Source organism: Ovis aries, chromosome 24, assembly GCF_016772045.2.
Source record: "Ovis aries strain OAR_USU_Benz2616 breed Rambouillet chromosome 24, ARS-UI_Ramb_v3.0, whole genome shotgun sequence".
Taxonomy (NCBI): Eukaryota; Metazoa; Chordata; class Mammalia; order Artiodactyla; family Bovidae; genus Ovis; species Ovis aries.
The window spans coordinates 31,732,088-31,804,176 of NC_056077.1; the positions used below are offsets into that span (position 1 = coordinate 31,732,088).

Here is a 72,089-nt window from a genome sequence, read left to right on the forward strand (position 1 = left end):
GCAAAAGCTGATGGAGAGTTTTAGAAATAATACTCGTGGTTTAAAAGATGGGAAGGACTTGAACTTATTTAAGGGCAATGGAAATGGACCATGAGGAGGGAGGACCATGAGGAGGGAGGACCATGAGGAGGGAGGACCATGAGGAGGGAGGACCATGAGGATGGAGGACCATGAGGAGGGAAGACCATGAGTTTTGGGAGATTGAGAAGACAGTTGATGAAGTGAAGGCTCTGAGGAAGAGAGAGAGGAAGGCTCAGGTATTACATAGTAGGATTAGTCTCCTATAAGGGAGGGAGAGCTCAGCCACTGAGATGGAAAGGAAGAAGCAAAGAGTGGATATTGAGGTGACTGTTTCATTTGATGGATTCTGTTTTGTACCAGGACCTTGAAGCAGCAGCGTCTCTTATAAGGGAAGGGGAAGGTGGGTTTTGGGTAGGGAGAGGAGGAAGACTGTAGTGTAAAATAGAAGGACTGTTACATAGAGCCATGGGCTCAGTTCTAGATAGAGACTGCAGTCTAAGGGGGGTGTAATTTTTCTTCAGTTGTATTTGGCAAGTCGTGCGAGTACTCCTGAAAAGTAAAACCATTATAAAACCTCAAACAGTCCTGTACCCAGCGGGGAAAAAGGGTGTGAAGCTAACCTGTCACGGCTATGTTTCAAATGAATCCTTGCTGCTTCCTTTTTTAAATGCTCAGAAACCATCTCTTCTAGAAACTTTCTTGGATCAACATAAAGCACATTTGTTTGGACTCCTCTTGGGTTGTGAGGCAGGGTTCCAATCTTTTTTCCCTGTCTCAGAAAATTGGCAGAAGCAAGACATATTGTCACTTTTAGGGGTGAAGGTGAGGGGAGCTTTCAAAAAGAGGAACTAGGTGTAGGGGCTGATACTGGAGGCTGAGAGAACCAGTCTCCATGATTTTTCATACACAAAGTATGGTTTGGGGACCAGGAAAGTCACCACTGCCCTGAGTTTGTAGAAATGCAGAATCTCAGCCCCTACCATAGACCTTGAAGAATCAAAATCTGTGTTTGAACTGAGTCCCCATATGAATCCTCAGCCATTAAAGTTTGAGAAGCAGCCTAGATGCATCTCATACTCATCAGAAAAGAACTTCTGGGAGTGGGACCTGAGCATTTTTAGCAAGCTTCCAGATGATGCTGATGCTCCAGGCCCATGGACCACACCTTCAGTGGCATGATTCTAGAGCTGGGACTGGTCTCTGATCACTGGTGGGAGCTGCAGGGTACCTGACACTCCCGGCCAGGCTGAGGAATGGCAGGGTCAGGAACGCCCCTTGGAACCTGTTAGCATCCCAGCAGGACTGTTGACCTCACAGCCCTTGAATAGCATTAAATGTACTCTGCTTTGGGAGCTGTCAGAAATAACAGGAGGACCCTTTGACAAGGGCAGATTTTCTTCTTGAGTAACTTGGGGAGGCGTGGATTCACCGTAAGGCAACCCTACTCTATCCTTCCCAGATTGTAAGGCCTGATGTTTTGTTTGTCATCTAGCTATTATCTATATTTCTATTTTCTACTATCCATTTATCTTTCTTCTATTATCTATCAATTATTATCTATATATATTTTCTTATCTATTATCTGTATTTATATATCTTCTACTATTTATCTTCTTTTAATACTTATTATCTATATATCTATCCTCCAGTATTTATCTACCCTCTACTTCTATCTTCTTTTTCTATCTTCTACTTATTATCTATTAATTATCTATTGCTGTTTAGCTGCTTAGTCGTGTCTGACTCTTTTGTGATCTCATAGTTAGTAGTCTGCCAGTTTTCTCTGACCATGGGATTTCCCAAGCAAGAATACTGGAGTGGGTTGCCATTTTCTTCTCCAAGCGATCCTCCTGACCTAGGTCTTGAACCCGCCTCCTGCATTGGCAGGCAGATTCTTTACCACCGAGCCCCCTGGGAAGCCCTAATTACCGATATCTATATGTTTATCTTCCACTGTCTGTGTGTGCGTGTGTGCCAGTCGCTCATTTGTGTCCACCTCCTTCCAACCCCATGGACTGTAGCTTGCCAGGCTCCTCTGTCCATGAAATTCTCCAGGCAAGAATACTGGAGTGGGTTGCCATTCCCTTCTCCAGGGGATCTTCCCAACCAGGGATCCAACCCAGGTCTCCCACATTGTGTGCAGATTGTTTACTGTCTGAGCCACCAGGGAAGCCCCTTCTACTCTCTATTTATCTATTAATACCTTCTGTCCATTATCTGTCTCTCTCTTGATCTATCATTCACCTACCCACACTCATATATGCATATACAGACTGCTGGTTTGCTCCTTGTTGGTGAACTTTAGCTTTAATCGCTGCAATGTAGACTAGTCTGGATTGGCCATACTTTGTGAAAATTTCCCATGAGGATGGAAGGCAGGGCTCTGAAGAAGGAATGAAGGCGTGTTCTTTCTTCATGTGGGACAGCAATTTGCAAAGGTCAAAACCCTAGTACCATTAAGGAACACCCAGAACATGCTCCTGGGAGGCCACAAGGCCATGTCCTTTACTGCCATTTCCTGGATTCTTTAAGAATTCTCCATGTGGGAGAGGGTGTGGAGAAAAGGGAACACTCTTGCACTGTTGGTGGGAATGTAAATTGATACAGCCACTATGGAAGATGGTATGGAGATTCCTTAGAAAACTAGAAATAAAACCACCATATGACCCAGCAATCACACTCCAAAATTGAAAGAGAAACATCTATCCCATTGTTCATTGCAGCACTATTTACAGTAGCTAGAACATGGAAGCAACCTAGATGTCCATTGGCAGATGAATGGATAAAGAAATTGTGATATATATATACACAATGGACTATTACTCAGCATAAAAAGGAACACATTTGAGTCAGTTCTAATGAGGGGGATGAACCTAGAACCTATTATACTGAGTGAAGTGAGTCAGAAAAAGAAAGATAAATACCATATTCTAACGCACATATACGGAATCCAGAAAAATGGTGCTGAAGAATTTACTTACAGGGCAGCAGTGGAGAAACAGACATAGAGAACAGACTTCTGGACGTGAGGAGAGGGGAGGAGAGGGTGAGATGGATGGAAAGAGTAACATGGAAACTTACATTACCATGTGTAAAATAGATAGCCAACAGGAATTTGCTGTCTGGCTCAGGAAACTCAGACAGGGCTCTGTATCAATCTGGAGGGGAGGGATGGGACGGGAGATGGGAGGGAGGCTCAAAGGGGAGGGTATATATGTATACCTTTGGATGATTCATGTTGAGGTTTGACAGAAAACAGCAAAATTCTGTAAAGCAATTATCCTTCAATAAAAATAAATAAATTTTAAAAATTTAAAAAAGAATTCAAGATGTGTTTGGAAGCTGATGTCTTGAAATGAAGATTCCGGTGTCTTCAGACTTTGTGGAAATTCACTGAGAGTTGCATGCAGCTGTAGTGTTCAGCAGTGAAAATCATGGGTGCCCTCAATGACAACTGGTCCTTGTTAGCAAGCACAAATGGCCCACAAACGGCCACAGGTTGGCAGCTTGTGGGCTTTGCACAGTGGAAAATTGGCCCCACTGGAAGGAGCAGAGCTGTGCAGCGGCCCTGGAGTCATTTGAAGCATCATGTCCCCACCTCTAAGCAGATGTGTGTCCTGGGGAGTTGGGTGGCATTCCGCAATGCAGATGGCTTGATGCGCACAGCTGCGTGCATAGCGTGGGTGGGTGGCAGGGCCAGAGATCTCACCCACCCAGAACAGAGGGCACAGAACTTCTTCATGGCCTTTCAGCGACTCTCCTTCCGCCGCTGTTATACTCCTCCTCCCAGGCTAGAAAGCTTGCTGCCACCTCTGACACTGCTGTCACTTTCCCCCTTCCCATGGCTCTGGTTCTGCATGGCTTTATCTGGAGGCCGGATGTCCTTTACCAATACTGGGTCAGCCGGGACAGGGCAGCCACCTAGCGTAGGGCAGGCGTGGGCGAGAGCTGACCTTGCTCCAGCACCACATCTGAGAGCATCCGTCACTCTCATTAATCCTGGAAGCATGAACTCCCAAGAACCCATCAGTCAGGGTTGCCCAGCAGCAGCGGGCCTAAGTGGTAGCCGGTACGTGGCAATTGGGTTAGGCCTGAGAGCCTGTGGGCCTGGCTGTGGCTGGAAGAAGACCCTGGAGAATTTGGAGGACATATATGCTGGTTCTGAGGAAAAGGGGTCACTGGAAGCCAGGGGGAAGGCAAGGATGCCCCTTGGGGCTTCCATGTAGGTTGGTATCATTGGGGAGACAGTGGCAGGGCAAAGCCAGGATAGGGTCCTAGGACTGGGAGAGTGACCTCGGGCTGAGTTCCCAGGACAGTAGCACTGAGATCACTGATGGCTGCCCTGACTTCTCAAGACTGACTCCAGGTGCAACAAAAGCTTCAGCTTTTAGAAACGATCTAATTAATTAATGCATTTGGCTGCACCAGGTCTCAGTTGCGGCAGGCGGGGTCTTTAGATGCGGTACTCAAAGTTTTGGTTGTGGCCCGTGGGATCCAGTTCCCTGACCCTGGGCCCCCTGCATCGAGAGCGTGGAATCTTAGCCACTGAGCCATCAGGGAAGACCAGAGAGCTTCAGCTTCGGTTTCACGGGGCCGTTAGCCCTGAAAGCTGGGAAGCTGAGGTTGCACAATGAAGCAGAGTCCTTCAGACTGAACCTGTTATCCAGCTCTGCTTCCTCCTTGAAAGGACATTTGAGGTCCCCTCTCCTCCTTTCTGTTGACCTTACTCTGGTGAAGCCCTTAAAATAATGCCTGGCACATAGTAGGTGCCACGTGTATGCTGTGGCTGCTGCTGCCACTACTGCTATTATTAAGCTCCTGCTCCTTACACTCCAATCCCCTGACACCTCCCCTTTGTTGTGGTTTCTCGTCCACAAGCATTTTCTCTCTATTCCAATTATCACCATGCCATTTTTAGCCCTCCATCATCTCTTGTCTAGAAATAGCCTTCAGTTGGCCTCCTTTGATTGGCAATTAAGTCCCCCTTTGAGCCCTTTTCCACTCTGCCTCCAAGAGTGTTATTTTTAGAAAATGCAAATCAGACCATGTCATTTTGCTCTTACTTGCAGTGGCTCCGTGTTGCCCATGGAGTGAAATTCATGCTTCATCTGACCCCACACCCTCTGCTGAACTCTCCACCTGTGTCCCTTTGGCTCCAGATACATTAGAATTCTCATTCTTTGTCAAACTGGCCTCCACCGACATTTGCCCTTCTGCCTGAAATTAGTTAATTTTTCTCCCTCCCTCCTCCCCTCTTTGTCCTTTTCTTCCTCTCCTTCTCTCTCTGCCAAGAAAACTCTTACTCAAACTTTAAAACCCAAATCGAATCCTCCCCTATTTTCTCAGTGTATAAGCCCAGTAGTCTTCAGTCCTTGCAGGCCAGGACAGAATCTCATTCACTGTGTGCCTCTCACGCCTGGTGTCACCCCTGCATGGGCAGGAAGGAGATGGCAAGTCTGGAAGCCCTGTCCTGCCCCTGCAAGGGTGTACATCTGAGAATGAGCCAGGAAGCTGAGGTGGAGCCAGTCATTGGGACAATGAAGGAGACCTTTCAGGGAGCACCAAACACAGATGTTTTCCAGTTCTATTTAAAACGTCAAATGCTAGGAAACCCCTGGAACAAGACATTCAAATTGTGGGTACAGAAGAGCCGAAGTTCCTAGTTTTCAGCTTTGTAGACAGTGTGTGTGTGCGTGCGCTAAGTTGCTTCAGTCGTGTCTGACTCTTTGAGACCCTATGGACTGTAGCCCTCCAGGCTCCTCTGTCCATGGGATTCTCCAGGCGAGAATACTAGAGTGGGTTGCCATGCCCTCCTCCAGGGGACATTCCCAACCCAGGAATCGAACCTGAGTCTCCTGTAGCTCCTACATTACAGGCAGATTCTTTATCACTGTACCATTGAGGAAGCCCTTGTAGGCAGCATCCACTTTGAAATTTGGAACATTCAGAGCGAGAGGTTCAGGAAAAAAGATGCAGAGCAGCTCCAAGCTGCCTTGAGATGAAACAGGAGCAGCTAGGGACAGAGATATTAAGAAGAGGTGGCAAGAGTACACAAAAGAACTATGAAAGAGAACTATACTAGAGCCAGACATCCTGGTGTACAAAGTCAAGTGGGCCTGAGGAAGCATCACTCTGAACAAAGCTAGTGGACGTGATGGAATTCCAGTTGAGCTATTTCAAATCCTAAAAGATGATGCTGTGAAAGTGCTACATTCAATATGCCAGCAAATTTGGAAAACTCAGCGGTGGCCACAGGACTGGAAAGGGTCAGTTTTCATTCCAATCCCAGAGAAAGGCAATGCCAAAGAATGCTCAAAGTACCACACAATTGCAGTCATCTCACATGCTAGTAAAGCTCAAAATTCTCCCAGCCAGGCTTCAACAGTATGTGAACCGTGAACTTCCAGATGTTCAAGTTGGGTTTAGAAAAGGCAGAGGAACCAGACATCAAATTGCCATCTTGAAAAAGCAAGAGATTTCCAGAAAAACACCTACTTCTGCTTTATTGACTATGCCAAAGCCTTTGACTGTGTGGGTCACAATAAACTGTGGAAAATTCTGAAAGACATGGGAATACCAGACCACCTGACCTACCTTTTGAGAAATCTGTATGCAGGTAAAGAAGCAACAGCTAGAACTGGACATGAAACAACAGACTAGTTCCAAAATGGGAAAGGAGTACGTCAAGGCTGTATATTGTCACCCTGCTTATTTAACTTCTATGCAGAGTACATCATGAGAAATGCTGGGCTGAATGAAGCACAGGCTGGAATCAGGATTGCCGGGAGAAATATCAATAACCTCAGATATGCAGATGACACCACCCTCATGGCAGAAAGTGAAGATCTAAAGAGCCTCTTGATGAAAGTGAAAGAGGAGAGTGAAAAAGTTGGCTTCAAGCTCAACATTCAGAAAACGAAGATCATGGCATCTGGTCCCATCACTTCATGGCAAATAGATGGGAAAGCAATGGAAACAGTGAGAAACATTATTTTTGGGGGCTCCACAATTAGTGCAGATGGTGACTGCAGCCATGAAATTAAAAGACAGTTGCTCCTTGGAAGAAAAGTTATGACCAACCTAGACAGCTTATTTAAAAGCAGAGACATTACTTTGCCAACCAAGGTCTGTCTAGTCAAAGCTATGGTTTTTCCAGTAGTCATGTATGGATATGAGAATTGGACTATAAAGAAAGCTGAGTGCTGAAGAATTGATGCTTTAGAGCTGTGGTGTTGGAGAAGACTCTTGAGAGTCCCTTGGACTGCAAGGAGATCCAACCAGTCTGTCCTAAAGGAAATCAGTCCTGAATATTCACTGGAAGGACTGGTGCTGAAGCTAAAGCTCCAATACTTTGGCCACCTGATGCGAAGAACTGACTCATTGGGAAAGACCCTGATGCTGGGAAAGATTGAGGGCAGGAGGAGAAGGGGATGACAGAGGATGAGATGGTTGGAAGGCATCACCGACTCAATGGACATGAGTTTGGATAAACTCCAGGAGTTGGTGATGGACAGGGAGGTCGGGAGTGCTGCAGTCCGTGGGGCTGCAAAGAGTCGGACATGACTGAGTGACTGAACTGAACTAAACTAAGGGACAGAGTTTCTGGAGTTCTCTGAGGGGAGGTTGTGAGCCCTGAAACAAAGAAAGGGCCAAGTCTGCCTGAATCAGTGTACAATGGGACACAGCGGGAACCAGCAAGTAAGAATGATGTTGGTGACCTGTTGGTAAAAGGGCTCATGCAGGACAGAGCCTGGCCACTCCAGGCCACCAGGAACTGGGTTCTCGTCGCTGTTACTGCTGCACATCCCCAGCCTTTTCAGGTGCTCATGAATTGTCTGTAATTAGACACAGTTCTGTGGAAAAGGATTGACTTTGTTCTTTGTGGTGTCAGCTGGGGCTGGAGGATCCACTCTCAGAAGGCTCTCTCATATGGCTGGAAAATTAGTGCTGGATATCAGCTGGGAGGGCTTCCCTGGTGGCTCAAACAGTAAAGAATCTGCCTGCAGTGCGGGAGGCCTGGGTTTGATCCCTGGGTTGGGAAGATCCCCTGGAGAACGGCATGGCAGCCCATTCCAGTATTCTTGCCTGGAGAAGCCCATGAGCAGAGGAGCCTGGCGGGCTACAGAATTCAGGGTTGAAGAGTTGGACATGACGAAAGCGACTCAGCGTGGAGCTCAGTGAGTGATGAGCCTGAGGCCTTGGTTTCCTGCCACGCGGCCCTCTCCTTGGGACAGAATTCCGAGAGTGAGCATCATGAGAGAACCAGGTGAAGCAGTGTGTGGGAAAATGAAAAACAACTGGCTTCCTTGATGGAAAACCCTGTCTGTCATGTTTGCTGATTTTCATGATATGAATACTCCCACCATGGCCCATTTCAAGCCACTGAACATAGAGTTTGGAGGAGGGGTACCCAGTTGGTGTGAGCCACCTCCAGCAGGGGTCACTTAGGGTCACTTCTGCAGAAGTCCACATACATGCGAATGTTTAGAAGAAGAAACTTAGACCCCACGTCTTCATGGGAAATTTTTTTTTTTTAATTTAACTGCACCGGGTCTGAGTTGTGGCGTGTGGGATCTTTGATCTTCACTGTGACATGCAGGATCTTTAGTTGCAGCATGTGGGACCTAGTTCCCTGACCAGGGATTGAACCCAGCTCCCTGCATTGGGAATGTGGAGTTTTAGCCACTGGACCACCAGGGAAGTCCCCATGGGAAAGATTTTGAAGTCACATTGTAAGAAGAGCTTGTGGGAAGGAAGGTATTTTTGCTGCAGTTTAGAAATACAATAGGCCTGAGACTATAGATGCAAATACCTGGAGACGCCAGGTGGATGATGTAAGTTAGTGAAGGGGTCAGGTGACAAAAGCAGTTGTCATGTGCCCTCAGTGTTGGGGAGAAAGGGGCTGGAGGAGGCCCTGGAGAGAACCCACAATGAGAGAGACAAACACTTTTGAGCCCAGATCCAGCCCTCAGGCCTCTTGCTGGCCAGGTTAGGTTGAACAGTTTTCAACTCAGGAAAGACCAGAGGAAATAAATTAATTCTTTTATTTTTTTAAACAAAGCATATTAACTTTTAAGTCTTGGTTACAAAAAAATAACAAACTGCCTTTAGGCTATCATTAGAAATCCTCTGAAATTAGTAGACCCAAGTGACATGTGCATTCAAGATTCTGATTAGCAGTGGCTGCATGAAATGGTTTTCAGATCAGGTCTGTTTCTTCCTGAGTTTGCCTTGTATTCCAAAGGCACAGTAATTGTGCATAACACACACACACTGATTGTACATAACACACACACACACACACACGAATGTGTAATTGGCAGATGTCATAGTTGTTGTCATCATTGTTCAGTCACTAAGTGATGTCTGACTCTTTGTAACCCCATGGACTGCTGTATGCCAAGTTCCTCTGTCCTCCACTATCTTCTGGAGTTTGCTTTTAAATTCATGTCCATTGAGTCTGTTGATGCCATCCAACCATCTCATCCTCCGCTGCCCTCTTCTTTTGCCTTCAGTCTTTCCTAGCATCAGGGTCTTTTCCAATGAGTCAGCTTTTCCCATCAGATGACCAAAATTGGAGCTTCAGCTTCAGCATCAGTCCTTCCAATGAATATTCAGGGTTGATTTCCTTTAGGACTTGATGTCATAGTAGGTGTTCAGTAACATTTGCTAATTGAATTAAGTAGATCTGGCCTGTGTGGTGTGATTCACATTTTATTTTCCATGTGAGTCTCTGTTCCAAGGTCTCATGAGATGTCAGCCCCACGTTGGCTGATTTAGCCAATGGACATGCTTGGCTGGTGACCACGGGGGTCAGGGTGTCATTAGGATTGGAATTTAGTGTGTGATCCTATAAATCCTCTTTGTCCTTTGACACAGCACCAGGCAAGGCCTCCCGAGAAGCAGAGCCAGGCTTTGTTATCTGAAGGCTGATTAGCAAGCAGGAGGATTGTCTAGACTCTGGGCTTCCCTTCTCCCTGACGAGGATGCCTTTTGGCAAGATCTGCCCCAGCTAGAGAGAAAGGAGGGGTGGGGAGAACAGTAACATTCACAGTGGGACATTTTCATACTGGCTGGAAGCAGCTACTAAAATTAAACGTATGGATTATTTGTGGGTTTCATTATTCAGACTATTCCTGTTCCCCACTGACACAGATAATTGGAAATTGACTATATTCGCTCTTTGAAAAGATTACAGAAACACAGTGAATGATTTATGTAGTTGGATGAAAAGGAACATGGGTCTTCTGATGTTGTGTGTGTGAGTGTGCTAATAAAAGTGTTCAGTATACAGCTTTCAATTAATTGGTTACTATTTACTGAGAATGTTCTATATACCAATATTATGTTTAGGGATTGACGAAATAGGTTATGGTCTCTGACCTCCAGGGAAACAGGATCTGCCTATGAAAAATCATACAGTGTTACAATGAACCAGTCAGTGGTTGAAGCCAAGAGTGAATTGCTGTTCATTTTAGGCCTGCAGACCACAGAGTGCCCGATTCTTCCACAGATGTCGTCTTCTTTACTCTTCTCAATGGTCTTGTGGGGATCAGGGATCAGTTGCTCTATTTTAGTGATGCAGATACTGAGGCTCAGAAGGTTAAGTAAACTTGGCCATGATCCTCCAGTCAGTGGAGTCAGGATTCAGGTTCATACCTTTTGGATTTTACCCTGGCTGTCTTATTCGGTGTCTGTGAATCTTCAGTCTTGCCTGGCAAATCCCATGGACAGAGGAGCCTGGTGGGCTGCAGTCCATGGGGTTGTGAAGAGTCGGACACAACTGAGTGACTTCCTTTCACTTTTCACTTTCATGCATTGGAGAAGGAAATGGCAACTCACTCCAGTGTTCTTGCCTGGAGAATCCCAGGGACGGGGGAGCCTGGTGGGCTGCCGTCTATGGGGTCACACAGAGTCGGACACGACTGAAGTGACTTAGCAGCAGCAGCAGCAGTGAATCTTCAGATTCCAAGCACGTCTTTTGAACATCAGGTGCTGTCACAGCTGTGCTTCGTTTCCTTCCCATGGCAGCTTGAGAAGGCTTAGGTAGGAGGCATGTTGCATGAGGGGTAAGAAGGGGTGCAGGCTGGGGCTTCCAGGCATTGGGCTGGGGATGTAGAAGAGCTGACAAGTGGTCTGTACAAACTATAGCCACGGTGGGAAAAGTGGGCTGGATTAATCCTGCTTCAGAAAGAAAAAGCTGACCCTTGCACTGGGGCTGAAGAGCAGGTGGGTTGTGCAGTGGAGGAGGGGAATGGGTCAGTGGAGGGGGTATGAAGGGGTGGGCAGAGGAGCAAAAGCAAAACCTCAGAACAGAGAAAGTAGAAGACAATCTTTTTTTTTTTTTTTTTTTTTGCTTTCGTGTTTGATTTGGGTTTTCCAGGTTTTTTAAAAAATATTTATTTATTGACCCCAAGCTGATTTATTATATTGATGAACCTGTGAAAGACTATTATTATTTTCAAAAATAAAGTTAGGGGCTTCCCCGGTGGTCCACTGGTTAAGAATCTGCCTACCAGTGTAGGGAACATGGGTTTGATTCCTGGCCCAGGAAGATCCCACATGCTTAAGGCAAATAAGCCCATGAGCCACAGCTGCTGAGCCTGCATGCCATAGGGCCCGTGCTCTGCAACAAGAGAAGCCATCGCAATGAGAAGCTTGAGCACCGAAACTAGAAAGTAGCCCCCCATTGCCACAACTAGAGAAAGCCCAAGTGCAGCAGCGAAGACCCCACAGCCAAAAATAAATAAAAACGTTTGTAAAAAGTTTGAAATAAAGTTAAATGTATGAATGGATAAAGAAAATGTGATGTATATGTAAATATAATGGAATGATATTTAGCCATCAAGAAGAATGGAGTCCTTCCACTTGGGACAACATGAATGGAACTTGAGCACATTATTATGCTAAGTGAAATGTCAGACAACGCCAAACACTGTATTGTCTCACTTAATATTTGAAATCTAAAACAAACCAAAGATGAGATTTTTTTCAGGCCTTTGAGTTTCAAGGTACAGAACTTTGTCGAACCAGCTCAAACACCTTTGGTGGTTCTTGTAAAGAAAGCTCACAGAATCCAAGAAAAAAAATTCCAAATAGAACCAGCCTCTCAGTCACTCTGGCTGGGAAACAGATGACAATGGAGGTTTTGTTCTCTATCTCTGTCTCTCCCTGGGGTCCTGTGCTGCTGGTTTGTCTGATTCTATTCCTTCTGCAGATTGACTTTTCTGGAAAAATGTCTGCCCCGGTCCCTAAATCTATGTGACCTGTCAACTCCAGAGCTTATCACTCCTACTGGCAAGTTTCTATGCCTTTTACTGAAAATTCTGGTGAGAATTAGATTGAACCTGTTTATCTGTCTGAGCAGAGCCTTAGGTCACACTGGCTGCCTTTGGGTCACATGTCCACCCCGGGTCCTGTGAGCTGTTTCTCGAGAGAGTGGGAGACCTGGTTCTTGCCCAGCTGTGCAGACTTACCCTTAGGGTGGCTTGGTATTATCTGCGCTGCTGTGCTGCTGCTGCTAAGTCACTTCAGTTGTGTCCGACTCTGTGTGACCCCATAGACGGCAGCCACCAGGCTCCCCAGTCCGTGGGATTCTCCAGGCAAGAACGCTGGAGTGTGTGGCCATTTCCTTCTCCAACGCATGAAAGTGAAAATGAAAGTGAAGTCACTCAGTCGTGTCCGACTCTTAGCGACCCCATGGACTGCAGCCCACCAGGCTCCTCCATCCATGGGATTTTCCAGGTAAGAGTACTAGAGTGGGGTGCCATTGCCTTCTCCGGCGCTGCTGTGCTAGGAGCCGCTTAAGGGTGGAGACCCTGAGAACACCAGGTCTAGTGTTCACCTTGACACACAGTTTGATGCTTTGCAAATATTCTTTTTCCCCCCCTTTGCTCTCTTCTTGGAAGATACTATCCTTCAGAAAGGACTGAGAAGCCTGCATCTTAGCTATTTATTCAACTGCCATTAGGGAGTGTGGTGAAGCAGAGAGGACTCAAAAATTAGTTACTGCCAGGAGGTAATGGTTTGGAGCTGTGTGCTCCTCTTATGAACAGGATCAATAGATTATTTTCATTAGAAAAACAAGATGAAAAAAATCCCAGAGAAGCAGAACAGCTGCAGCCTGGGATATGTCCTCTAGATAGAATTTAACTGTATGTCGACTCAGGCCCCTGTAAGTGTGACAGAGTAATAAACTCTTAATTGGAATATCTTGGAGGGTGGCCAGTCTGAGTGAGTGAAAATTGTGAAATTATGACAAGCGCTTAGACAAATACAAGGCCCACTTTAATGACTAGATAAGAATCATTGATAAGCACAGTGTTTACACGAAAATGATGCTGATAAAGTGATTGCCAAATATCCAGAATTAATTTTCTTAAGTAGATTAAACATCCATCCCCCTTCCAATTTTTGTGAGCATTGATAAGTCGAGTCGCAAAACATATTTATAAAATCACTACAAATCCCAAATGAGCTGATTCTGAAGGTAGATTTGACTGGTTTAAAAAACATGTATTTACTACCAACTTGTGAATTTATAATTGCTAAAAATGGTACTACATTTTAACTGTTTTCCTGGGGAAAACTATTATACAGAGGCTGCATGTAATTGTGTGTAAATCATTTATGGTCTGCTAAGGTGGGTATTTGTCTGAGGAGACCTTACAAATAGTTGTGAAAAGAAGAGAAGCAAAAGGCAAAGGAGAAAAGGAAAGATATACCCATTTGAATGCAGAGTTCCAAAAAGTAGCAAGGAGAGATAAGAAAGCCTTCCTTAGTGATCAATACAGAGAACTAGAGGAAAACAATAGAGTGGGAAAGACTATATCTCTTCAAGAAAATTAGAGATATCAAGGAAACATTTCATGCAACGATGAATAAAAGATGCATGCAAAGATGAAATAAAGGACAGAAATGGTCTGGACCTAACAGAAGCAGAAGATATTAAGAAGAGGTGGCAAGAATACACAGAAGAACTATACAAAAAAGATCTTCACAACCCAGATAATCATGATGGTGTGATCACTCACCTAGAGCCAGCCATCCTGGAATGTGAAGTCAAGTGGGCCTTAGGAAACATCACTATGAACAAAGCTAGTGGAGGTGATGGAATTCCAGGTGAGCTGTTTCAAATCCTAAAAGATGATGCTGTGAAAGTGCTACATTCAATATGCCAGCAAATTTGGAAAACTCAGCAGTGGCCACAGGACTGGAAAAAGTCAGTTTTCATTCCAATCCCAGAGAAAGGCAATGCCAAAGAATGCTCAAACTACCACACAACTGCACTCATCTCACATGCTAGTAAAGTAATGCTTAAAATTCTCCCAGCCAGGCTTCAACAGTATGTGAACTGTGAACTTCCAGATGTTCAAGCTGGATTAGAAGGGGGTTCAGGATGGGGAACACATGTATACCTGTGGCAGATTCATGTTGATATATGGCAAAATCAATACAGTATTGTAAAGTAATTAACCTCCAGTTAAGATAAATAAATTTATATTAAAAAAAAAGAAAAGGCAGAGGAACCAGAGATCAAAATGCCAACATCCATTGGATCATTAAAAAAGCAAGAAAGTTCCAGAAAAACATCTACTTCTGCTTTATTAAATATGTCAAAGCCTTTGTGTCAGTTCAGTTCAGTTCAGTTCATTTCAGTCGCTCAATTGTGTCCAACTCTTTGCGACCCCATGAATCGCAGTGGATCACAACAAACTGTGGAAAATGCTTCAAGAGATGGGAATACCAGACCACCTGACTTGCCTCTTGAAAAATCTGTATGCAGGTCAGGAAGCAACAGTTAGAACTGGACATGGTACAACAGACTGGTTCCGAATTGGGAAAGGAGTACATCAAGGCTGTATATTGTCACCCTGCTCATTTAACTTATATGCAGAGTACATCATGAGAAACGCTGGGCTGGAAGAAGCACAAGCTGGATTCAAGATTGCTGGGAGAAATATCAATAACCTCAGATGTGCAGATGATTCCACCCTTATAGCAGAAAGCAAAGAAGAACTAAAAACCTCTTGATGAAAGTGAAAGAGTTGTCTTAAAACTCAACATTCAGAAAACTAAGATCATGGCATCTGGTCCCATCACTTTATGGCAAATAGATGGGGAAACAATGGAAACAGTGAGAGACCTTATATTTTAGGGGTCCAAAATCATAGCAGATGGTGACTGCAGCCATGAAATTAAAAAACACTTGCTCTTTGGAAGAAAAGCTATGACCAACCTAGACAGCATATTAAAAAACAGAGACATTACTTTGCTGACAGAGGTCCATCTAGTCAAAGCTATGGTTTTTCCAGTAGTCATATATGGATGTGAGAGTTGGACTATAAAGAAAGCTGAGTGCTGAAGAATTGATACTTTTGAACTGTAGTGTTGGGGAAGACTCTTGAGAGTCCCTTGGACTGATCCAACCAGTCCATCCTAAAGGAAATCAGTCCTGAATATTCATTGGAAGGACTGGTGCTGAAGCTAAAGCTCCAATACTTTGGCCACCTGATGCGAAGAACAGACTCATTGGAAAAGATCCTGATGCTGGGGAAGATTGAAAGCAGGAGGAAAAGGGGATGACAGAAGCTGAGATGGTTGGATGGCATCACCGACTCAATGGACATGAGTTTCAGTAAACTCTGGGAGTTAGTGATGGACAGGAAGCCTGGTGTGCTGTGGTCCATGAGGTCACAAAGAGTCGGACAAGACTGAGTGACTGAACTGACTGAACTGAACTGAAGGTGGGCTTTATGCACTGTTTGTATTTGTTCCAGATCAAGAGGTATTGTTTGATGGGAAATAGAAGGGAATAGGGTTCTGGAAATCAAAGCTCTGATCTGTGGGAAAGCTAGCTAGAAAAATCTTTCATCCTGCATACTCTTCCGGAATGCGTCTGTCCTACCTCATCAAGAAGTGGAGAGTCTGCACCCCTTCGACTCGTAGTGGCCCTGTGACAGTGGTGACAAACGGGGTACCGTGGAACTGACTCTGTGCTACTTCTAGGCTTTGCTCTTTGCTGGCTCAGCAGCTTCGGTTACTCCCTCTTGGGAGCCAGCTCCCATAGAATTGTGTCTTAAGGACTTCTCTGGTAATCCAGTGGCTAAGACTCCATACTCCCAATGCAGGGGGCACAGGTTTGTTCCCTGGTCAGGGAACTAGCTCCCACATGCTGTAATCCAGCGCAAGCAAAGAAAGTAAATTCACCCTTCCTCTGCCTTTTTGTTCTATTCTGGCTCCTTGACAGACTGGATGATGCCCACCTGCATTGGTGAGGGCTATCTTCTTTACTCAGCCCACCAACTCAAATGCTAACCTTTCCCAGAAACATTTGCACAGACACAGCCAGAAATAATGTTTTCCTAGCTCCCAGAGCATCCCTTAGCTCAGTCACATAAAATTAACCATCACAGCACCTTCAATGGAGGATACCTGGTTTAGTGAGTGTGAAAAGTGAAAAGATTTTAGTCGACTAAAAGCTGAGTGTGCATCAATGTCTTGAGAAAGTCACCAAAGAGAAAGAAAAGAAAAACACAATGTAGTGACTTTTATTAGGATCAATAGAGGCAAATAGGCTGGCTTGAACCAAGTGAGGGGTCTACTCTGCCTGCCTGCATGGGTCAGATCATCCCTGAAACGTTGCGCTCAGTTCTGGGCATGGCTCGGAGCCAGACCTGACACCTTGGGGCATGAATGAAAAAGGATGTTCCTGCAGGTTTCTCCCACTTGTTGGAGGGCTCTAGGAACCCAGATCCCAGCCTAGCATAAAAGGCATTCATTCATTCAGTACTTATTCTCTGAAAAGCACAGGAATATGTCCAGAGGCAAATCTATAGACACTTTGAAGCTGTTGAAGGAGGAAACATTTAGAACAGGCTTCACCTCGAAAGCAGGACTCCATCTTGGGCTGCACTGTGGACTTTGAGTTATATGCCCAGTATCTATGGAAATGCACCAACTGGAAAACCAGACCCCCAGATGGAAGAGCCCCAGGGCTCTCCATCGCCTAAAAGAATACTGTAATTATCTGTGTAACCAAACAGAATCATAAATTCTATTGCGCTTATTGGGTTATGAACACAGGCCTATTGATAATTGTCCACTGTTAACTACCTAGGCTTAAGGCATACGAATCATGGGTTAACTTTGACTGTATCTTTCTTTTCCTTTGTTCAGACTAGCTTCAGAGAATTTGGGGAGGTGGGTTTGAGCATGTACACTTAGGGTATATAAGGTTTTCACAGAAACTGGTCGGGGTCCTTGGCTAAGAGGAGACTCCGCCTTGGGCCCGCCGGCGTAATAAACTGCACTCCGCTATCTGCATCGTCCTTCTGAGTGAGTTTGTTTCTCGGAACGCGTGGCTACAACACTGTTGAAACTGAAACTTCTGACTCTTCTCTCACCTGATTCTCTTCTAAGGCCTTGATGAGGCCTGGATTGTAATGTATCCCCATGGTTGTCTGTTTTCGCTAAATTTGTAAACCTGAGCTATTATAACAGGAATGATTAAGAGTCCTGCCTCTTTCATCTCTGACCTCCCTTTCATGATATTATGCTTCCTTCCACTTGAATTGGGTGTCACTGGAGGGGTGGTCGTCATTTTTTTTTTTAACCATCTGAAGGGGAAATTGAGGTGGTATGCATTTTCAACTGAGTTTAGAGGTATGGATAGATGTAGTTTGCTCATTTATAAGCATAGTCAGGTTCTTGCCTCCCTTTTGTAGGTATGGCTTCCAGGAATACTCTTAACCTCCATGGTATTGATTTACCTGGTATTGTGACACAATGGTACTGTGGACTGAAAAAAATAGTCACAACCTAGAAATTGAGAGTTATGTTTTATTTGGTGGGAATGTTAAGGACTTCAAACCTTTGAGACAGCATCTCAAGTAACCCTGAGAAACTGCTCTCAGGAGGCAGTGGAAGAAGTCAGGTTATATAGAAGTCTACAACAAAGGGGGCAGGTAGTCTGAACATTAAAGATTGTTATTAATCAAGGAAAACCAGATATGTCAAGTTAAGGAATTTAGCACTCTTCTGTGCGCAGGAAAATGCAAGTGTCTTGGCTTACTGAAATCATTCCTTCCATATGCATCTCAGCTCTCTGGGGCCAGCATCCTTCTTGGTTTTTCAGGTGGGCAGTCGGCAGCCAACAGCTGCTGGATCACAGACCTTGTCCTCTCTTTGGGACACCCTTGGGGCTCAGAAATGCACATTTGGAGGCCTGAAATTGCTGATGGCTGCGACATCATTCTTTACTGACATGGCAGGAAATACTCCATTTCACAGTACAAGACCAGAAGTCATATAATAATACGATCATACCCCCACAGAACCCAGAACCAGAAACAAGTAAGAAATGGGGAAGAAAAAAGATTTGAAATGTACAAAGTCATAACCTAGTCTGGGGAAAATTCAAGTATCAGACAGGTAAAATTGTTAGCAAAGTGTTGATTGCTCTCCATGTTTAGACAAAATGGAGTTTCTTCCTGTAAAATAAAACTTACCACACTCCTGCAATGAGGACAGTTATGACACATTGGTAAATTTTGTTGTTCAGTCGCTCAGTCATGTCTGACTCTTTGCAACCCCAGGGACTGCAGCACGCCAGACTTCCCTGTCCTTCACCATCTCCTGGAGCTTGCTCAAACTCACGTCCATTGAGTCAGTGATGCCATCCAACCATCTCATCCTCTGCTGTCTCCTTCTCCTCCTGCCTTTGGTCTTTTCCAGCATCTGGGTCTTTTCTAATGAGTCAGCTCTTCAAGTTAGGTGGCCAAAGTATTGGAACCTCAGCTTCAGCATCAGTCCTTCCAATGAATATTCAGGATTGATTTCCTTTAGGATTGATTTATTTACATTGGTAAATAAGGGTCATCAAATCAAAGGTATTTAAGATATGTCTATGAACAAGAACACTTGTGATGTCCCCAAATCTTACAGCTATTTTAGGAAATAACTTGATAAATGTAACATTGCTATTGACAAGTTGTGATGCTCAAATAAACCTTTCAAAACTCTTGATAACACAAAACAAGTCTTGGTCAACCATGCTTGCTATTGAAAAAGGTATAACAAAATTTTTATCATGTGAAAAGGCATTCAAAGATTGTGCAGTTAAAAATTGGTGGTTAAAAAAAATTTTACAGAGAGGCATTAGGAGGGCTGGAAGAAGCACAAGCTGGAATCAAGATTGCCGGGAGAAATATCGATAACCTCAGATATGCAGATGACACCACCCTTATGGCACAAAGTGAAGAGGAACTAAAAAGCCTCTTGATGAAAGAGAAAAAAGAGAGTGAAAAAGTTGGCTTAAAACTCAACATTCAGAAAATGAAAATCATGGCATCCGGTCCCATTACTTCACAGCAAATAGATGGGGAAACAGTGTCAGACTTTATTTTTTTGGGCTCCAAAATCACTGCATATGGTGACTGCAGCCATGAAATTAAAAGATGCTTACTCCTTGGAAGGAAAGTTATGACCAACCTAGATAGCATATTCAAAAGCAGAGATATTACTTTGTCAACAAAGGTCCGTCTAGTCAAGGTTATGGTTTTTCCAGTGGTCATGTATGTATGTGAAGAAAGCTGAGCACTGAAGAATTGATGCTTTTGAACTATGGTGTTGGCGAAGACTCTTGAGAGTCCCTGGGACTGCAAGGAGATCCAACCAATCCATCCTAAAGGAGATCAGTCCTGGGTGTTGTTTGGCAGGGGACTGATGCTGAAACTCCAATACTTTGGCCACCTCATGTGAAGAGCTGACTCATTGGAAAAGACTCTGATGCTGGGAGGGATTGGGGGCAGGAGGAGAAGGGGACGACAGAGGATGAGATGGCTGGATGGCATCACTGGCTCGGATGGATGTGAGTCTGAGTGAACTCCGGGAGTTGGTGATAGACAGGGAGGCCTGGCGTGCTGCAATTCATGGGGTCGCAAAGAATTGGACACGACTAAGTGACTGGACTGAACTGAACTGAACTGATTAAGCAGTTAGGGCTTCTCTGGTGGCACAGGTGGTAAAGAATCTGCCTGCAATGCAGCAGATTTGGGTTCAATCCCTGGGTCGGAAAGAGTCCCTGTAGAAGGGAATGGCTACCCACTCTAGTGTTCTTGCCTGGAGAATTCCCTGGAAAGAGGAGCCTGGTGGGCTACAATACTTTTGCACTTTTTCACTATGAGGAAAAAAATATGTTATGTTGGGGGTTTTGTTGTATTTATCAGTTTTTAAAATTTGCATTTTGTTATGAGTTTCTTCTTCATTCTAAAAAAATATTCACTTTTTACTCAATCTAGTGTTTATAATTTTACTGGTTTCCTTTAAGAAGTTCCCCCTGAGTCGTATAAACTACAGGATTCAGAAAACTTATATTCATCCTGGCTGGGTTTCAGAGAAATTAAAATATGAGTGTGGCCAGTGTCTGGCCAAAGAACTTGTCGTAAAAGAGGAGAGATGAGACAAGTTCATTCAAGAAGAACGTCCTGGGGGACGTGACAGGGGCCTCAAGAGAAATGTTCATCAGTTTCTCTGAGGGTTTGGGGCTCTCTGGGGACACCTTCACCGAAATCTCAGCTTTCCAGTCTGCCCTTCTCCTTGCGTTCACAATTCTCTTCCTAAAAGGGAGATTCCTTTTATAAAGCAGTCAGCCTTCCCCATGCAAGTCACATGCCCAGAACTGGAGCGCTTGTATCTCTCTTATACTGTTGTCTTGGCCTAGAACGTCCTTCCCCTTAAGTGACTTAGGAGGTGAGTCATCAACAGTGTCATCGTCAGTGGCTCCCTTGCTCACTGGCTACCTGACCTTGACCAGGTCATTTGACCTTCCCTCCCATCTACAGTCCAGGGTTAAAATGCCAACTTCAAGGGCAATTGAAAACCACTAAATGAGTTAATGTATATAAAACACTGATCAACTTTAAGCTCTGAACAAATGTTTAATGTTATTACTCCCCATCCTTCAAAGCTCAATTCAAATATTACCTTTGTGTTGAAATGCTGCCTTTACAAAGACTCCCCCCACCCCTGCCACCCCACTGACCATTCCTCACTCTGCACACTTGTCTGTTTTTTCATGTATTTCCTTTATTCTTTTACTAGTGCTGAGCCATTCACTTACTTAGTCATTTACTCTTTTATTTCATACATATTTATCGAGCTCCCCTCCATTCCAGACGTCAGTTTGCTCCCTCACTGCATTTGTAAACTGGGCAGAGGCTGTCTTATTCTGCATTGTGTTCCTGTCAGCACTTAACTCATTACCTTGGCACTCAGTAAAGACTCAGTGATGGCTGCTTTTCTGGGGAGACCGGTGGGGACAAATATTCTCAGCCCTATTTCCTCTAAGGTAGGAGGAATGGCTCCAGCCTGGCTAGACATTAGAATCATTGGGAAAGAGCTTCAAAAGAAGTGGGGATGCCTGCACCCCACCCCGAGGCATTCTGCTTTAATTAGCCTGGAGTGAGGCCTGGACACTGAGTTGTTTTTAAAGCCCCACTGGTGATTCCAGTGGGCAGTAGTGTTTGCTAACCACTGCTCCAAGATAGGGGCTTCCCAGGTGATACAGGGGTAAAGAATCTGCCTGCCAGTGCAGGAGATGCAGGAGACTCTGGTTCAGTCTCTAGGTTGGGAAGAGCCTCTGGAGTGGAGAATGGCAACCCACTCCAGTATTCTTGCCTGGAAAATCCCATGGACTGAGGAGCCTGATGGGCTACAGCCCATGGGGTTGCGAAAGAGGTGGACACGACTGAGCATGCACCCTCCAAGATAATCTTTGGTGACTGAGAATTGCCTTTAGTTCCCCGGTCCATCCTGAGGAAGACTCTGGGGTCACAAACCCTACGTGATAACCTAGTGCCTGGATCTTTTGAGGTCACATGCAGTTTTGATGCACCTGCCAAAGGCCAGGTCAGATACACTGCCAACAGCTTTCTAGTCCTTTTGATCCTTTCCTGTTACTTCATTGAAGTGAATTAGCAGGTAGGTCAGGGCCATGTGGCTTTGCCAGGACCACATTCTCCCCCATGTCTCACCTTTCTACAATCTTCTGCTTTCCCCCACCAAGGACTGAAAAACAAAAGGACTCTCAACCACCCATGCAAGGACTAAAAAAGAGATCCGGAGTCCCCTTGCACGCTGACACCCCCATTTCTTCATTTCCTTTCACCTTCCCACGTCCCTAATCGAATTTTTACATTTCATTTATATGTTGTTAGTCAGCTCATCCTTGTGTTTTCTTTCTCTTCTCTCCTTGAACAGCTTCCCCTCGGGGTCTACCACCTGTGATTATGCCTCCCAAGCAGCCGAGCCGAGCAGTATTTAATAACAGGGGTGCTCCCCTGACAGCGGTTTTGATAAAGGTGGTGGGGAAGCATCTTTCCTTCAGGGCTGCACTTGGAGAGAAAGCCTCGCCAGGTATCACAATCTAAGATGCTCCAGGCTCCACCTGTAATTACACCTTCTCCACCTCACCTCTCCACCTCCCTTTCAGAGAAAAACTATAGCAGGTGACACTCACCTCCCCAGTGGGGGAGGCGCCGACGCCTCAAAGTGGAGCCGGCAGGAGTTCAGTAGGGAAATAAAATGCACATTCCATTTTTTATCTGCGCTGCGGGTGCTGTCAATACCAGAAGAGGACTCCTGGCTGCCCTCGGAAAGATCATTCACTTGGGCGGTAAAAACAACAACCTTTACGTTTTTAGGGAAGCTTGTTTCCAAAAGAAATTCTGCCTCCATTACAGGCCGTTTTAGACCCTAAGCGATATGTTTGCACTTCCACAAGAATGTTTACCGTTCCCTGCGGGGAACCGAGGCCAGCCGGGGCTGTTCGGAGTTAGTGACTGTGATCAAAGCTCACGACTTCAGCTCAGGGAACCGACAGGTTTTGGAGTGGAATTTTAAGTCACTAATTGGCTCTGCAGGTGCCTTTGTTTTTGCGTTCCACTCCCTAAGTGCCCGTGTCTGTCTTGGGCTGGCCTCCCTGGGTGCTAGAGAATTCTAAACAAGCAGAGGCCCGCAGAGTGTCCCAGGAAGGTGCTGTCTGTCCGTCAACTGAAGGTGAGTGTGAAGATTCTTTCCGAGAGTCTTTTGTCGCTTTAATTTGTCACTTTAATTCTGCGTGCCTGTGTTTTGGTATAATTATGGTATTTACCTACTAGGTTCAGGCGAAGATTAGGCGGGATAAGGCCGATAAACTCAGCAAGTGTACAGCGGCGTGTTCCTGCTCGCTAAATGGGGGTTGTTTTCCTTTGGTGTTCTTTCCTCCCGATACACAAGTGGGGAGCAAAGTCCTACATGGAGGATGGCGCTCCTTGCTTCTCCCCAGGAAGGAACCACCGAGGAAACACAAAGAAACCTTCTGAAATCCTCAGCACCATGGCAAAGTAATAGTTGGAGGGCTCCCTCGTTGCTTTTCTCTGTTTTGGCTGTGCCGGGTCTTCTCTAGTTGGGGTGAACGGGGGGCTACCCTCTCGCTGTGGTGCACACGCCTCCCCCTGTGGTGGCCTCTCCTGTTGTGGAGCATGGGTTCTAGGTGGACAGGGCTCAGTAGTTGCAGCTCCTGGGCTGAGTAGTTGTGGCACATGAGCTTAGTTGCCCCTTGGCATGTGGGATTCTAGTTCCCAGACCAGGGATGGACCCCTCATCCCCTGCACTGGCAGGCGGATTCTTAACCGCTGGGCCACCAGCAAATGACCCCTCTTGTTGCTTTTCAATCCATGGTTCCCTCTTCTGCCTGATACTCACAGGGCCAGAGATGCACCCTCTTTCCAAGGATGCCTATTTCGTTTTCAGACTTCAAAAAGTTTTTGTTCACTCTGGGCTCAAACTATCTTAATGTGTTGTGATGGATGGGATTGCAATTAAGTCAAACCTTAGGATGGAGAATTGAATGCTTGGGTCCCTTCCAGCTCTGAGCGTCTTATGAATCCTGTCTTTTTCTCATTCATAACACAGGAGGAGTTATTACTTCCCCTGACACCACTCCTAGGAGGATTGACTGTAACCACGTTGGTTTCAAAAATGCTGAACAATTTAAGGGATATTCATTAATGTCCCATAGACGGAGGAGCCTGGTAGGCTGCAGTCCATGGGGTCGCTAAGAGTCAGACACGACTGAGCCACTTCACTTTCACTTTCATGCATTGGAGAAGGAAATGGCAACCCGCTCCAGTGTTCTTGCCTGGAGAATCCCAGGGACGGGGGAGCCTGATGGGCTGCCATCTGTGGGGTCTCACAGAGTTGGACACGACTGAAGTGACTTAGCAGCAGCAGCATTAATGTCTTGGGCAACACATGACATGTTTAGTTCATTTTTAGTAAGACTGATAGAAGTTTTTCAACCCCAAAATACAAAGAATAGTAGGAAATTACCCCATGTGCTTATTATCCAGCTTCAAAAATCACAGTTTTTCTTTTTCAATAATATAACGATATATTAGTTTCAGGGGTACAGCATAGTTGATTTAATATTTTTATAGATTGTACTCGAAAGTTATGACGAAATAATGGCTAAGTTTCTCTGTGCTGTATAATATATCCTTGTTGCTCATTTATCTTATTATTTTTTTTAAATGTATATTTATTTATCTGGCTGTGCCGGGTGTTAGTTGTGGCACACAGGATCTTATCCTTCTGTGGAATGTTGGGTCTTTAGTTTGTCGCATGCAGACTCTTAGTTGTACATGTGGAATCTAGTTCCCTGACCAGGGATCGAGCTCAAGCTCTCTGCATTGGGAACGTGGAGTCTAAGCCACTGGACCACCAGGGAAGTCCCAATCCTTTATTTCATGAACAGGAGTTTGTGGCCCTTAATCCCACACCCCTATCTTGCCCCTCCCACTTCTCTCTCCCCACTGGTAACCACTAGTATATTCAAAAATTACCACTGATTTTTAAAAAATCTTGTTATGTGATTTCTTAACCTTGTTCCCACCTGTTTTCCTCTCCAGCACTTTCTAGGTTGGCAGTGCCTCTATTGAAATAACCGCTGGACTGTAAACTGAAGGCAGAGGGCATGTCTGTGTTGTCCACCATTATTTTACGAGTGCCTGGTACTGCCCTGGTCATGATAGTCTCTTAATAATAATAAAAGGCTGCTGAACTAAAAAACAAAACAGCCTTTGGGGCTGTAGCACTCTCTCAAATATTGTGTCCTCTGGAGGGTAGGAAGTTGGTTTTTCTTGCATACCAAGGAGTATGAATCATGATAATAAAAATTAACTGACTACCGTTGGCTGCTGAGGGAATTATGGAAATCCTTTGGGCCCCTGCTGGGTGGAGTGTTGGTGCCAAGTGGGCCTTATTGTGTCATTGGTTTGGATGAGAAAACACCCCCGGATCCTCTTCAGGGTGTGCTCTCAGGGTTTCCTGAGAGTAGAGATGGGTACCACCTTGATGCTTCTCTCTCAGGATTTGGCTTTGTGATTCTTCAGTGCGCCAGGCTCTCCCCAAAGTCAGGTGGAGCATCAGTGCTGCTTCTGAGGGGAGCATGAGAGCATCAGCGATCGTGATGAGTCCCTTCACCTCCTGTGCCTTTTCGCTCATCAGTAAAATGAGTTTCTTCCAGGGGCCGTTGGGAGTTATAAGGAAATAATGAGTGCCAGGCATAGGATCATTGTTCTCACAATGTTCGTTTTTGTTTTCCAAGTGTTCTGGAAGTAATTGAGTATGAGCATGTGACTTTTGAACCCACTGAGTAGCCTTCCAGGCCTGACCTCCACAGTCGTCCATGCTTTAGTGACACCTCTCGTGTCCCAGGCATCATTCTGGGTACAATGGCCTGGTTGGGAAGTTACTGGAGGGAACTTAAAGCACTGAAGGTGGTGTTTGTGATAAGTTGTTCTTCTTCAGGTGTTCCTTGCTGCCCTTTCAGAGCCAGAACATGGGCCTGAAGGAAAAGTGGTCTGTTATGGGGTGGAAATTGTTGGTTATTCTTGATATTAAAAGGTTAACAGTGTGCCATTCATTCTTAACTAGTTAACTAGTCTCCAGTCTTGCCTTGCGTACTGTGGGAACTCAATCAATTCTTCACCAAGGTAATTCATGTATTCATGAATGGATGTGTAGGGAGGTTAGCCCTTGCTTTGTCAAGGTATTCTGGAAGAATCTCTTTTGACACAAGCAGCCAGGAGTAGTAATTATTTTTACTGAATGAAAAGAAAAACCATGCATAAGAACCACAAAAGTATTGCCTCACCTAAGGAAAGAGAGAAAAAGAAAAAAATTATTCCTTTTCCTCTTGCCTGCGTTTTTCTGGCACTCCATGCTTAAAGAACTGCTAGGGCTTCTCTGGTAGCTCAGCTGGTAAAGAAGCTGCCTGCAGTGCAGGAGGCCCTGGTTCAATTCCTGGGCTGGGAATTTCCCCTGGAGAAGGGATAGGCTACCCACTCCAGTGTTCTCGGGCTTCCCTGGTGGCTCAGACAGTAAACAATCCGCCTGCAATGTGGGAGACCTGGGTTTCATCCCTGGGTCGGGAAAATCCCCTGGAGGAGGGCATGGCAACCCATTCCAGTATTCTTGCCTGTTGAATCTCCATGGACAGAGGAGCCTGGCGGGCTACAGTCCATGGGGTCACAAAGAGTCTGATACGACTGAGTGACTAAGCACAGCACAGTGTCTTCTGTACAGCACAGTCAGTTACCAAAAAATGAATCCGGGTATGGCCTGTGGGGAGATACTGCTCAATACTTACAATGGATGAGATCTAATTTGCATTAAAATTTGGCAGTTGACCAGTGGGATGTCTCGGCTTCTTCCTGTTGATACCCACTTCACCTCCACACCTTTCCCAGGCAGGCAGAAAGACTTCCTGAGCCTCACAGCTACATTCTTACCTTAGTCTTTATAAAAATGTTATTAATTAATTTTTTATTGTAGTTGTGTTAGTTTTTGCTCTCTAGCAACGTGAACCAGCGGTACATATAGATACATCCTCTCTTTGTCCCAACAGAGCATTGAGTTCCCTGTGTTTCACAGTAGGTTCTCACTCTTACCCTAATCTCAATTGCCGTTTCTTCACAACCAAAGCTTCTCCATTAGTGGCAGACACAGCTTGAGATTTGGCAATTTCCTTTTTTTTTTTGATTCTTTCTCTGACTACTCGTTGCCAGAGGCAAGGTACTCAGAGACTTCACTGAGGGGTGGGATAATGAAAAAAGGCCCCCCAAAGAAGAAGGAGATGCTCTGTCTCTCCTCCTAATTCCCCCCCCCCCCCCCCGTTCCCTCCCTCCCAATGTCTGTCTCTCTTGTTCTTTTCTTAACACTAATGTGGCGGAATGAATCATCTAACTTAATACTGGTGAGAAGAAAGTCATAAACAGGAAGAGGGGGTGTGGAGAAGGGGAGAAAGGTGAGTAGGACGGGAGATTAGAAAGCCTACATCTGCTCCCAGTGGAGGATTGTCTGTTCGTGCAAACATACTAAGTCACTTCAGTCATGTCCAACTCTTTGTGACCCTGTGGACTGCAGCCCACCAGGCTCCTCTGTCCATGGGATATTCCAGGCAAGAAGACTGGAGTGGGTTGCCAGGCCCTCCTCCAGGGCAGTGGAGGAATCCAGGCTGGAACTACTTCCCTTTGGTGCACTTCTTGGGAATCCACCTCCCAACACTGTATAAAGGCCAGTCTGCATCCATTAGGATAAGTGCAGAAGTAAGAGGGCACCTGGGAGCCATGAGCTCCCAGGCCACACCCATGCTGTTGGAATCTGGGAATGATGCGTTTCAAAAAAGAGCCTATTGACCACAGAGGAATTAAATGAACCCTGTAGTCTCTCTTCCCGGCTTTCCCTCACACAGCATTCTTACTGGGCTGTATTTGTTCCCTTTGCCTCATCTTCATCTAGAATCAATAGCCAGAAATGATTTCCCCTGACCAGTGTAAATTACACACAGGCGTGATGAGGCGGTTCTGTGGCAACTGGGCTGGGCAGTTCCCAGGCTGTCCGTCCTGAGACACGTTCATCATGCCAACCCTCTTGGGGCCTATGGACTGGGTAATGTGACCCCAGGGCCTGGGAAATGGTGGTGTGTGTGCTAGTTAGCAGGGAGTCAGCGCTCTGTCTCTCCAGGCCTGCGGAATTCTGGAGTGACCATGGGAAGAAAATCACACCAGAAACAGATGCTCGTGTCGCCTTAAGACAGAAGAGAAGCAATTTCTTCTTTGCTTTCACATGCTCTTCCGTTTTATAAAATATTTATTTTTATTTATTTATTTGGCTGCACCAGATCTTAGTTGCAGCATGTGGAATCTTCTCGTTGGGACATGTGGGATCTAGTACCCTGACCAGGGATTGAGCCTGTGCCCCCTGCATTGGGAGCACAGAATCTTAACCACTGAACCATCAGGAAGTCCCTGAATTTGAGCATTTGAATGTGGTACTAGTGGTAAAGGACCACTTGCTAATGCAAGAGATATAAGAGATGTGGGTTCAGTCCTTGGGTCGGAAAGATTCCCTGGAGGACTGTAGGAAGACCCACTCCAGCATTCTTGCTGTAGAATCCCATGGACAGAGGAGTCTGGCAGGGTATATATAGTCCATGGGGTTGCAAAGAGTTGGACACGACTGAAGTGACTTAGCACGCACGCACCTGGCAATGTTAAGAGCCTATCATGTAAGTCCTTCCAAGTCCTTTCCCTGTTTAAAAGCCCCAGAACAAGTTGCTGGCTCTTAGAATTTGAGATTTAAATTAGCCTGCGGGCTTCCTATAATGGGGCCATTCTGAGTGTGCAAACCTAGCCTTCTCTCTTTCTTATTTTACCTACTTGGCCTAGGAGGGAAGAGACAGGGAACAGATTTTGGTCTATGGTGCTCGTGGAGTATTTCCAGATGCTAAGTGTATAATCCCTTTGGTTCTGCTGTACCTGCCAAAGGAGCAGAACAACCATGTGCTACAGCATAGAACAGAGAGTCAAACAAAAGTGTGACACGGTGCTGCGCTTGTGGGGGGATACAGGGTCATTGGCATGCGTACAGACTGACATTTTTTCCCCCTTTGTGTGTAATTTTAAAGAATTTTGAATGGAAAGATAGTTGAGGGGAAAAGGGAAAAGTGATTTGATGGATCAAAAAATATCTATTAATGGTGTATTTCACTGGTTCTAATGAAAGGAGATTTTATGAAAATTGTTGATCAGTGACTAGAGTTGTGTTGACCCGGGAGACAAAGGTGAGCGCTCACTCAGGAGGGGTGGTTGGGAAATTGAACTCAGTGATCCATTGTCTTCTCTCTCACCACAAAGTGGTGTCAGCTTTTTTGGGGGCTGCTTTCTCAACAGTGGGAGGTGATGGGCCACATGCAAAGATAAGCAGGAGAAGGAATTCCTGGTGGTCCAGTGGTTAAGACTCTGCCTTTCAGTGCAGGGAGTACAGGTTTGATCCCTGGTTGGGGAACTAAGATCCCCAAATCAAAAACAGAAGTTGCTGTGGGAGCCTGGTGGGCTGTAGTCCATGGGCTTGTAAAGAGTTGGACACCACTTAGCGACTAAACAGTGACAACAGCAACAAAGGGGCAGTGGACCTTACACGTTTGCAACTCTGTAGACCACAGAGCTGCACTGGTATCTTGGTGTCTTTACTGGGCTGTGTTTGCTGTTTTTTTGTTTTTGTTTTTTCCCACTGTGTCTCTCACAGTCCTCAGTGTGGAACTCGAGTTTGTGGTTCAGTTTAGAGAGCACCTAGAATGTTTCAAAAGTGTTATAGAAAGTCATCAAGCATTTTGTTTTTCCTGGAAAACAATTTTATTTAAACTCATCACTTCCATTTGCAATATCATCATCTTTTACATCATACATTTATATTTTATTTAACATAAGTTTTCAGAGTCCTTTATCATTTTTGTCCTGATCTTCAGAACTGCTAGTTGATTGTGAGTGTGGCTTGAGGGCAGGGATATAACAAGTGTTTCCAGGAAGTGAAAACTGAGCCAAATTCAATGTGAAATACATTGATATTAATAAGTTCTCAAGCAAGTAGTGAACACAGTACATGTGGAGTTAAAGTACCAACTGCACCATGTAAATAATATCTGTGTTTGTTCTTTGGTGGGAGTGAGGATGAAATCACCTATGCAAAATTCTTTGGAAGACTTAGGTTGTGTTTTAAAAATTCTGTTCGGGGACGTCTCAGGTGATTCAGCAGTTAGGATTCCGTGCTTACCGAGGCGGGCTTGAGTTCAGTCCCTGATCAGGGAACTAAGATCCCACATGCCCGGTGATGCAGCCAAAAATTAGAAATAAGTAAAAAAAAAAAAAAAAGAAAGAAAGAAAAATTAAAAAGTCTGTTTGTATTTTAAACTTAGAGAAATTCCCCTCTCATACTTTAGCCTACACCTTAGTGAATATAAAACTGACAACTTACAGTGTTGATCCAATTAGTATTCAATTATATTTCCCAGATAAACAGCTGGAGGCCATCACTTCAGTGACAAATGTGTTTGATTTGACTTAATCACCACCACAAGGCACATCATTTTCCAACATTTTGCTGTAGTATCATTTTAATAAGTAAAGTGATTCACCCTAGAAGAGGAGAGAAAAATAATGTAAAACGCCGAGACACAAAGGGAGGATTAAGCTAGGATGGAGTGAGAAAGATATCCGAGCCTTTAAAAATTCCTACTTTCATTGAACACATAACCTTGATACCGAAAAGTGTACCAATTTTAAGGGTATACCGTACAATGAACGATCATGATTTCATCATATCCAGGCCACGAACTAGAATATACAGCAACGCAGAACCACACTCACATACCCTCAGTAAGCCTTCCTCGCTCAAAGTAACCAATATCACTGTATCTCTCATTGTTTTTAAGGATGTTGGCCATTGTCATTCTGGAAGTTTCTCAACCAGACTCTTCTGAGGAAGTCCTTGGTATGCTTGTTGACTAACGTTTCCATGAGTCAGGCCTAGATTTGAGTGTGTTCCAAAGTTTAATAGTGGCTGGGAGGAGAGCAGAAGTTGGGGGTGGATGGTGAGCTAAGGGTTCTGATGAAACTGAAATTGCACAACTCAGGTTGTGACTTGAGCCCCCGTGCTAGGACTTGAATCCAGCCAAAACCCACGATCTTCCACCTGAGATCATACACCTAATTTTAGCACTTAATGAAGCTCAGGTTCTTGATGTCTCATTGCAGAAAGAATTCAGTGAGACAAGGCGGTAGGTGAGAAATGGATTCATTTAGAGAGAAACACACTCCACAGACAGCGTGTGGGCCATCTCAGAAGGCAAGCGTGACTTCAAAATAAGGCATGGTTAGTTTTTATGGACTGAGTAATTTCCTAGGCTAATGAGTAGAAAGATTATTCCAGCTATTTTGGGGGAAGGGGCGGATATTTCCAGGAATTGGGCCGCCACCCACTTTTTGGCCTTTGATAGTCAGCCTTGAAACTGTCATGGTGTTGATGGATGTGTCATTTAGCTTGCTGATATATTACGATGAACACATACTGAGGCTCAAGGTCTAGTGGAAGTTGACTTTTCAGCCATCGTGGACCTATTTGGTTCTAATCAGCTTATGTCATGTCCTCAGGCTATGTCATTCTTTCAGAGTTTATTCCTTGTTCTCTTCCTTCCTCGTCCCAAACAACCATCCTTCCCCCTCCATGTCGGGAGAAGCCAAAATGCTCTCTTCTCCTGCTACTTACTTCTTCAGCATGAACACAGGCAGACACCTGATCTACTTCTTCTCTGGGTTATTGTGAAGCTCTAATGATGTAATGGATATGAAAACACATTGAGTGGGATAAAGTACTGTGCAATTATTACATCCCTTGGCCAGTGTGATGGAGAGACATCGATTGCAGAGGGAGTTATTTTGAACAAGAGGAAGACAAGTACACATATTTCTAAACCAAAAAAGGTACTGATCATAATGGTTTTAAATGGCCCTAAATGTTTCTCTTAATTTGGAGATGTGCCATTAGCTTAACTCTATAGCCATAGCTGCAGGAAAGCCAGAGTCATGTACTGACATCCATATCTTAGAACCATAAACCTGGCCACTTATAAACAACAGGAATTTATTTCTCACAGTGCTGGAGACTGGGAAGTCCACGATCAAGGCACTGGCAGATTTGGTGTCTGGTGAGAATCTGCTTCCTCATTCTTGGTCATCTTCTTACAACCTCCTCATGTGGTGGGCAGCCTCTGGGGTTTCTTTCATAAGGACATTGATCCCATTTATGGTGGCTTTGCCCTCATGATCTAATCACCTGCCAGAGGCCTCACATCCCCAAATCATCACATTGGGGATGTGTTTTAAGATATGAATTTGGCGGAGATACAGTCAGTCTATAACACTCTATATGATCTCACTGACTTTATTTTTATTATACTTTTGTACAATCCTATGTTGATCTAACTGACTTTAACCTGTTGTGTATATGATCTTATTTCCCTAATTGCATTCAATTTATCAGAAATGTGAACTGTTGATTATTAATGACTATTGGTCTGATTATGAACACATTATCAGAGTACTGGGAAAAAAATCAAGATATATAACCTACTAATAGAGAACTATTTTCACATGAAAAGGAAGCATATTCTAATATTTATGATGTGAAATAATGGCGCGATGGTGCTTTGGTTAGGTTTCAGGCAACTTTTGGAACATAGACAGTGAATAGGCACCGTGTTAGCCCTTGGTGTTCTAATGGTGAACAAAACAGTCATGCTCCTTTCCTGGTGATATTTCAAACTTCTCAGCATGTTTTTCTATCTTTCTTTTTTAAAAGTAAGCTTATTTATTTATTAGACTGCACCAGGTCTTCGTTGCAGCACGTGGGATCTTTGATCTTAGTTGTGGCATGTGGAATCTAATTCCCTGATCAGGGATCGAACCTGGGCCCCCTGCAGTGGGAACACAGAGTTTTAGCCACTGGACCATCTGGAAAGTCCCTCTTGACTTATCCTTGACAGAGGAAGACATAATTTATCATGGTTCCTACTAATGGCTGGGTTTGTGCATTGCGTATTAGGTTCACTTAAGTACTGGGTCCAACGTGCTTCTCAGATTCAGTGAATAAAGCTCCAAAGACCGTTCCACAGTGTGGAGCAAGTTGACTCTAAGAAGGTTCTGCTGGTGGAGATGGGACCTTTCATTCCCACAGCCCAAGGTTCTAACAGGTATAGGAAGTGAAACCTTACATTCAGCTCCCAGGATGCACGGCTCCAATAGCTCTTCCTGGGTGCCTCCCTCCCTAGGAATTTATCTTCCAGAGGGTATCTTTCTCCTGTTCTTCCACTGGCCCCACCCATTTCCTGGGACCACTTATTTTCTGGGGGTGACTGGTTCTGACTGGATGTTTTATTTATTTATTTATAATGTTAAAGATTTTTTAAAAGGTTCCAAATTTAGAGTTTCAGTTAATATCATAGTGTTATTTTATGAATTGTATAGCATTTAGAGGTTGCAAAGTCCTTTCACAGTCATTACTACCTTCGCCTCAAAACAATACTGTGGGATGAATGATCTATTTTATGGAGGAGAAGACCAAGGATCCTGGAGGTGAAACTACTTGGACCATTAGCAACAGAGGTGAAACTTTCTACTTGGATCATTAGCAACAGAGGTGAAACTTTTAACTCTTCTGCTTGATTTAAATGGTTATGGGCACATACTAGATTTTGACCAAAAGAATAGGATAAAAAGTCCAGAGATAAACCCACCCACCTGTGGCCACCTGATCTATGACAAAGGAGGCAAGAATATACAATGAAGAAAAGATAGTCTCTTCAGTAAGTGGTGCTGGGAAGACGGGACAGCTACATGTAACATCATACAAAAAATAAAATACATAGACAAAAATAAACCCCAAATGGATTAAAGACCTAAATGTAAAGCTGGAAATTGACTGAATGAGTTTTAATGAGCCCTTGATCTGGGTGAGGAGAGAGAGAGCTTGGAGGAAGAGGAATTTCACTCGGATGGCCTCAAAAGCCAGCATTCTTGCAGGAGAGGGTATCTCTCTCAGGTTTCTGAAGATACATACCTGGAACCAGAGAGCAAATATGAGCAAACGAAGGAATGCTGTGTGTCTGCTTTCAGCTCACGGGGCATCAAATTGTCTCTTTTTTTTCTTCCAGTTCCTTTGCTTCATAAAGGACAATCTTCCCAATTATATCCAGAAGTAGGTTGACCACCGGTCCTATTTTCCTATGGAGTTGTGAATTTTAATTTTTTTCTGTGTTTTAAGAGGCATTTTAATTAAAAGCTGTGAAAGGCTGTTTCAGGGCTGCTCAATAGATGTTATTTAAAACTGGAAGCTGAATACAGCCAACTTCTGCTTCATATTATAATCATATTTATCCTTTTCTCCTTCAACCTCAACCTGTCTTTTCTACTTAATGAAGTTCTTTGTTTTCTCTCATTACAAGCATTATTTCTGTTAGATACTTTGAGCTTTTCTATTCCTATTTAAGTACAATTGGAAGGCAGCTTTATTCTACCAGTCTAATACTGTCTCACAATTAACCCTATTTATCTAAATCAAATTGTGTTCTTTTTCTATTCTTGATATATATGAACATACAACTCCCCTTTTGAACTCTAATTTTGTTATTTATTTAGTTTTAATTTTTGGCCTTGTGAGGAGACGTGTGGGGTCTTAGTTCCCTGACCAGGGACTGAACCTACATCCCCTGCAGTGGAAGCATGGGGTCTTAACCACTGGACCACTAGGGAAATCCTTTTATGTTTGTTCAAACATCACTTTGTCAGCAGATTCTTTCCTAACCACCCTGCTAAAGCAACAATCAATCACCCAATTCTTTGACCTCACTTTGTGTTTCTTTGGAGCACTTGGCACACTTCATATTTATTAGTTTATACATTCACTGTCTGCCCTCCCCATTATTGTGTTCACTGATGTATCTTTTGTGCTTAGAACAGCTCCAGGCCCAACCCAGTTTTGATGAATGTCTAAATGAATGGTTCTTAATTTATTAGGTTTGCACTTTTCCATTTCATCAAGTATCTTCACTCTGGTTAGGAGTTTCAAGCTGTTTTTCTGCTATAGAACATTCTCTGTAAACAAAGTCTTACGAGGAACATTAATGTACAAAATTGATACGATTGGAGTCACTTGATTGAAAGAAGGGCAGGAGCAGAGATAGGGAAAGCTCCCCTCTCTGAGCTCCTCATGGCAGCCCCTGAGTGTTTTAAAAAACTATCAATATAGGTTATCTCCCTCAATCCCCATAACTACTAAAGGAGGAAGATATAATTATCCTATATCTTAGATGAAGTAAATAATGAGATGGAATAAGTGAGCCAAGATGGCACCATGAAATGAATAAGCTATATGGTATAGACTTTAAAAATATTCACAACCTAAAAGTAGAATGTTACTTTTAAAATTTATTTTTAATTGGAGGATTATTGCTTTATAATGTTGTGCTAGTTTCTGCCATGCAGCAACATGAATCAGCCATAAGTATACGTATACCCTCCCTCTTAAACCTCCCTCCCACTCCCTGCTCCATTCCACCCTTCTAGGTTGTCACAGAGCACTGGCTGAGCTCCCTGTGTTGGAGAGTTATGTTTAACTCAGCGGGAATTTTTAGGACTTCAAGCCTAGGAGACAGCATCTCAAGCAGCCCCAAGAGAACTGCTCCCTGCGTTGAGAAACCAAGGGCAGGGGAGCCAGGTTATATAAACATTTTGCAATAAACAGTAGGTAGCTGGAACATCAAAAGATGATTTTTAATTAAAGAAAAGCAGAAATCTCAAGTTAAGGAATTCAGGGCTTTTCTTCGTGTGGGAAAATGCAAGACTCTGGGATCACTGGAATCACTGCTCTGATATGCACCTCGGCTATCTGGGGCCAGTATCCTGTGTTCTCACATCCTGAGCTTCCTCAGGGCTCACCGCAGGGAGTGGTTGCAGTCTGACCGCTGCCGGATGGCAGGTATTCTTTCCTTGCCAAGTTTCCTCAGGGCTCACTGCTCACCTTGGAGGGCTGCAATTGCTGATGACTCTGAGAGCCTTGTTTACTAGTACGGCCGGAAATAGTCCACTTATGAATGGACGCAAAGTGACAAAGTCAGCCAGACACCAACTCAGGTCAGCTAGCTGACACAGCCACTTCTGAAAAACTCATTCTCAGAGATGATACATATCACTGCCACACACACTCCACTGGCAAAAACAAGCCCCGTGAAAGACCCTGGATGCAAGGAAGCTGGTAAAGATCAGATCCTGGTGTAGGACCTGCCAGCTATGAAAAGGAGACCAAACTTCTGTATATAGATAGAAATCTGTAACATCCCCTCTCCCATGCCCCCTAAAAGGTCTTCATCACAGTCTATAATGCTTGTTGAACTTCTGAGAGGCTGCATTCTTTGGAGACAACTTGAAATTCTGTGACTGGAGTCCAGTGGGAAAATCATACTGTCCAAGAGGCCAAGGAACGAGGCAATAGCTGACATCTGGCTCGTACATCTGTGCAAGACATACCCCCTCAGGCACATTTGTGTGTGCATGTTCATAGCGGCTTCTCTAAATGTGCCCAAACTAGACTTTAGAGTCTGGCAATTTCTCAGAATGGTTCACTGGACCACCCATCCTGGTTTCCATATATATGAGTTGCTGTGTGCTTGTGCAGGAGGTTTGGGTTGTAATTTTGACAAACGGAGGGAAAAACTGTAATTTTCTCCTCTGGAGAAATGGGTGCACAGGAGAATAAAGATGAAGGTGATTTGAGAACTGGCCCTACCAGGCTATGTGGACACATTTTTAACCCTTTGAAAGAGAGGACATGGGACAAGAAGCTGAAGAGTTTGTTCCCATAAAAGTTATGTTTCACAAATATATGGTAGGATTGTGCTTCTTGGATCTGGTTTATTTTTATTTATTTATTTTAAAGAAGACAGATGTTTTTTAAGTGTTTATTTTTATTTATTTTTATTTTTGGTTGCACCTTGAGGCATGCAGGATCTTAGTTCCCCAACCAGGGATAGAACCCATGTCCCTAGCCCTGGGAGTGCAGAGTCTTACCCACTGGACTGCCAGGAAAGATTACAAGTCCTTTTTATTTGAGTGGAGCCAAGTGACGAGTTTTGGCTAATGAACTGGGGGTTGAAGCTATGTGTATCTATTTTAGGCTGAGCATTTAATTCCTGGCGAAGTCTCACCCAGGCCCTCTTTCCTTCTGCCACGGTAACATGCAAGTATTCAGATGGTGGTTCTTCCGTTTGCTCAGGCTCTTACCTGATGATAATAAGCAGGGCACCACTGCTGATCTGCAATGGATGTGCTGGAAGGGAGCAATCAAGCTTTATTGTTTGGGCCTCTGGGATTTTGGGTTGTCATTGCAGCATAAACTAACCTCACTTGACTGATAGATACAAAGGTCCTTGTGAGACTGTAGGAGAAAAATGTGTTTTCACAGAAAGAAGCAAAGTATAACACACAGTAGACAAGTGAGCATTCCTTCTTTTTCACACCAGAGCATAGCAACAGCACCAACTCTGTAGCTGCAGAGAAACAGCATCAGGGTCCACCATATCTAGCAGAATGGAAAGAAAATCATATCCTTGGGGATCAAGAAATCAGTAAAACAACTATCTTTGAGGTTTGTTTCACCAGCTAACATTGCCCTAAGGTAGGACTTTATACCTCATGCAACTCAGCTAATGATCTAAGAATCCTACTTAGATACTTTTCCTCCCCAAAGTCTATTTCTGGCAAAGTTGCTCATGTCCTTATACCTATTCTTTCCCAAATAGTGCAGTTTTAGGTTTCTCTTCCTTTCCTCAGTATTATAACTCTCTAATCTGCATCTTACTTTTCTGACCACTCTGTTAAGCAGAGCTATTCTATCACAGATTCTGACCCTGAACTATATTCCCATCCTCAAGAAGGAAGTGGAAAAACCCTCCATTTAACAGAACCCATTCTGCAAATATGGATCTCCTTTAAAAGGCAAAAGGAGAAGAGAGAGGGGGGCAGATGATGAGATGGTTGGATGGCATCACTGACTCAGTGGACATGAATCTGAACAAGCTCTGGGAGACAGTGGAGGAGAGAGGAGCCTGGTGTGCTGCAGTCCATGGGGTAACACAACTTAGCAACTGAACAACACCAACGTTCTGCAAAGAGTGTTGGGAAACTATTTCTAATTCCTTAAACTTTTCTTTTGGGTTTTAAACTCTGTCCTAAATGGATCACCAACTATTTCTCCCTAACGCATGGCCAGCTGATTCCCAAGGGGATTCCTGGTGGACATGTTCCTCATGTTTCACAGATGCATTGTGGGGCAATGGACACAGCACCAACCAGGGGGCTGGAGACCTGGTACTAGTCCTGGCTTAGCCTCTTAGCAGCTGCATGCCTCTGGATAGATTATTTCACTTCTCTGGATGGCAGTTTACAACACTTGAACCAAGAAGGCATCTGAAAGAAGCAACAGAACTGTTTCCATTCCTGCCATTCTAGTTCTTCACCAGTTCTATGCCTGGTGGTGTGGGCAACAGTAGATCTTCTAACATCCTGCTTTCCAACAAAGCAAATGGATTTCAAACCAAACTGAAACTCAAGATGCTGACTCATGGAATAATTTTATTTCGATGCATATCAGTTTCTATAAGAGACATTTATAAGAACCCTTTTATTTAAGTCCCAAGTGGTTTTCTTCAGGTGTGTTGGAAAAATAGAACTCTAGCAGGAAGGGTTGGACCCCTTCCAGGGCCTGAGAGTGGGCTCTTGTCTAACACTTGGAAATGAGTTATCTGAGGGGACCTGTGCTGACAAAGCAGGAGACTTTATTGGGAAGGGGCACCCGGGGAAGAGCAGGAGGGCAAGAGAACCCAGGAGGAGTGCTCTGCCACGTGGTTTGCAGTCTCTGGATTTACAGTGCTGGGATTAGTTTCTGGATTGTCTCTGTCCAATCATTGTAACTCAGGGTCCTTCCTGGGGGTGCTTGCATCACTGAGCCAAGATGGATTCCAGTGAGGAGGATTCTGGGATGTTGGTAGGACGTATGGACTGGCTCCTCCTGTCTCCTTTTGACCTTCCCCAGATTCTTCTGGTTGGTGGTGGCTTGTTAGTTCTGTGTTTCTTACCAGGATCTCCTGCTTGAAAATAACTCATGTAAATGGTTACTATGGTGCCTCACCAGGGTGGGCAGTTTCAATCAGTGTTTCCTCTAACAAGACTTATAAACCCTGTCTTTATTCTCTCTCTCACACACACACACACACAGCATAAGCCCATCAGCCCTTAGTATCAAAAAAGCAGCTTGGCTGCCTCGAAGCTTTTATTGATTTAGAGATGCTTTTGGTGACTGACAGGTAAACTGATACTGAATGAGGTTTTCTGAGATAATAGAAGGCATGAAGTTTGAAAAGAAATCTCAAAGGATGAAAAAACCTTTTCAGGAAATTTTTAAGGAAAAGTTGCCATCTCATCTGGGCTGTGTGCTCCTGCCTGTGGGGGACATTGCAAGGGAAGGATCTCAAAGACACTGGAGAGACAGAGCCTCCTGAGCACGGCTGGCATCAATGAGACACCCACGGCTAAAGCCTCATTTCACAGCTAGATGAAAATTAAACATAAAAGACTCTTCCTGCTCCATAGAAATGGAAGTTATTTGCTGTTCTGAGTTGAGAAGTGCTACCTCTAGTCAATGAGTCACTAGCTTCCAGCCCCACCTTGCTTCTGAATAAGGGTCCATGAATTTAGAGGCATTTGCTCATCATTGGAAGTAATTGCTCATTACGTCTCAGAGAGTTTGCAAAACTCTCTGGAGTCTCAAAGCAACATGACCTCAGGAAGACCCTTCCCCACTGGAATTCTGACCCTTTGCATGGAATCGTTGACTCCAGTAGTCTGCTCTGTGATCCTGGAGAAGCATCTCTGAAAACCACATCTGGCTTTGTTGTTGTTAGTTGCTAAGTTGTGTCTTACTCTTCTGAGAACCCATGGACTGTAATCTGCCAGGGTTCTTGTCTGTTAGAATCTGCCAAACTGGGGCTAGAGGGAGACTGCAAAGGGGAGGAGGAAGTTAAGGACTGCCCTTCCTGCCTGCTTCTGGTGGACTTCCTATTCTTGTCAGTGTCACCCAGGCAGAAGTGGTTCCTTCTGATAGTAACTAAAGGTCTGCAGTCAAACCTTCAGATAAATACAGGCTCACGTCTTGGCTGCAGTCTCATGAGAGGACCATAAACCAGAGTCACTCATCTGAGCTGCAATGAAATTCCTGCCACAGGGTAACTGTGTGAGATAATTCATGTTTCTTTTTACTTTATGCCACTTGGCTTTGGGGAGTTTGTTACACAGCAATAGATAACTGTTACCTTTAGTATGTGTTAGATACAGTCCTGAGTTTGAGGGTGTAGATGTAGGTAATGCAGACAAGTTTCCCTTGTATATTATTTGTTGCTTTTACCTTGCTGCTTTTAATATTCTCTTTTTATCTTTAATTTCTGTCATGTTGATGACAGTGTGTCTTGGTGTGTTCCTCTTTGAGTTAATCCTGTGTGCAACTCTGCACTTTCCAAACTTGGATGACTGTTTCCTTTCCCAGGTCAGAGAGGTCTTCAGCTATTGTGTCTTCAAACATGCTTTCAGCCCCTTTCTCTCTCTCTCCTTCTGGGATCCTTGTAATGCAAATCGTAGTGTGCTTAATATTGTTCCAGAGGTCTCTTAAACTGTCCTAGTGTCTTTTCATTCTTTTTTCCATTCGATGGCAGTGATTGTTGTACGTTGCTTATGTTTTTAGTTGTGTAAGATCTCTTCTGGCAGGTTTTGGTCTTATTCACTGATGGCTGTTCTGCAGATAGTTGTGATTTTGGTGCGTTTGTGAGAGGAGGTGAGCTCAGGGTCTTTCGATTCTGCCATCGTAGCCAATCTAAACAAACTATTTTGAAAGGGAAAAAATGGTCACTGATAGTTATAACAGTTTTTAGCTTTAAATTAAATTCTGTTCCAGCAGTCTCTATGCATGTATTTTTAATACTTGTAACTGGAGTATGCACATACATGTAAATTCTTCATTTTTAAATTAATGCTTTCCTGGAAAATTTGTATAATGTGACATGTTCTTCAAAGTTATTTTTATGGCTATACAATGTCAATGAACAATTAATCAGTTGATCTTAGAACGAAATAGAAAGTTTTATTGGAGGAACATTGAAGGTTATAATCTGGGAACAGCATCTCAGAAAGTTCTGAGAACTGTTCTGCATACTAGAAATCAAAACACAGTTACATAAGTTGTTTTTGGAGACAGAGGGCTGTACATTAAATGATATACAACGTGGTGGGTCATTGTGACTCTTTACAAGATCAAGAAGGAACGTTATATTTTAAGGATTTGTCTTGTCGATGCTAGGAGAATGTTGCTCGTTGTGGCTGAGCAGATATTTCCATAGGTGAGAAGGTCTGGCCCATGCCTAAAGCATATACACCATGCACAATAGAGGGGAGACAGGATGCCAAAAGGCAGAGAAACATTTTTATGTTTAAAGTTTTCTTTTCTGGCCTAAAATATGTTTTATTTCGCAATAATACATCATGAAGCTAATTTCTTGTACCTTACTTAGCTATTCCCACATTACTGGATAAATCGTTTGCAGTTTCTCAGTATTGGGCATAATTCTGAGATCTTTATTCTACTGCATGTAGCTTTTTGTTTCTGTTAATGGTTTCTCTTTTTAAAGTTTTATTTGTTCATTTTTGGCTGCCTTGGATCTTCTTTGCTGCATGCGGGCTTCCTCGAGTTGTGACAACCAGGGGCTACTCTCTAGGTGCACTGCCGGGGCTTCTCATTGCGGTGTTTTCTCCTGTTGCAGAGCACAGGCTCTAGGGCATGTCTGTTTCAGTAGTTGTGGCTCACAGGCTCAGTAGCTGAGGTTCGTGGGCTCAGTTGCTCGAGGTATGTAGAATCTTCCTGGACCAGGGATTGGACTTGTATGCCCAGTATTGGCAGGTGAATTCTTAACCACCGGACCATCAGGGCAGTCCTAAATTATTTCCTTATAACAAATCCCTCAAGTGGAATTACTGGGTTAAAAGGTATATTTGTTTGTATTACACTTAATGCATATTGTCTTGTTTTCCAGTGTAATTGTCAATGTAAAATGCTATCAGCTTGAATGTTTTTGTTTCACACAATTGCATCAAAATTTTTTTTCTTTCCTTCCTTCCTTCCCTCTCTGCTCCTCCTTCACCTCCCCCTTCTTCTCCCCCTGCTGTGAAAGTGAGCCACCAGGGAAGCCCTCTCCCCCTGCTACTTCCTTTCAATTCCATGGGGGTAAAACACCTCCTCCTTGTTTTGATGACCACGTCCCCTATCTCACCCCTGCTTCAGAAATGTTCTTGACTTTGAGTCTAGTGCAGAGGAGGACATCATGAGGAAGCAACAGACAAGTGGCAGTTGGGAAGATTAGCGGGGTTTAAACAAACTGTGTGGGGTCCCAGAGGCTTTGAGGACCAGTTATCAACTGAGAGGCTGGCCAGTCGCAGCCCTTATTGGAGACTGGCCTATCCTGGGTTCCCCTCCAGAGCCAGGTCTCTCGAGCCACCCTGCACCCTCCCTGCAAGAAAAGGAAACAGAAAAGAGAGACAGGGCTTCTTTCTTTCAATACCTGATTTTCATTAGGTTTGAAGCAGTTCTTTGTTGTGGTTTAAACTGGTTCTTTTGTTCGGCCTGAAACCTGCCTCGCTCACCGCTGTGCAGGACAAGAGGGGCCTGGGGCCACAGAAAGTTAGACCTGTGGGATCCTTGCTCCAGGACTGGTGTGAAAGAAGGATTGGGTGACAGGTGATTAACCAGCTGCAGGGCTCGCCCCTCCCTCTGGATGATGGGGGATGGGTGCAGAGCTCTGTCCCATGTAAATCTACTCAGGAGGGCTGAGAGGACGGGGGTGGGCATGGAGCTCCAAGCTCAGCCTTGCTGTCAGGAAGACCCCCTTGCTCCTGTGAGAGGCAAAATAAAATATTATCTAACCTCCACCTTCTCTCTCCTTTCCTGTATGAAATACACATAACAAAATTTAGCATCTTAACCTTAAAAACTAAAAAACAAACCTCTTGGCTATACCTCGAGGCATGAGGGACCTTAGTTTCTAGACCTGCAGGCAGAATCTTAGTTCTCCGACCAGGGATCAAAATGGTAGCCCCTGCAGTGGAAGTGTGGACCACCAGGGAGTCCCTCATCTTAACCAGTTTTATAAGTGAAAATGTTAGTCGGTCCGTCATGTCCGATTCTTTGCAGCCCCATGGACTGTAGCCCACCAGGCTCCTCTGTCCATTCAATTCTCCAGGCAAGAATACTGGAGTGGATAGTCATTCCCTTCTCCAGGGGATTTTCCCAACCCAGGGATTGAAACCGGGTCTCCTGCATTTCAGGCAGATTCTTTACCATCTGAGCCACCAGGGAAACCCTTTGTAATTTTGTAAGTACCGCACCTTAATCCATTATGGCTACTGGGGCCATATTCCATCTTGACCATGTTTAAATGCATTGGTAGTATTATATACATTCACATCACTGTGTAACCATCACTACCACCCGTCTCCAGAACTCTTCCCATTTTCCCAAAACTGAAACTCAGTTTGTATGAAACAATAACGCCTTTCTTCTTCTTCCATCAACCCCTAGCAGCCACCATTCTGTTTTCTGTCTCCATGAATTGGACTGCTTTCTGTAAGTCACGTAAGTGGAATTATACAGTAGTTGTCTTTTTGACTTATTTCCCTGAGCGTGTCTTCAAGGTTCATCCATATTGCAGGATGTGTCAGAATCTCCTTCCTTTTTAAGACTGAATAGTATTGTATATATGTGCATAGCACTTTCTGTTCATCCATTTCATCTGTCAATGGACATGTGGGTGACTTCTACCTTTTGGCTACTGAGAATAATGCTGCTGTGAAAAATGGGTGTCCAAATATCACCTAGAGTCTTTGCTTTTAATTCTGTTGGGTGTATACCCAGAAGTGGAATTGCTGGATCATATGGTGGGAATTCTATTTTTAAATTTGGATGAACTCCCATCCTGTTTTCCATAGCAGCTGCACCATTTTCCATTTCCACCAGCAATGCAAAATTAACTGCCACCTCAATTCTGAGTTACTGGGATTATGTAAACATGGCAGGATAGAAAGATGCTGATTTTTCCAGGTACCCTCCGCAGATTAGAGACCAGAGAAATGAACCCATAGCCAGCTGTGACAGGCCTGGTCAGTTGAGTCAAATTTGTCCTAAGTTGCTGCAAAATCCTGGAGCCGATACAATATTGTGCCTCAAATTCTGACACCCAGAGCCACTTTAGGGAGACCATGGGGATCTATTCTTTAATAACATGATTATGGCTTTCTCTGTTTTAATTTAGCATGGCAGCAAAGTTTTTAAACTTACTTTAGACTGTGAAGAATAAGATCTCTTTTTGTGTACATTAAAAGTGCTTCAACCTTCATGGGGGTACTCCAAATTCCAGTGGTTGCCAAAAATGTGTTCTCAATGGTCACATAATTAATGAGATTATTAAAATAGTGGTCTCTCACTGCTTCATCCTTCTAGACAGAATATTCCCAAAATATTGTTCCTTAGAACTCCAGTTCTTCAGAATATTGGTGGATAGCCGTGAGAAAAAAGGATTTGGATTTCAGACAGATTTCTGTTTAAATATAAAATGCTCATGTGACTTTCACAGGGGGTTCTAGCATGATCAGCTCTCATGCTTACTTACCTTGGGATCATTTTTTTGGAGGACTGTTTTCAAGATACTAGTATTGCATAGGACATAGGTTGAGGCACTTTGCTAGGCAGATAAAGCCTCATATTTTTACGTTTTCCATATATAGTCTTCTGTATTCTATCATAGGGAAGCAACATGACTGTTTTAGATTTCAAGCAGAACTAGATCCAAATCATGCTTCTTCTGCATGTTAGCTATATGAACGTGGGGGAGTTCTTTCATCTATGCAAGCTTCAGCTTCCTCTTTTGTGAAACGGGGGACGTTTTAACATCTTCACAGGGTTGCGTGCAATCATGAACACGATTCTTGCCTCCTCCTAGTCATTTTACCTGCTGAGTTGCTGGTTCTGCTAGTTACAACCTATGTATACCATTGGAAGGTAATTTTTTTTTTTTTCCTGTTGTTGAAGCTGCCACGTTCCTTCCTTGGGTTGTCACAAGTTCTCCTATGCCTGTTCTCCTTTGGATCACTAGTTTATCTGATGCTGTCAGGACACATCCACCGAGCCTGAGGAGTCGGGTTCACTGAGGTCAGCCGACTGGTCTGCCACAAGACCAGCACAAGAGAAGGCTGTCCGGTGCGTTCTTCCAGATGCTGCAGATACAAAAGCCTGCTGCTCTGCCCCCTCTTCAGTCACTGCTAGTTCTTGTCTGGCATCGATGGATTGAGTCTGACTCTAGTATTTGTTCTGAGGAGATCTGGTGTTTCCTGCTGTGTAGACCTGGTATCTGACCCCACCCCTGGAGCCTCCCATCCCAGTGGCTTCACTGACTGTTCCTGACTGCTCTCCCTTTCTTTCTGTGCTCACCTGGGATCTTTCTTCACCTCCACTGGCACCCTTAGGGCAGGCAGCTCAGGGAGACCTTGCTTCCCAATGCGGATAACCTAAGACATGTCCTGTTACTGAAGAACCTAAGCTACTCCATTCTGTTAACAAAAAAACTCCATTTTGTAAGGTTCCGGGAAAAGAACCTTTGGAAATCCCCTGACCTCACCCTACCACCCACGAGCCAATCGGACCCCAGACCAGAATCTCCTGACTTAACCTTCAGGAAATTGTGGTCTACCTAGGTGACAGGGACCAATCAGAAACCAACACACAACCCTTCGAAAGAAAGTGACCAATCAGACGTCCCCCTACCTAGAAATTCTTTGTTTCATGAACACTTCCTATATAAGCAATGTAATCCAAAACCAGGGGCTCCTCCCTATAGCCGCTGCGTCAGTAACGGTTGGAGCCCCAGCTCGAGCTTGGTAATAAAAACTCTCTTGCTTTTGCATCGGATATCAGCTCCCTGGTGGTCTTTGGGAGATTTCGCGACTTGGGCATAACATTACTTTGATCCTTTTTCTTTCTTTTTAAAAATCAATTTTATTGAAGTATAGTTGCTTTACAATGTTGTATGAGCTTCTACTGCGCAGCAAAGTGAGTCAGCTATACGTATACATAGATCCCCTCTTCTTTTGGATTTCCTTCCCATTTAGGTCACCACAGAGCACTGAGCAGAGTTCCCCAAGCTACACAGTAGGTTCTTTTTAGTTGCCTATAGTATCGTTAGTGTATATATGTCAATTCCAAACTCCTAGGTCATCCCTCCCTTTTCTCCCCTTGGTGTTCATATGTCTGTTCTCTTCGTCTGTGTCTCTATTCTGTTTTGCTAAGATCTATATCATTTTTCTAAATTCCACATTTATGCATTAATATGTGATATTTTTTCTTTCTGACTCATTTCACTCTGTGTGACAGTCTGTAGGTCCATCCACAGCTCTACAAATGACCCAATTTTGTTCCTTTTTGTGCCTTTTTATGGCTTCTTCTTTATCCATCCCTCTGTTGATGGATAGCATGTTCCTTCCATACCCTGGCTGTTTTAAAAAGTGCTGTAATAAACATTAGGGTGCATGTATCTTTTTTGAATATGGTTTTCTCTGGGTGCAGTGCTTCCTTTCCTTTCTCTGTTTATGCCTATTTAAAGCTCTCCTGACTTCATTCAGGAAATACTTACTGTGTGCTTTATATGATAGATAGACTCCAGAGAAACCCACCGCCAATTTTTGCTCTCTCTGTACATCCATGTTGCTCCTCTTCACCAGGAGTGGAGAGCTCTCTGTCCTTCTATCTTGACTGAATTGTGACTTGCCCTGACCAATAGAAGGCAAAGGAAGGAATGTTGTATAGGTTCTGGGCCTAGGTCTTAAGAGGCTTGGTAGCTTCTGCTTTTGCTTTCGCTTCTGAAGTTTCAATTAAGAAACATGGGATGGACAAATGAACAGTCAGAGACCAGAAAGGGAGACTGCCTGGAAGAGAATCAAGATGCTCCAGCCAACAGGACTAAGGCCCCAGACATGTGAGTAGACCATCTTGGATGTTCTAGCATGAGTCAAGTTCTCAGATGACTGCAGCCTCATCAGGACAATGTAGAGGGAGAAAACCTGCTCAGTTGAGCCCAGCCAGCCATAGAACTGGGAGAAATAATACATCATTGTTGTATTAAGCCAGGTACTGGTAGACTTTCTGTAAAGGATCAGATGGCAAATATTTTAGGTTTCTCAGGAGGATTGGACAGTCTCTGCTGCAACCGCTTACCTGTGGCTACAGAGTGAAAGCAGCTGTGCTCAGCCGCTCAGTCGTGTGGGACTCTTTTCAACCCCATGGACTGAAGCCTGCCAGGCTCCTCTGTCCATGGGATTCTCCAGGCAAGAATACTGGAGTGGATTGGCATTTCCTCCTCCAGGGGATCTTCCTGACCCAGGGATCAAACCCAAGTCTCTTGGCAGACGGATTCTTTATTTCTGAGCCACCTAGGAAAATGAAAGTGAAGGTGTTAGTTGCCCAGTTGTGTCTGACTGTTGGTGACTCTATGGACTTTAGTTTGCCAGGCTCCTCTGTCCATGGAATTTTCCAGGCAAGAATACCAGAGTGGGTTGCCATGCCCTTCTCCAGGGGATCTTCCTGACCCAGGGATTGAACCCAAGTATCTTGCATTGTGGGCAGATTCTTTATCATTTGAGCCACCTAGGAAGCCCTATGTAAATGGAATAATATTCAGATAATATTCATGGTGTCTTACAACCTTTTTAAAAAATACAAATCATTCAATCTATTTAAACTAAAAGACAGAAGCTGCTGCTGCTGCTAAGTCACTTCAGTCGTGTCTGACTCTGTGCAACCCCATAGACGGCAGCCCACCAGGCTCCTCCATCCCTGGGATTTTCCAGGCAAGAGTACTGGAGTGGGTTGCTATTGCCTTCTCCCAAAGACAGAAGAGTTCACCCATTTTTTCAACCCTCCCAACCCCTGCCTCTGGCAACCACCAATCTATTCTCTGTATCAAGAACTTTTTTGTTTGTTTGTTTCTTCTAATCTTTTCAAATCATGAATATTTTGCCTCACATGCCTATTTAGAACTTGTAGGGACTTCCCTGCTGGTCCAGTGGTTAAGGTAAAGAATCCATGGGCCAAGGCAGGAGACACCGGTTTGATCCCTGGTCTGGGAAGATTCCGCATGCCACTGGGCAACATTTGAAAAACACAATGAAGTGAAATGTAATAATAACAATAAAAACAAAAAACCCTGAAAGTCTGACTCAGTCAACCTTGTGCACTCCCATGAGTTTCGTTCTCTCAAGGGATATTGAATGCTGGGGTGGGACTGAGGCCGGGGCCAGTGGAGGGCAGTGTTCTGACTACCATCATCTCCAATTGTATTCTTGTTGTCTACTTTTTTTTGTTGTTGCTTTTGCTCTAGTTTTTCAGGACAAAGAGTGATGGAAGGGTCTATTGGCCTCCCACATTCTTTCATGATGCTTGAGTTTCTCTCCTTGTGAAATAGATGAAAAGAAACTACATATTACCTTTTCTACTCAGGCCTATTGACCCTATTAGGCAGTGGAAATTTCACTCAGATTTCTATGACATCACATACCTTTTGGGAAGAAAACACAAAAAGAAGATATTGGAGGCTACTGCCTGATGCTTTTTCATTACATTTCTTAATATCAATAACAATATTCTGAAGTGTTCTGTAATTCTAAGGCAATGCTGTTCATTCATTTTTTATTTGCATTTGGACAGGGCTTAGAGAACAAATTTGCACATACATTTAACTTTGGCTCTTTAAGATTTGGAATTCAAATGATCTGAGCTCGATTCAATATTCATATAATGTAACCACTTTACACTCTATATTTTTCAGAGAGTTTCACAAACGTGATCTCATGAAAAAGACAGCTGGACCACGAATCTGGATTCTCACGTTTGTTCTGGTCTGGCTCTCCCACCAATCAGAGGTGGCACTTTGGGACAACACGTACTCTTCCTGGACCTCAGTTTTCCAATTTATAAAATGGGTGAGTGGACTTGATGATCTCTGAGATCCCTTCTGTATCAGAGATTTTGTGATTCTGTGTTCATCACTGATCATCATTTTGATATAGCACACAGAGAATGTATCAAAAGTTTTAATATCATCACTCTATGTTTTTAGTTTTTCAAGATCAGAATTTCAAATATTCCTCTTAGGTGGTTTGTTTGCCGCTAAAATGAAGTGCTACCAGTAGACACAGGGTACTTTTCTATGGCTCAGGTCAAAGTCAAGTTCAAGTCAGAGTGGTGGTTGTTACACTTGTGACAGAATCACCTGGAGGGCTTGTTAATACAGGTTACCAGGCCTCATTCCCAGAGTTTCTGGAGTTGCTGATGCTGCTGGTCCAAGGACCACACTTTGAGAACTACTGAGCCAGAGGTCTGTCAGCCCAGTGAGATTGCTTTGTTTTGCTTCTCTTAAATATATCTTTAATTTGGATCATAAAAATCATTGGTTTCTGATGTGTTGGAGTGAGTGAGATTAAGAAGTTTAGACAAAGATTTCTTTAGATAATACCTGGAATTGCAAGGTATTATCTGGCAAAATCCTATTTTTGAATTCCAGAAGCTGAATTTTGCTTTAGTTTCTGTGGTTTCTTTCTCTAATAAACCCCTCCAGGTAGATGGGCCTTAGAGGCTGATGATGGTTGACTAGGATGAAGGTTATGCATAGAAAAAGGCAAAATATTATTATGTTTCTTTTATATCAGATGATGCCATTTTGTATATTTTTATATAATATGTACATTATGTATAAATACATGAAATTCAACAAGTTATGACAACAAGTTCATTATTATTTCTGAGTAGTAGTATAATAGGTGATTTTTTCTTTATATTAGCCTGAAATTTTATTTTTCTAAGCTCACTATAATTCTTATGCATTGCTTCTGTGATTAAAAAAAAAAAAAACACCATTGTTGCTGTTGTTTGCTTGCTAAATCATGTCCGACTCTTCTGTGACTCCATGGACTATAGCCCACCAGCCCCTCTGTCCATGGCATTTCCTAGGCAAGAATACTGGAGTGAGTTGCCATCTCCTGCTCCAGGTGATCTTCTCAACCCAGGGATCAAACTTGCATCTCCTGCATTGGTGGGCGGATTCTTTACCACTGAGCCACCTGGAAAGCCAGATTCCTTGGTGGTTCAGATGGCAAAGAGTCTGCCTGCAGTGCGGGAGACCTGGGTTCGATCCCTGGGTTGGGAAGATCCCCTGGCGAAGGAAATGGCAATGCACTCCAGTATTCTAATCTGGAAAATCCCACGGATGGAGGAGCCTGGCAGGCTGCAGTCCATGGGGTCGCAGAGTCAGACATGACTGAGTGGCTTCAGTTCACTTAAAAATATTGTAAAAGTAAGAAATATAGGGACTTACAATAGCCAAAACAGACAATATGTGGCAAAATTCAAAATGGTGATAATAAATTTTAAGACAGAAATGTAAGATTCAATCTAGTAACAAGTCTGTATACTTGTATCAAAATACAGTTTTCCTTTAAAAGATAAAATGTGCTTAGTTTTTAAATACCCATAGTGTTCAGTTAGAAAAACTCACTTGCTTGTTCATATGTTGCCATGGCTATTTATAGCATTACTAATTACCATACCAATATGTGAAATAATACGTGTGACATATTTGATGTAAATGGGCATTGTTTTGTCAGTATGCATAGTCTTCTCTGAAATTAATCTGATAGTCTCCTTGCTTCTCATTCTTACTGAGGGCTAATTCTGGCAAGGAAAAGCCAGGATTCTGTTCCAAAACCTGGCTTTCATCACCTTTTTCTCTCTCTCATCAGAGAAGAGAAATGGAAAGGGCGTTATAGAACAGGAACCATAGCTTGTTGGGAAAGATGAATCACCAAGTGATGAATCAAACCAGGGCCACTGATGGCGCCCTAAATCATAAGAGCAGCCTGTCAAGGGGGAACCCCATAGGAGATTTAGGACTTGGCACCACTCATCCATCTCATCCAGAGTGCCTTCGTGGGCCCATGTGCTCATGTGACAAGTGATATTTTGGGATAAGGAACTCCTGGGGTTCTTATCAAAAGCTTCTCTGACTAATTAGAACAGAGGCTGTCCCCTGCCTTTCCTTGGCTCTGTGTCACTAGTGCGAGGTGCTAGAAATGGATGTCTACATTTATGTCATTCCAGCTCCAGCCCAGCTGTTTAGAATAAGCAGCCAGCTCTTGGCGGACTTCTCCGCCCTTCTCCCGGAACTCACAAAAGGTCAGTTGAGCAGTACATCAAGAGGGCTCTTCCTGAAAACTTCTCGATTACAAAAATAGAAATGACATTCCATGTAGAGGAGCGTGCTGACATGTCACTGAGTGATAATCCCACCTCGCCAAATCCCCACATGGAGCCCTCAGGCTGCCTCCAGGTTTCTTCTTCCTGTTTTCTAGGCTTGCATCCTGACCCCTGGTGCCAGGGAAAAACTAGGCTCCTGTGATATGTGTTAGGATGGAATTTTCTAGAATCACCTGGTCTTCTCTCTGGCAGTTCCACTGTCTCAGTCCTTAAATTGGACTAAGCTATTGTGTACTAAGTACACCTCACTGCTGGACTGTCTGTTGACACTCTCCTTTCTTAGCTCAGTTTCAACTTGAAGTTGTCACCCACTGCGCCCAGCAGAGCAGTGAGCAGAGCACGCAGTGCCCTGGTGCAAAGGTGATGTTGTTCGGTAGAGTGTGAGTTATTTTCAGAACACACTGGCTCTGTGTTTAGCTCCTTGGGTTATATGCAACTTCTCACTAGCTATCTACTTTACACATGGTAAACCCTGTGCTCTGTGACAACCTAGAGGGATGGGAATGAGGTTAGGGTGGAAGGAGGTCCAAGAGGAAGGGGATATATGTATACTTACGGCTGATTCATGTTGTGTATGACAGAAACCAACATAACACTGTAAAGCAATTACCCTCCGATTAAAAAGAAATTAGAAAAAAAAGCACACTGGCTGAATTCAGTCACGTAACCAGGCAGTTACTAACTGGTGCTTTATAATCAGCCCTCAGAAGGGCTGATGTCTTTCAAAGCTGGCTGTTTGTACAGACACAGCAGGAATTCCTATCAGCTGACATTTCTATGATCACGCCTCTCAATTGGCCCAGCAGTACCTGGTACCCTTAGTACTCCTGCTTTGCCAGTCTGTTTCCTTAAGGAATTAATTTATTCTAATTAATTTTAGGGTACAATATTCCTCCATTGAACCTGATTCCACTTGGAAAAAGATATGTTCTTCCGACGTGATAGGATGGTATAGGAGCAAGCAATTGCAATGAACTTCAGGTCTGGGAACTGGAAATACAGTTTGCAGTGAACTCCTTTTTCTATTTCTCCTCTTCTTCCTTCTTTTTCACCTCATTCTCCTCTTTCTTCCATATCCTTCCAGGCCTTCAGTATGAAACATGGTTAATTTAGATTCCAGAGGTGAAAGTCTGGCCTGGAATGGGGTAAAAACTCCTCTTTCCCCTTTTCTGCTCTAATTAGAAATATGTGAATCACAGTCCTAGGAAAACACACAGGGAAAGAAAAGAAATACATAGAGGAGGAAGAATGCCTGGCCACATGTCCACCCAGCCTCCCAAGGCATCCAGCAGATAAGCTAATAATTTAAGACAATGTCTGACAGGTTGATATTTCTGGCTCACATTCCTAAAAAAAAATATTTTGGGACCCAAAATATGGCAGTGCCTACCTGCTATGTGAAACTCTAAAGGGAGTTTCCAAAAAGTAAGTAAGAATGCTTAGAAAAAGGACTATTTCTGAATTTGTCACTACATTTCAGAGGTCACGCGTGCATGCCTGCTCAGTCATGGCCAGCTTTGTGTGAGGCCGTGGACTGTAGCCCACCCGGCTCCTCTGTCCACGGGATTCTCCAGGCAAGTATACTGGAGCGGATTGCCATGCCCTCCCCCGGGGCCTAGAAGCTGTCAATTTAAAGAATCTATTATAGGGACTTCCCTGGGGGTCCAGTGGTTATTACTTCACTTTCCAATGCAGGCGGTACTGGTTTGATCCCTGGTCCCACATGTCTTCTGGCCAAAAAAACCCCCCAAAAAACAAAAAACACCTTAGAACAGAAGCAGTATTGTAACAAATTCAATAAAGACTTTAAAAATGGTCCACATGAAGGAAAAAAAAAAAAAAGAGAGAGAGAGAATCTGTTATAAAACTTGTTCTCAGGGAGCAGTTTGCTAGCTGGACTTAGAACTGTCTTCAACTTTGGTGACTTCCTACAGTTGACAATTGCTCCTTAATTTTATTTCTCTTAAGACTCACTTGGCCCTTTATGTTCTTGTGGCCCTTTGATAGGTTGAGTTATGTTAACTACTGTGGGTTTGCTTTCTAGACTCTAATCTAGCAGGAGGAGATGTCACACCTCTGACCTCTATCTCCCCCTTTGCTTGGACCCCTTACCTTCTATATCCCCATTCCCCCCTTGGCATATCCCAGGTGTTTCAAGCATATGGTCTTCTTTTTTATTTATTGAGGTAGAGTTGACTTCCAATGTCATGCCAATCTCTGCTGTACAGCAAAGTGACTCAGTTATACACATATCAATTCAGTCTCTCATTCATGTCTGACTCTTTGTGACCCCATGGACTGCAGCATGCCAGGCCTGCCTGTCCATCACCAACTCCCAGAGTTTACTCAAACTCATGTCCATCGAGTTGATGATGCCATCCAACCATCTCATCCTGTGTCGTCCCCTTCTCCTCCTGCCTTCAATCTTTCCCAGCATCAGGGTTCTTTTCCAATGAGTCAGTTCTTTGCATCTGTTGCCCAGAGTACTGGAGTTTCAGCTTCAGCACCAGTCCTTCCAGTGAATATTCAGGACTGATTTCCTTTAGGAAGGACTGGTTGGATCTCTTTGCAGTCCAAGGGACTCTCAAGAGTCTTCTCCAACACCACAGTTCAAAAGCATCAATTCTTCAGCAGTCAGCTTTCTTTATAGTCCAACTCTCATATCCATATATGACTACTGGAAAAACCATAACTTAGATTAGATGGACCTTTGTCGGCAAAGTAATGTCTCTGCTTTTTAATATGCTGTTTAGGGTCATAGCTTTCCTTCCAAGGAGCAAGCGTCTTTTAATTTCATGGCTGCAGTCACCATCTGCAGTGATTTTGGAGCCCCCCAAAATAAAGTTTCTCACTGTTTCCATTGTTTCCCCATCTATTTGCCATGAAGTGATGGGACCAGATGCCATGATCTTAGTTTCCTGAATGTTGAGTTTTAAGCCAACTTTTCATTCTCTTCTTTCACATTCATCAAGAGGCTCTTTAATTCTTCTTCACTTTCTGCCATAAGAGTGGTGTCATCTGCATATGTGAGGCTACTGATATTTCTCCCGGCAATCTTGATTCTGGCTTGTGCTTCATCCAGCCCAGCGTTTCTCATGATGTACTCTGCATATAAGTTAAATAAGTAGGATGACAATATGCAACCTTGACATACTCCTTTCCCTCTTTGGAACCAGTCTGTTGTTTCATATCCAATTCCAACTATTGCTTTCTGACCTGCATATAGATTTCTCAAGAGGCAGGTCAGGTGGTCTGTATTCCTATCTCTTTAAGAATTTGAACAGGACAAAACGTGGTCCAGTACAGAAGGGAATGGCAAACCACTTGAGTATTCTTGTCTTGAGAACACCACAAACAGTATGAAAAGGCAAATACAGGACCCTGAAAGATGAACTTCTCAGGTAGGTGCCCAGTAAGCTACTGGAAATCAGTGGAGAAATAACTCCAGAAAGACTGAAGAGACAAAGCCAAAGCAAAAACAACACCCAGGTGTGGATGTGACTGGTGATGGAAGTAAAGTCAGATGCTGTAAAGAGCAATATTGCATAGGAACCTGGAATCTTAGGTCCATGAATCATGGCAAATTGGAAATGGTCAAACAGGAGATGGCAAGAGTGAACATCAACATTTTCGGAATCAGTGAACTAAGATGGACTGGAATGGGTGAATTTAACTCAGATGACCATTATATCTACTACTGTCAGCAAGAACCCCTTAGAAGAAATGGAGTAGCCATCACAGTCAACGAAAGAGTTCAAAATGCAGTACTTGGTTGCAGTCTCAAAAATGACAGAATGATCTTTGTTTGTTTCCAGTGCAAACCATTCAATATCATAGTAATCCAAGTCTATGCCCCGACCAGTAATGCTGGAGAAGTTGAATGGTTCTCTGAAGACCTAGAAGACCTTCTAGAACTAACACCCAAAAAAGATGTCCGTTTCATTATAGGAGACTGGAATGCAAAAGAAGGAAGTTAAGAAACACCTAGAGTAATAGGCAAATTTGGCCCTGGAGTACAGAATGAAGCAGGGCAAAGGCTAATAGAGTGTTGCCAAGAGAACACATTGGTCATAGCAAACACCCTCTTCCAACAACACAAGACTCTACACGTCGACATCACCAGATGGTCAACACCGAAATCAGATTGATTATATTCTTTGCAGCCAAAGATGGAGAAGCTCTATACAGTCAGCAAAAACAAGACTGGGGAGCTGACTGTGGCTCGGATGATGAACTCCTTATTGCCAAATTCAGATTTAAATTGGAGAAAGTAGGGAAAACCACCAGACCATTCAGGGATGACTGAAATCAAATCCCTTACGATTATACAGTGGAAGTGAGAAATAGATTTAAGGGACTAGCTCTGATAGACAGAGTGCCTGACGAACTATGGATGGAGGTTCATGCCATTGTATAGGAGGCAGGGGTCAAGACCATTCCCAAGAAAAAGAAATGTAAAAAGGCAAAATGGTCGTCTGAGGAGGCCTTAGAAATAGCTGTGAAAAGAAGAGAGGCAAAAGGCAAAGGACAATAGGAAAGATATACCTATTTGAATGCAGAATTCCAAAGAATAGCAAGAAGAGATAAGAAAGCCTTCCTCAGTGATCAATGCAAAGAAATAGAGGAAAGCAATAGAATGGGAAAGACTAGAGATCTCTTCAAGAAAATTAGAGATACCAAGGGAATATTTCATGCAAAGTTGGGCACAATAAAGGACAGAAATGGTATGGACCTACCAGAAGCAGAAGATATTAAGAAGAGGTGGCAAGAATACACAGAAGAACTATACAAAAAAAGATCTTTATGACCCAGATAACCAGGATGGTATGATCACTCATCTAGAGCCAGACATCCTGGAATGCAAAGTCAAGTGGGCCTTAGGAAGCATCACCAGGAACAAAGCTAGTGGAGGTGATGGAATTCCAGTTGAGCCATTTCAAATCCTAAAATATGATGCTGTAAAATTGCTGCACTCAATATACACATACAGACATTTTTTAAACGTATTTTTTCATTATGATTTATCTTTGGAGATTGGATATAGTTCCCTGTGCTATACAATAAGACCTTGTTGTTTATCCATTCCAAGTGTAATCATTTGCATCTACCCACCCCGACTCCCCGTCCATTCTCTCCCTCCCCCCACTTTCCCTTGCTAACCATAGGTCTGATCTCTATGTCTGTCTGTCTGTCTCTGCTTTGTAGAGAAGTTCATTTGTGCCATATTTTAGATTCCACATATAAGTAGTGTCATATGGTGTTTGTCTTTATGACTTCCTTCACTTAGTCTGATGATTTCCAGATGCATCTGTGTTGTGACAGATGGCATTGCTTTGTTCTTTTACAGCTGAATAGTACTCCATTGCATATATGTACCACATTTTCTTTATCCATTCATTTGCTGATGGACATTTAGGTTGTCTCTATATTTTGGCTATTGTGAATAGTGCTGCTCTGAACATAGGGGTGAGTGTCTCTTTTTGCAATGTAATTTTCACTGGGTGTGTGCACAGGAGTGGGATTACTGGGTTACATGGTAGTTTTATATTTAGTTTTTTAAGGAACCTCCTTACTGTTTTCCATAATGGTTGTACCAATTTACATTTTCACCAACAGTATGGGGGGGTGGTCCCTTTTCTCTATTGATAGATTTTTTAATAATGACCATTCTGACAGGTGTATGAGGTGGTATCTCATTGTAGTTTCAGTCTTCATATGAGCATCAAATCTTCCTGATGGCCATTAACATGCTCCTGAGTCCCCAGAACAGGAGCTGCCACAGGCCCTCTGTACCACTGACCTTGATATCACCGTTTGTTCCACGAGTGCTATAACTCTTCTGTTTGGCTCTTCACATAGTGGCCCAAGTCCTTTTGTTTTCTTATAACCCTGCTCTCATGGAATAAACTCCACTAGAGCCATTTGTGGTTGTTCAGTCTTTAAGTCGTGTCTGATTCTTTGTGACCCCGTGGACTGCAGCATGCCAGTCTTCCCTGTCCTTCATCTATCTTCCAGAGTTTGCTCAAACTCATGTCTGTTGAGTCAGTGATGCCATCCAACCATCTCCTCCTCTGTCACCCCCTTCTCCTCTTGCTCTCAATCTTTCCCAGCATTGGGGTCTTTTCCAATGAGTTGGCTCTTCTTATCAGGTTGCCAAAGTATTGGAGCTTCAGCTTCAGCATCAGTCCTTCCAATGAATATTCAGGGTTGGTAGAATCACCCTCTGCCTCTTTGTAGCTCCAGGTCTTGCTGCTCCTGTTCTCCACCACAGGGAAGAAACTCTGGGGTGAGTAAGAACACCTCTGTCCTGGTTAAAGAGACAGGATAACGTCAATTTAAAGGAAAGTTGGCTACCACTCAGCAATGAGAAAGATGCAGAGACAGGGGACCTGGCAACCCAGAAGGGGCATTCCTTAGAGCAAGTTATGATGAGTATGCAGGTTTCAATGACTTACTGTGTTATTCGACTGCATCTGAGAAACCGTATTCTCCAGAGGCTGACGTGATGCTCCCAGGGCAGTGCTTTATTTTCCTGCACAACGTCTGTTTTACATTCCTGCTGTCGGTAAATGTGCGTAGTTGGCTAGTTGCCTGTACTTGCCTCTCGCCCTCCTCCCTGTTCTCTCCTCCCCAGATAGCTTTTCTCTTCGGAAGAACAAGATCATTTCTCTCCATACACAGGTCTTTCCAGGGAGGAAAACACTGAGCAATACCAAATGTGGCCTTTGGTATGTGTATTTCCCCCCGGCCCTGGAGGGAAACTGGGCAGAGCATGGCCTCTGGAAGCTTTTCCCTCTTGTGGACACAGCCCTGAATTCCATTCTTCCCAGAAGGGCTTGTGACCGTGGTGAGTGTTATGGTGAACTCGAACGGCTTCAGGTGTGACTCCTGCAACTGCGGGGTTTTTCCCTTCTTCCCTCCCCCAACCGCCCCACAATCCCTTTCGCCTTCATTTCTAATTGGGAAAATAGGGGAGGGAGATATGGTTAGAGCAGAGATCCTAAAATAGGTCAGGCCATCACACAGGTTCCAAAGTAAACGTCATTAATGCCAAATCACTGAACCATACAGCCCAAGCTGACAGTGCCTCATATGCCTGCTGCTCCTGACTTGGGATTTTAAAGAAACAGTGAATGTCAGTGGAAAGGGCTTAGAAAAGAGCCTCCCCAAAAGAGAAGGCAGTTTTGGGGTGAGTGGGGGAGAACATGAGATAAGAAAAATGAAGAATGGCCCTACTATACCAGGATTTTAGTGCAAACCAGAATTTGGCCTTATTATTCTGGTGGTGATTTTGGGTTATTAATGTGCAGTTGTAGGGGGGCAAACCAGAATGGGGAGGAGGCATAAACCTGTTCTCGCCCCAGTAGTTTGAACTTTGTGGGGATGGAAGAGTAAGCACACAACCTCAGAATTTAGACATCAGCACAACTTCATGTTAAATTGTTCTCAGTGGGTATCTTGTAGGGGGATGTGAATATGAATAGCCCTGTTGTTCTAGAGGTTAAATTGCAATTACTGAGATGTGGTAGGAAGCAAGGTCTTAATGTTGCCCAGTAAAACAGTATTCCTCCACTTATGTATGGCACCTATGGTCCATTTAGTTTCATATACACAAAGTAATCTCTTTGGTAGTCAGACTCCCATGAGCCACCCAGAAAACAGGGAAGCAAGAACTCTGTTGCCTAGCAACCAATGGACCATTACAACACTAGATAAATTGAATCAATATTGCTCTAAATATTGAACCCTCAGATGATGAAAAAACACTCAGAGCCATGTCCATAACTCCTTGACTCTCTCCTTTCTTAGACTCAGCTGCTGAGTGGGACCAGCTTGCATTTTGATGATCTCCAGGGTCCCACTGGGAGGGAGAGGGCATTGTGCTGAGACTCACAGGAGAATCCATCAGGAATGATTCCAGAGAGGGGGTTCCTGAAGGCTGAATCCCTGGAGTTTGGAGCCTCCTGCCCACTTTGGCAGCACTGGCTGGCTTGGAGAGAGTTTATGGTCCTGGGTTCCTAGCCCGCTGGCATCTGGTCAGGGCTCTTTGAAGTTGATGAAATCAAAGTGACTCTGACAACAGTTTCTTATAAAGAGGTCCAGCAGTCAGGGTACTCCATGGTCAGTCCTCCCCTTGCCCCCTCATCACCAAGTCCCTGTATGGACAGTGTCTTCTCTGTCTGCCAGCATTCCTTGGCTTGCCACTTTGGGGTCTCTTTTCCCTTAAAGTCTCTTTTCGTCTATTTTAAGCCAACTGTCACAGCAGATGTCTGCCTAGGCCCCCACTGCCTGATAGGAAACAACCCTGTTTGGGGAAACCTTGAGTAACAGCCAACTGCCTTGGTTTTCTAACTAGTGTTATTTCTTCCTGGAAATAATACTATGCCCTATGGTAAAGAACCTGCTTGCCAATGCATGAGACACAAAAGTGGTGGGTTCAGTCCTTAGGTCGGAAAGGTCCCCTGGAGAAGGAAATGGTAACCCATTCTGGCATTCTTGCCTGGAGAATTCCATGGACAGAGGAGTCTGGTGGGCTAGAGTCCACAGGCTGCAAAGAGTCGGACATGGCTGAACATTCCTAGAAATGGTTTTCTGGCAGAATATTCTTTCTGAAGAGGCCGAATTATGTACTCTTGGGAAAGGGAGCCCCAACTTTAGGCTTCTGTCACAGTGCTGTTGGAAGCATTCATTTTTCACATGTAAACTTGAGGGTTGACCTTGGTGAGTTACTAAGATGTAGAAGATGAAAATTAACATGAACTCTGCCACATACCACGTGCTGCCAGTTGCTTTAATTAAACTGGGGCTGTTCATTCAAGCTCTGTGATATCCACATGAGGTCAGAGTTTTTATTTCCATTTTACAGATAGGTGCTGTGGTGTGCTTAGTCGTGCAATCATGTGGGACTCTTTGTGAATCCATGGACTGTAGCCCACCAGGCTCCTCTGTCCATGGGGATTCTCCAGGCAAGAATACTGGAGTGTGTTGTCATGCCCTCCTCCAGGGGATCTTCCCAACCCAGGGATGGAACTCAGGTCTCTCACACTCCAGGTGGATTCTTTACCTTCTGAGCCACCAGGGAAGCCCTTAAAGATGGGTAAAAGAGGCCTAACAAGGTTATAGGAACTTGCCTTTAAGAGAACGTTGCAGTGTCCTGGCAGATGGTAATTCTAGGTTTCTCTCTGGCCTTTGTGTGGTCATTGAGAGGTATATGACTGGACAATGGGCCCTTCCTTATTTACAATGGCCATATGGTGTCATTTTTAAAAAATTGAAGTATCGTTGATGTATAATATTATATAAGTTACAGGTATACAACATAGTGATTCACAATTTTTAAAGGTTATGTTCCATTTCTAGCTATTATAAAATGGTGGCTATATTCCCTGTGTTGTAGAATATATCCTTGTAGCTTATTTAAAAAAATTTTTTTAATTGGCATATAGTTGCTTTACAATGTGTTCATTTCTGCTGTACAGTAAAGTGAGTCAGCTGAATGGATACCTTCCCTCTTGCACCGTCCCCCCCATCCCACCCCTGTAGGTCATTGCAGAGCCCTGAGCTGAGCTTCCTGTGTTATACAGCATCTTCCCACTAGCTAGCTATTTTGTACGTGGCAGTGTGTGTACGTCAATCCCAGTCTCCCAGTTCACCCTCCCTCTTTACCCCAGTGTCCACATGCCCACCATTCGCTATGTCTGCATCTCTATTTCAGCCCTGCAAATGGGTCTTACGGCTTATTTTTACCTAAAGTTTGTACCTGTTAATCGCCTACCTCTGCATTGCCCCTCCCGCTTCCCTCTCCTTTCTGGTAACCACCAGTTTGTTCCCTATATCTGTGAATCTGCTTCTTTTTTGGTTATATTCCTCATATGGTGACATTTGAAAAGAGGGGGTGAACACGGATAGGAACTAACAGGTTTCTGTATAATAATGTGGAGGGTGGTCTCCAGCATACAAGACAACCTCTCAAATTATGCAGAGACAGGGTAGGACAGAACAGATTAGTTTCCCTCCTGGATTTCAGCTCTGATAATTCGTGTAGGTCCTTGGGAGGTGTATGTGCCTGCAGAACCCGACATTCACCTCCAGGACAATTCGGGCAGGTCCCAACCCCCACCCCATTTCATTATTCTCCTGATGCTTTGTTCTCTGTCAGTTTATGACTTGAGCTTGGATTAAATTGTCCTCATGGATGTGTGGATAAGTCCGGAGACTTACAACACTGGAGGAGGAAGCTTATAATTGTCCAATATGATTTTCCAGCAGACTCTCCTCAGGGATCCTTCTTCCCCGACTGGTCCCCTGCCTTCAGGTACCCTGTTATCAAGCACCCCATTCTTCCAGTCTACATGGGGGCACAACTCCATCTACCTTCTGGGAAATCTGTCTCCCTATCCTCAGGGAAATCTCTGAATCTCAAAATCCATTACCACTCTCCCCATCCCACCTCAACAGCGCATTCATCCTCATCTGAGTCATTAAATTAATGCTAACACTTTGATGCTTTTGAACTGTGGTGTTGGAGAAGACTCTTGAGAATCCCTTGGACTGCAAGGAGATCCAACCAGTCCATTCTAAAGGAGATCAGCCCTGGGATTTCTTTGGAAGGAATGATGCTAAAGCTGAAACTCCAGTACTTTGGCCACCTCATGCAAAGAGTTGACTCATTGGAAAAGACTCTGATGCTGGGAGGGATTGGGGGCAGGAGGAGAAGGGGACGACAGAGGATGAGATGGCTGGATGGCATCACTGACTTGATGGATGTGAGTCTGAGTGGACTCTGGGAGTTGGTGATGGACAGGGAGGCCTGGCGTGCTGTGATTCATGGGGTCGCAAAGAGTCGGACACGACTGAGCGACTGAACTTAACACCCCAGGCAGGGTGGGCAAGGGTGTGTAGCCTCGAACTGAGCTGCTTTTCCCAAGTTCCCAGACAGGGTTCTTGGCAGGGCTGGAAGGCCTCCATATCTTCTCTCTCCAAGAAGCCTGAGTTCTGCTGTCCTAGGGCAGAAAAAAGACAGAAGTCTCAGGGTCTCAGGGTCTGGGTCTCCAGCCAGGTCAACCCCCACCAGCTGCTCTGTGCTCAGCACCTGTGAGTCGTTTAATTGTCAGCACCGTGGCCGCTCTTTGTCGCTCTGCTCCTCCCTGTCCGGCACTGTGCAGTGTGCCGCTCTATTTGCTCCTCCAGTAACTCTGCAAGTTAGATATCATTAGAGCCATTTTACGGAGGGGGAAGTGGAAGCAGAGAGTGACCATGCAAGTTGCCCAAGAACACCCAGCAAATAAGTGGGAGCTGTGATTTGGAATGAGTTCAGTCTGAAGTCGAAGCTCTCATTCCCATTCTGGAGAGTTCACTTTGTGGAAGCCTGTGGGAGGGGGTGGCTTACAGGAAATGCTCAGGGAGCACAAGAGGGGCCCAGGAGGTGCTGGTAGAGTCTTGCCTTCACCTGGGAAATCAGGTGATCTCGAGTTCCTTTCCATGTACGCCTGCTCAGTCACTTCAGTCGTGTTCGACTCTTTGCGACCTATGGACTGTAGCCCGCCATGGAATTCTCCAGGTGGAAATACTGGAGTGGGTTGCCTTACCCTCCTCCAGGAGATCTTCTGGACCCAGAGATCAAACCTGTGTCTCCTCTGTCTCCTGCACTGGGAGGAGGGTTCTTACCACTAGTGCCACCTGGGAAGCCCCAGGTTTTTTTTGCAGATTTATTTGAATAAACTCCTGGCTTGTTTTTTTAGCATCTGTAACATGAAGGAAGGTTCAGTGACCTTTCAGCTCTCAGAATCCAATTCAATCCAATGGCAGAGTTCTGAATCCTGGAGGGAAAACTTAGGAACTGGATTCAAACCAGTGCCGCATTCAAATGTCTGTTCTTCCAGACTTCAGCTGAAATGAATAAAAGACATGATAAAATAATGTTTTCATGCATCCCCACTGCAAGGGAACCATGGAACTGAGTGACTGAGGTCTCCTTCCACCTGGAATGGAATCTTTCAGTCACTGTTCCCTTGGCTGTGATTTCTTCACATGTGAATAAAAGTCTCTGTAGGAAGGTATTTCTGATTTTAAAGAAACCTGAATCTATAAAATGAATTGATTGTTTAGGTACTATAAATATTTGCATTATGAAAGCATTCTAAAAAATCCCTCCTTTTGTGCCATTCTACAAATATTATCATTAACAATCAAGTAATGGAAAGATAGTTAAAAATTAGGGATAGAGAAACAGGGCCAACATATAACCAGCCTACTTACTGGTTCAACATGATCATTCATAGCTTACCTTATAAAAGTTGGGATGATGAATGTTTGAAACATGGAGAAGGGCATGGCAACCCACTCCAGTATTCTTGCCTGGAGAATCCCACGGATAGAGCAGCCTGGCGGGCTACAGTCCATAGGGTCGCACAGAGTCAAACAGGAGTGAAGCAACTTAGTTTGCATGCATGCATGTTTGAAATAATGCTCATTCCCAGGTAGAAACTTTGTGTCCCTCAGATGTATTTCTTTTGAAAATGCCCTTGCTGGGACTTCCCTGGTGGCCCAGTAGTTAAGAATCCACCTGCCAATGCAGGGAACGTGGGTTCAATCCCTGGTTTGGGAAGATCCCACATGCTGCAAGGCAACTAAGCCTGTGCGCCACAACTCCTGAGCCTGTGCTCTAGAACCCACAAGTCACAACTGCTGAAGCCCGCACGCCCAAGAGCCCATGCTCCGCAACAAGAGAAGCCACCACAATGAGAAGTCAGCACACCACAACTAGAGAAAGCCCGCTTGCAGCAATGAAGACCCAGCTCTGCCAAAAACAATACCTAAGAAAAGAAAATGCCCTTGCTTACATCTATCAAAATCCTACCTACCCATCCCCATTCTTGACTTTAATCATGTATGGCTTTGTATTATCAACCAGCTATGAGTATGGTTGTACAAATTGATTCCATTACTAAATTTTTCTTTAGAGCAGTAGGTACCCCTCATTATACGCCCCCAGGTTCATAGTCATTCAGTGTCTACCTGTTGACAAAGGCTGTGCTCCAGGGAGCTGTGGTCCAAAGAGAGGTAGAGAGACACAGGGAGCTGACCTGAACCCCACTGGAAGTCTGCAGCCAGGCTAAGCTGACCCACATCCTGGACTGCCCTAGAAACTGCATACCTTGGAACTAGAAAAAGACACCTTTGCTGCTGTAAAGCAATGTGTTTGAGGGAATCAGATATGCAGCTTTGTTGCAGCAAGAGTTGGTTAATATCTGTGTATCATCTTACATAAGTTATGGACTTTCATGGTGGCTCGGTAAAGAAACAGCCTGCGATGGGGGAGACACAGAAGACAAGAGTTCAGTCCCCGGGTTAGGAAGATCTCATGGAGGAAGGCATGGCGACCTACTCCAGTATTATTGCCTGAAAAATTCCATGGATGGAGGAGCCTGGCAGGCTACAGTCCATGATGTCGCAAAGTCGGACACAACTGAAGCGACGTAGGATGCATGCGAATTACCTGGGGAAGAGAAGCAGGGTGGTGGGGGAAAAGAAAGATTTCTAGGTTACCTCTCCCTGGGGGAGGGGAGGATGCTGTTATTTGTCTATCACAGATCCTGAAGGACTTTGTAGCAAGAATTTCTCTGAACCTTCCAGACCTATCACTGAGCCAGTCGGGCCATTATGCTAAATTTTTTAAGGCAAGAGTTCAGTGGTGACCCATACAGAGCTAAAAGGGCAAAACTGAAAGGCAGTAAGAGAATAACCTTTTACATCAGGCAAAACTGATGGCCTGATTCCACAGCCCCAAAGGCTTGTATAGCTCAGCAACTTAGAGCAACCTTCATTCTTGTTCAGTTAGGCGACATCCGTTCATGGTTAAGAGCGAGGGTCCATTCCTTCACTCTGCCCAGTTGGAGGAGAGAGCTCTGAACATTTAAAGAAATATGGGCATAATGTAATTCAACCTTGATGATGATAGAAATTTCCAGGGGAATGGCAATAATATTCAAATCAGTATTACGATCATCATTTGGAAATATTCACATGATGCTTTAAGCCGCTGTTGTGGTGTTCTTTCGTGTGTAGAGAGATAGAACTTTTGAAAAATGGAACACTTAAAAACCACTTGATACTGGTAATGTGATCCCAGAGGGCTTTGAAGAATATTGGACGAAGCTTAGAAAAATGATAATTATCTGTTACCTAGAAAGAGCGGGTAGGTCATTTCAGAGAGAGCAGTTTAATTTTAGTCTGCGTATTTCCACACAAATTTAAGCCTCCCATGTAATTAACTAAAATAACTGAAATTGGGGAGTGTACAAAGGCCATGCCCATGTATACTAATTAATGATTCAAATTAAGCAGAATTTATAAACCTGTCGAAGTCACTTGTTTGACCTGAATTCTCATTCTGTGATGATGAACTCTTCTGTTGAAATGGCCCACATGGTCATGAGTGATGCCTGCCTCTGTCAGGTCCAGAACCACATAGCTTCTGAACAAGTACTTGGCTCTCAGGGTGGAAATTACTGGCTATATTTCTCTATGCACTTGTCTTGTCTTCTAATAATCTTTGAGAGCGAGCACTGAGTCTTGAACCACTCTATTTTCATCCCTTTATCATGGTGCTGACATGGTAGGGTGTCTTGAATGTTGGAGTTCCAAAGATAAATTTTTATTTTTATGGCAGACCCATTTGATTGGCCAACCTAGCCTTCATTCATAATTCCTTTCTGCCTAGCCATCTTCAGTCTAGGCACATGTAGCACAAAACCAGCCAGAAACCTCCAAGTGGGGCTTTGGGCAAGCATTATGCTGCCTTAGCTATTTTACCCCTTTTTCTTCTCCCTGCCTGGCACGCACATGTGAGGTTTGGAAGAGCAGCAGCCATCTTGCAACCATGAGGCAACAAGCATGCTGATGAAAGTATACACGTTGAAGACAGACGAGCAAAATGATACTTGCATTCAACGGTGTGTTGAATGTACCAGCTTGTGAGAACTGACTATTAAATTTCCAGGAATTTTGCAAGCCTGTTTTTCAGCGCAGCCATTATTATTAATTATATAAACTTACAATTAAATATATTCTATTAAAATAAATATAATGCCCTAAACTTCCAATTTCCTAATTCTTCTATTACATTTTACTGTTATCTAATCCTTCAGGATTAGATAAAGCTATGATTTTTTCAGTAGTCATGTATGGATGTGAGAGTTGGACTGTAAAGAAAGCTGAGCACCAAAGAATTGATGCTTTTGAACTGTGGTGTTGGAGAAGACTCTTGAGAGTCCCTTGGACTGCAAGGAGATCCAACCAGTCCATCGCAAAGGAAATCAGTCTTGAATATTCATTTGAAGGACTGATGCTGAAGCTGAAACTCCAGTACTCTGGGCAACAGATGCAAAGAACTGACTCATTGGAAAAGAACCCTGATGCTGGGAAAGATTGAAGGCAGGAGGAAAAGGGGACAACAGAGGATGAGGTGGTTGGATGGCACCATCAACTCGATGGACATGAGTTTGAGTAAACTCTGGGAGTTGGTGATGGACAGGGAGGCCAGGTGTGCTGCAGTCCATGGGGTCACAAACAGTTGGACACAAGTGAGCGACTGAATTGAACTGAATCCTTCAGGATGCTTGTTAAGTATTTACCAGGTGAGCTTCTGATGGCATTATTGAGTTGCCATGTCAGTTTTAGATTGTCCTTTCCCAGAATTTTTTCTGGATGAGACAAACCCCAATGTTTTTAAGCCCATTTTAGTCAAGTTATTGGTATTTGCAGTGAAAATTTAACTTACATAATTATTAAGTCATTCATCCCACTCTATCAATCACAGGTGGAAAATAGTCAATGTACTGGGTTGACCAAAAAGTTCATTCCAGTTTTCTCATAGCATCTTATGGAAAAAATCTGAATGAACTTTTTGACCCAACCCAATAATACCATGGATGTGCAGGAGAAGAAAGAAATTCTACTTGGAACTTAAGTCAGGCAGTTGGAATTTGCAGAAGAAAATCTTGGCAGCCTGTAGTGTTTGAGACATTACATAAACATCTGATACTTGACTCAGTAACTATCAGCACTTGGTGTCAGCATACAAATGTTGGGTTGGAAAAGTAGATAAATTGATTTTCCATTCCTCTCACTCTAGCATCTTCCTTTTCATTAATGCAGTAGTGATGGATCTTATTACTAGCGTAACAGTCCATAATGTAAACATGTTATTTTTCTGGTCAAAGAACAATTCCTTTCAAAGTTATATAATGTGATGAACTGTCTCTGAATTATGACCATAAAAATAATAATTCACTCTTCTCTCCAAAGCTATCAAAAAATCCACAAGCTCTGTAACCTATAAAATCGCTAACCTTAAGCCATTGTTAGATAGTTTCCACATTTTATGAGTTAAAATAGACCTCAGAGTTGGGAAGAGGCAGGTATTGATACACCTACTTTACACCTGGGGATATTAATGTTCAGAGAGTTTAAGTCATTTGTTCAAGGAGTAAAAATAGAAAGTAGGACTAAGACCGAAATAAGTTGTATCTTCTTGTTACTTTTTTTTCCTCTTAGAATCATGTTTCTATATCCCAGTATAAATATTGAGTTTGAGTGAATGAAAATCATCTTTCTGGTGATTTTTTTTTTTTTTTGCATTCTTCCTGAGGCCATTAATAAGAGCCGGAGATCAAGTATTTGGGTCTTTGAATGCAAAATAAAATATTGCAAATATTGAAACTTGATTCTTTAATGGGGATTCTTGGTGGAGAAAAATATATTTTGGTAAAAAGTGAGCAGGCTGATTGCTTCCTTCTCCTTCTGTACAATTTCCTTTAGCTTCTTACCTTTTGTTGATTCATCTTTTATTGAATACATATTTATGGAGCACCTAATACATGCTAGGCAGTCTTTTAGATCCTTGAGAACACAGTGGTGGGGAAAAATATCCTTGCTCTCATGGATGGGTATGGTGGAGAGATGGCAGGGCTAGGACAATTAGCAAGTTACCATCTAAGGGAGTGCCATGGAGGAGACAGAATCAGGGGATGTGTCTCAGTGGGCTGTCCAAAGGACTGGGTAGTTTGATAGGGTCCTTAGAGATGGTTAGGAGGAGAAATGTGAGTAACACCTTTCAGTCTTGCAAAGATTGGGATGGAGCCCAGCAGAAGTAGTAAGTACCGATATTCTAAGTTACTGCCATCAGCTCCCCTTCTTCCCTCTTGTTTTTCAGTCACTAAGTTGAGCCTGACTCTTTTCCCTCCTACAAGTTCTTTTATTCCTGGGTGACCTCATTCATTCCCATAGCTTCAGCTGACTATCCTGGTGACCTCCCAAGTCTGTGAGCCTGTCCTTGTCTCCCTCCCCACTCCCTTCCCACTCCTTCCCTCCTCCTTTTCTCTCCCCCAACAATAATTAAATCAAACTCATTCCATTCACATCCATTTAAGTCAGGAAGCATTTGTTGGACAACTTCTACACAGCAGGCACCATGCTGAGCAGGTTCGTTGGTCATCGGTGACTGTACAGGATGGATCCACTTTGGCGAATCTAAATCCTCACCCTTGAGGGCATAGAAGGTTGGTTCTCTCGGCATATTAAGTGAGCCAGTTTCTCAGGATGTAAATTAACCCAGCTCACAAGAAACTCATGTATATAAATCAAAATGTCAATTCACTAATTTACAACGGGAAATACAGGAGCAGACATTCACATGAACCTGATCTGCACATTTTCTCCATCTCAGAAGACTACAGATAGAGTCAAATTGTCAGAAGGTTGCACGGATTATAAGAGATCAGAGCAAGGGGTCTCAGTGGTGGATTTGAATGTTTGATATCATCAGGCTCTGATGGTCTGATGCTTCTATGTCCACAGAGAAATCAAACAAATCATGTGTTCCTGTGGGCTTCCTAGGCCACTTCCTGGGATTTGTTTGTTTATTTTTTTAAAATGTATTTTATTTGGCTGCACCAGGTCTTAGTTGGGGCACTCGGGTTCTTCCATCTTCATTGCAGCATGCAGAATCTTCTTGTTGTGGCAAGCGAAATCTTTATTTGCCACACAGGGATGGTGGAGCCTGGTGGGCTGCCATCTATGGGGTCGCACAGAGTTGGACATGACTGAAGCGACGCAGCAGCAGCAGCAGCAGCAGCAGCAGGATCTTTAGTTCCAGCATATGAACTCTTTGTCACGACATGTGGGATCTAGTTCCCCAACCAGGGATTGAACCTGGGCCCACTGCATTGGGAGTCTTAGCCCCTGGACCACCGGGGAAGTCCCAGGAGGAGTGCTTTGATGAGCACTGCCAGAATGGATCGCTCTCATTTTCCCTCTTCACTGTTCTCTGATCACACCTCTCTTTATTCTGATATAGTCTATCTCTGGATAAGTTAATAAAATCAGTTAACTCACCATCGGGTCTTGGTTTCCTAGGAACCATTCTATTTCAGTAAAAGTAATGCACGTATTTAGGACTGACTTCTTTATGTATGGAAGGTTTTGCTTAGCTATTAGAGAGATTTATTTTCTTCATTTCGAATTCTGTAGCCTCAAATTCCTAGAATAATGTTTTGCAAATAAACATCTCGGGAAATGTTTGTTGAGTGAATGAATGCATGATTAAGTTCACTTCTGTCTCTGTGTAGCTTGAATGGTTAACTTAAGAGGAGTAGGTTTTATTTAACATATTTAGTTGATTTTAATTGGATGGCTGAAAAACCAGTTTTCTAGCCCACCTCCTAGGACCCAGGGGTCTATCAATATTGTACTGACCAGGGTGACCTTTGTGTCAAGATGGAGTGCAGGACAGTTTCATGGCTCCATTCCACATAGACTCCAAGGAAGACAACTTTTTGTTCCACTTTTAAATTTTGATTCAACTTTCCCTCTCCTGAGGCTCTCTTAAGAAATCACTTTAAGGCTGCCATCTGCTTTATCATTTCTTCTCAACCCCAATATTCTTTTTCTCATGTTAGCAGCATGGCCAGGGTCAGAGGAGACCCAGGTCACACCCAGTGGGTGGTCTTATAGCTGAGTACTTTCCTGGAAGTTCAATGTAAAAAGCCTGTGATCCAATCATTCCATTTCTAGAAATGTATCCTGAGGAAATAAAGAAGCAGTTAAAGATTTATATGCAAAGATATTCCTTATAGCATTGTATTATTAATAGAACGAGCTTCTCTGGTGGCCCAGATGGTAAAAGAATCTGTCTGCAACACAGGAGACCTGGGTTCAATCCCTGAGTTGGGAAGGTCCTCAAGAGGAGGAAATGGCAACCTTATCCAATATTCTTGCCTGGAGAATCTCATGGACAGAGGAGCCTGGCAGGCTATAGTCCACTGGATTGCAAAGAATCAGACACAACTGAGTGACACACACACACACACACACACACACACACACATTAATAACACAGTGCAAAGCAAACACAAAACTAGAAAGCATCCAACAATGACTGGCTAATACTCTACATTCATACAATGGAGTTTTATGCAACCATTAAAATCGTATTTTCAAAGGATGTTTACAGGCATGGTAAAGTGCTTTCTGTGCACATGGTTATTTTTGTTCCCTATTATCCTTTTCTTTTCCTTTGATTGTTATGCTGAGAGCCCTTCCATGTTCTACATGGCAGTAGCACTCACATGCTAAAACCTATAAATTGGAAAACCTAATGTGCTCAGCCTCCCAAATCCCAAACTCTCAAGCATCTTTTCCTACAGACTTCTCTGTGCTCCCACTAAAAGGATACATAAAGGGAAACAATAAAGGAAGAATTATGTAATGACCAACTGGGACTATCTTGGGCTAAGTCTCCTTTTAGGAGCCCATGGCTGTGGCGGGAGGTGGGTTTAGAGTATGGATCTCATAAATTCTCACAGAGCAGGTGGAATTAAGCAGAACATTTAGCCTGTCTTTGGGGATTTGGGGCTAGGAGTAAAAGGCTCAGTTACTACTCTGTAAGTCTTATACCACAAATAGTCAGTTAAACAGATAAAAAATAAAAAATCAGATTTAGCTAAAGACAGAAGGTCAGTTCAGTTCAGTTCAGTCGAGTCTGACTCTTTGCGACCCCATGGACTGCAGCATGCCAGGCCTCCCTGTCCATCACCAACTCCTGGAGTTTACCCAAGCTCATTTCCATTGTCACATGATGTGTTTCTCTCCTACTTATGTCTGCATTGGCACCAATGGCGACATGAGTCAACCACATGTCTGCCACTTTAAAATACATGGCGGCAGCCACCGCAGCAGTGGACAGTGTCAATGACACTGATTCCACCAGAACATTGACATTGGCACTGATGCCAAATTCATTGCGTGAAATCATCTCTGCCTTTCAGTCCATCAAGTTGGGAGGCAGAGACTATTCTTATTGGCTCCAGGAGTGGTCATGTGACACACTCCTGGCCAATCAGAGAATAGTATCATCCCGGACACAGAGAAGGGTTCAGAGCTAGGGGACCGCATCAGAGCTAATGATGTGATACTTCTGCTGAAATTTGCCATGACGCTACGAGGAGAATCCCAGAGTTGTGAACTGCCATTCTGCGAGCCTGAGGAAGAAGCCAGGCTGACGTGGAGACCACACAGGAAAGCAGAGCAGAGGTGACAAGAGGTCAGGCCTCAGGGACGTGGCTTAAAGCTCCAGATTCTACCGTGTCTGACACATGCTTCGCCCTGAACTCTCATGTAGGTGA

The 72,089-nt window shown here is 43.9% G+C and overlaps 2 long non-coding RNA genes across 2 annotated transcripts in view; both read left to right on the forward strand.

Annotated features, from left to right (window-relative positions):
• Positions 1-22,854: 22,854 nt before the first annotated feature.
• Positions 22,855-55,858, forward strand: LOC121817871 (uncharacterized). The gene is made up of 2 exons (XR_009598285.1): positions 22,855-23,079; positions 48,923-55,858. It is a non-coding gene; the product is annotated as an uncharacterized LOC121817871 (long non-coding RNA).
• A 15,954-nt stretch (positions 55,859-71,812) lies between these two features.
• LOC132658522 (uncharacterized) overlaps positions 71,813-72,089 on the forward strand; it is a 3,029-nt gene continuing 2,752 nt past the window's right edge. Inside the window, exon 1 of the long non-coding RNA XR_009598286.1 lies at positions 71,813-72,081. This is a non-coding gene — a long non-coding RNA (uncharacterized LOC132658522). The remainder of the gene's footprint in view (positions 72,082-72,089) is intronic.